General features: G+C 52.2%; 1 protein-coding gene across 2 annotated transcripts; it reads right to left on the reverse strand.

Annotated features, from left to right (window-relative positions):
* Nucleotides 1-8982: 8982 nt before the first annotated feature.
* SBK1 (SH3 domain binding kinase 1) lies at nucleotides 8983-55604 on the reverse strand. Of its 2 annotated transcripts, none has more exons than XM_041747505.1 (4): nucleotides 54774-55604; nucleotides 11373-11605; nucleotides 10465-10667; nucleotides 8983-9896 (listed from the first exon to the last, which is right to left on the reverse strand). In XM_041747505.1, exons 2-4 carry the CDS (start codon nucleotides 11596-11598, stop codon nucleotides 9042-9044), a joined length of 1284 nt encoding a protein of 427 aa, XP_041603439.1. In that variant the 5' UTR covers nucleotides 11599-11605; nucleotides 54774-55604; the 3' UTR covers nucleotides 8983-9041. The 2 variants fall into 2 exon arrangements, with proteins under 2 accessions (XP_041603439.1, XP_041603441.1); XM_041747507.1 differs by lacking the exon at nucleotides 54774-55604 and adding an exon at nucleotides 29184-30028.
* Between the last annotated feature and the right edge of the window lie 9233 nt (nucleotides 55605-64837).

Consider the following 64837-nt stretch of genomic DNA (forward strand, 5'->3'; position numbering starts at 1 on the left):
CCTGATACCAGCAGCAAAAGTAAATTATAGATGAATTAACATGTCATAAAAGTCTTAGGAGAACACTTAGAGAACTATACTTAAAATCTAGGGATTGGGGGCCATTTCCAAACCCAGAAAAGAAGCCGAGAGGCCATAGAAACTCTTTTAGCTGAATCTATGTTAAAATTAAGAGGGAAGATTATGGGAAGATATCCAAGCTAAGTTAAAGGATGATTTGTGGGGGCACCTGGGTGGCTCTTTCAGTTAAGCGTCTGCCTTCAGCAGGTCATGATCCCGGGGTCCTGGGATCGACCCCTGCATGGGACTCCCTGCTCTATGGGGAGCCTGCTTCTCCTCCTTCTCCTCCTCTCTCTGCTGCTCCCCCAGCTCCTCTCGCTCTCTCTGTCAAATAAATAAATAAAATCTTTTTAAAAAAGGATGATTTGTACTTGCAAACCTGGCAGGTGAATGAGCCATCCCTGCGCCACACAGACAGTCCATACAGCAAAAGACCAACAGCCGCAAAGAAAAGTGGCAAAGGGTACGAAGAGACTATTTACAGAGGGGCAAATTCAGATGGAAACTACATAAACTAAAGATTTTCAGCTTCACTAGAAACCAGGGAAAGGCAAATTAAAGTACCCATGAGTTAGCCCTTTATTTTTTTATCTTTATTTTTTTAAAAAGATTTTATTTATTCACTCATGAGAGACACAGAATGAGAGAGAGGTAGAGACACAGGCAGAGGGAGAAGCAGGCCCCATGCAGGGAGCCCAACGTGGGATCCCGGGTCTCCAGGATCACGCCCCAGGCCGAAGGCGGGCACTCAACCGCTGGGCCACCCAGGGATCCCCAAGTTAGCCCTTTATGCTGAGAGGTAGGCAACAATGAATGACTGGGGAGCTTTAGGGGAGGCACACTGTCATTTTTGCTCATGGAGAGGCAAACTCTTAATAGCTCTTTTAAAGAGAAATCTAGCAATATCCCATACTACTTGTTTGGAAGATCTTAAAAAATTTACTTCTTACACACCCCTTATTGGATAATTACACGACAATGTGCTCCATCAAAATGAGAGAGTAAATCAAGCAAGAGAAACATAATTCAATACAGGAGTAGGAGCTCCAACATAGAAAAGAGGTAGAAAAACCCCTCAGACAAATGATGAGAGAAGATAGATAGATCCCAGGATAATCCTGCAATAGGTCTCAAGAGCAGCCAGTTCATCCAGGAGCAGGGCAGGGGGCTCTAGCCATTTTCTAGAAGGTTAAATTTGGAAACCACTCAATCAAACTGAACCTCTTAAGAAATGATGTAAACAACTGGTGGAGAGGTGGCAGTTGAATTAATAATAAGTACATAGATTATTCTACACAAATAAAAAAGGAGATACCAGGAAAATAAAAGATCATACAGAGAAGAAAGGTAATCATAATTTACTACATGGCTCGGGTAATATAATAATAAATGTTCGGTAAGATTCTTGAGTGGATGGGATCCCTGGGTGACTCAGCGGTTTGGCGCCTGCCTTTGGCCCAGGGCCTGACCTCGAGACCCGGGATCGAATCCCATGTCGGGCTCCCTGCATGGAGCCTGCTTCTCCCTCTACCTGTGTCTCTCATGAATGAATAAATAAATAAAATCTTTAAAAAGAAAGCTTCTTGGGTGGACATTCGTGTTTTCCATCAAACTTAGGAAGTTTTCAGAGGCACCTGGGTGACTCACTCCATTAAGCGTCTGCCTTCCGCTCAGGTCATGATCTCAGGTTCCTGGGAAGTAGAGCAGCTGGAGAGAGAAACCTATCCGAGTGTCAAAGTTGAAGCCTTTGCATTAAGCTACACTTGAAGTTGGTTCCATGTCAGAACTTTTCTTTTTCAAATCAGTCACTTTGAGTTGGGTTTTCTGTCAGTTGGGACCAAATGAGCCCTGGCAAATACTCTGGTAATCTCAGCTTCAGAAGTGAGCATCCAGCCCCAAAAAGGCCCAGTGGCTTCTCTTGATCAAGGCCACTTGTCAGTCAGGAGATGCTGTAAGGCAGAGCTTCAGAGGTCTTGTGGATTAAGTTTCTCTGGATATTAGCCAGAACTTCTTTGTTTGCAGACTACACACACCAGACTCAAATGGATTTATGAGCATATATTAGCTCATGTAACTGAAAAACCTACTTATATCTAATTTCAATCTTGGATCCTAGTGCTCAAATAATGTCACCAGATTCCTTTCCTCTTAATCTCTTGGCCCTGCTTCAGTCGCTCTGCGTGGGTTTCATGCTTGGACAGAATTTACCCGAGTGGTCGCCCAGATGGTCAGCAGCAGGTCCAGCCTTACACCCCACAAACTTTAGCAAGTCTAATGAAAAGAGAACACTTGACCCCCTAATAGGTATAGAAAAAGGCCAGGAGCTGCCTCACTTGGGTTATACGTCCACATCTGAGCCAATTGCTGTGGCTCAAGGGATGGAATGTGTTGGTTGACTAGACGTGGGTCATGTGGCCACCCCTCCCAAACCACGTGGATCAAGAACATGGACGGGAAACTTAGGGTGCTGTCAACCAAAAGGGAGTGTGATGGATGCTAAACAGGCAAAAATAGCAGATGTCTAATACCTCTTATGCTATTCTTAGCATCCATGATTCTTATCACAACTATAATTAAATATAACCCCAGGGACGCCTGGGCTCAGTGGTTGAGCATCTGCCTTCAGCTCAGAGTGTGATCCTGGAGTCCCAGGATGGAGTCTCGCATCGGGCTCCTCTTGAGGAGCCTGCTTCTCCCTCTGCCTATGTCTCCGTTTCTCTCTCTGTGTCTCTCATGAATAAATAAATTAAAAAAATATATATATATACCCCAGCCCACATATATAAATCCTCCACCTTCTGCAGGAACCTTCTGTTTTCCTTTAACTCCCAAATAGAATGACTTAAGGCTCCCTTACCACGTATTAAGGACAACCAGGTCCCGCCATAATCTCTCTGAGGATTTCCAAATTGGAGCTCACGGTCTCGAGTCAGTCATGACCAGCCTACTTCTTTTTCTTCTTCTTCTTGGCTTTATTGAGGTGTAATTGGCAAATTAAAACTGCATATGCCTCAAGTGTACAACTTAGGTTTTGAAATATGTGTACATTGTGATCACCACAAGCCAATATATGTATCACCTCAAATACTTAGGGTTTGTGTGTGTGATTGTGTGTGTGTGTGTGTGTGTGTGTGGTGAAAACACCCAAAATTATGCTCTCTTAGCACATTTCAAGTATACAATACTTGCTAATTACACAGCCTACTTATTTGGCTGTCCCTGTATGCTCTTGGCCTCTGGAGCCACCATACTCTTTCGTCCTTCTTTGGCTCCAAATGAAAACCCCTGAATTTCTCCATTGCCCTTCAAGAACCAAAAACCAAGCTGGGTGAGGAATATTCTTCTCCGCTCAACTGCCAGTAAATAACTCTAAATTACTTTTTTTACACCCACATTTCCACCCTGAACCAGGCACGAGATGGGGGCGGAGGGTAAGGCTCTACATTTTTTTTTAAAGAGAAATGCTGTTTGGGGACTCTTTCCCTCAGTAAGTAAGTTGAGTTGGCCTCTACTGCCCTGTGTGAAGGGTATAATGGGAATTTGAGGGTGGCCTTTTTTTTCTTTTTTTAAGATTTTATTTATTTGAGAGAGAGAGAGAGAGAGAGAGAGAGAGAGAGAATGTGAGAGAGCATGAGCAGGGGGGGAAGGTCAGGGGGAGAGGGAGGAGTAGACTCCCTGCCAAGCAAGGAGTTTGATCCCAGGACCCCCAGATCATGACCGGAGCCGAAGGCAGAGGCTGCCCTTTCAATACTCCCTGTCTGGGCATGGTAAGCTGTTGCTGGCAAGTAGCTGGGAAAACTTGCCTAGAACTCAAGAAGCATGTTGAGAGAAAATGAAGAATACAAAGAATACAATCCCTTCCCTTCTGAAGTCCAATGTTACTGGAACCTTTTTGGTGGACTGAGTCTAGCCTGAAGACCATGGGCAGAAGAAGACTAAGTGCCCTTGAGAAGGCACTTGCCACGAACAAGGGCAGGTGGCCCAGGCTAAATGGGAGAACCTCTGGGGTTGCAGGGGTTGGTCTGGTTCTGATACCGTGTGTGGGCGGGCCTGGAAAGCCTCCTGGTCAAGCCCCGTGGCAGGGCAGAGCACACTCACCCAGTTCAGTAGGGATGCGGAGTGCCAGACACAAGCAAGAGCGGCGGAAAACCAAGGCCCCCTAGTGGTAGGTCCTGGCATTCTCGGACACACTGGCAGTTAGCAGGTGTTATTTGAACACGGAGGGGTGGGGGAACCAGGGATGCTATTTCTAGTTGTAGATTTCCCCTCCACCCCTTAATAAGCCATTAAAGTGTTCTGTGAAGCCCCTGGGTGTCTACCCTTATCATTTCAGAGAAGTGGCAGATGATTTGAAATGGCAGGGTTTTTTTTTTTGTTTGTTTGTTTTTTAAAGATTTTATTTATTCATGAGAGACACAGAGAGAGAGGCAGAGACATAGGCAGAGGGAGAAGCAGGCTCCTTGTGGAGAGCCCGATGATGTGGGACTTGATTCCCAGACCTGGGATCACATTCTGAGCCGAAGGCAGACACTCAACCACTGAGCCACCCAGGCATTCCAACAAGGTTTTTCTTTAACATACCATAGAGAAAATTCTTGGGGATGAGTCCTTACCCCTCTGGTCTAGGTTGGATGGGTGGATTTTTTTCCTCTTTTCTTATTTCTTTCCTATTTTTTCCTATTTTTTTCCTATTTTTTTTACTCTCACCCTCATTTCATAGATAGTTGTGTGATCTGATTAATGTCTATTTTTGTCTTCAGGGAGTAAGCTTCAGGGGCTAGGGATTGTATTGTTTGTTGCTGTATCCTTGGCCCCTAAAATAGCATTGGGCATTCATTCATTAAGCTGACAAATCATTAGGGAGGGTCTGTCCTGTGCCAGGCCCTCTACTAGGCATCGGAGGGGGGGGGAGGGGATAGCAATTTGCCAAACACTCTGTTCTTATGGAACTTACGTTCTAGAGGGTAGAGATGGAGAACAAATGAGAACATGGTACCGCGAGTGACGGTGAGCACTCAGCATAGGAGGGTAGGGTAGCTTCTGCAGGGCAGGAGGCTTCTGCTCTAGGAAGTTTTCTCTGATTGCTTGAGATTTGAGCAGGTGCCTGAAAGACTGTGGACGGGAGGGAGGGGGGAGATTTGGGAGAGTCCCAGGCAAAGGTCCAGGCCCAGAGCAGAGAGCATGCTGGACAGTCCTAGGGGCCGATGTGGCTGGGAGGCAGCACAGGACAAGACAGGAGCGCAGGGGGTGGGACCTTGGAAGCCACCCTAAGGAATTCAGCCTTGATTGGGTGGTCTAAGGAGCTATGGAAGGGTCTGGAACAGAGTGACAGATCTTATCTATGAAAAGGAAATAAATCTTTGCTGAATGAATGTGGAATCATGAATCTCCTTAAAGCCCACCCAACCCTCCCCCGACTTCGCCCCCTTGCCTGGAGTCTGCAGGCACCACCCATGCAGCCTCTGCCTCCCGGCCATGTCCCGCTGCCCAGAGGACTCCGACTCCTCTGGTTCCTGTCTTTGGTGAGCTCCCGACACCCCCAGACTTGATGAGCTTCCCAGTTACATACTTTCCCAACACCCAGCCTTAAATATGGGTTATGTCTGTCTCTATCATTCCATTGCTGGCTGCCTGAGGACACCATCTGTCCCTGCTCACTGCTGTATCCCGGGTGGGACACAGAATGTGCTCGGTAAATATTTGCTGGGTGGCGACCGGATGAATCAGCCTGCTCTGTTCCTCTGGGCTATTGCGTCAATTTTCTGCCCAGCCTGAAGGGCTCCAAGCTGAAGCTGGACATCAGGCTGGGGCCAGGGCGCCACCCCTTCCCTCCCAGAACCTGGTCCTTGTTCCCATCGCCTTCAAGCCTGCTCTAGGCCTGAGTGGCCCCAGGGGGCCTGCGGTGGGTGCTCAGACGCTTCAGACCCCACCTGAGAATGTCTGTCAGGTTCAAAGTTCAGGAGTAGTTCTGCGTGTCCCCTCCCTGCTCCACCCGTATCTGAGGCAAGACAGCCACCCAGTGGTAATTTTTCTAGACTTTTGTTTATTTTATAGCAATTGTCATGATTAGAGAAGTAAATAACACATTTAAAAACCTTCTCAGGGCCAAAGGATGCCAGAGTATTTACAAACACATGGTGGGGGTGTGTGTGTGTGGCGAGACATGAGGGGCTGGGGCTCGGGGGCCCCGGATTCCGCCCAAACCCTGAGCCAGGCTTGGGTGCTGATGTTAGCCACCACGACTGTCCCACGGGCCACAGCGCGGGCTCAGGGAGTATTGGCAGCTCTGCTCGGTGGGCCTGATGGGAGGCCCTCTAGCTAACCTGTGGCCCTGCCTCCCGCCCAGGGGGCTCCCCACACCCCACAGGCCAGCTCAGAGGGGTCTCTGGGAAGCACCGAAGGACGGGGCAGTGTGGGGGCCTAGGGGCTGGGACAGAGATCGAGGATGACCCGGCCTGCCCGGAGTGGGACACACACATACACACACACATACACACACACTTTCACAGAAGAATCGAAAGAGGAAGATTTTGTGTGTTGTCTTCTAAGTCTTCGTGTCTACGGTGTTATTAATTTTTTGCTATTTGTTTCTTCGACAGTGACGTAAACTGAGGTAAACATCTGTAACCAACACCTCTCCTAAGGGGCAAAGGGTCCCAGCCCAACTAGCAGAGGTGGTGGTGGTGGTGGTGGCGGCGGCGGCAGCAGGGCCCCGACAGCTAGGGAACAGGCCTGGCTGGGGTCCTGCTCCCGAGTGGGGCAGTTGCTGGCCCTCTCTGTGCCTCTGAACACAGGGGCTGGGCTACGTAACTACAGTCCCCTTTCCAACTCTAACATTCTAGATACTACGACGAGGGAGAAACTCCCGAATAGGATCTTAACAGAGAGAGAGAGAGAGAGAGAGCGCACGGCGAGGGACATCTACTTGGAATCTTGCGTCCGTGTTATTGCAGGAGAGACAGGATGTCGAGAGGCCTAAGGCAAAAGGAGACGTCGCGGCTGGGAGAGAGAGGTGGCCCGGGTGGGCTCCAGCTGGGCCGGGGGCAGTGATGGGGGGCCTTCTCTGAGACAGGGCCCATGGTGGGAGGAGGGTTTGCTACTTACCTGGCATGTGGAGGGCCCTGGGGCCCACTGCAGAGGTGGGTCTCAAGTGGGCGGGCACACCGAAGAGGGGAGGGCCAGGCCCTGGGGCAACCGCACACTTTGTAAACTGGACCCGGGCAGGGCAGGGGGACCTATAGCCCTTTTGCGCGGTGGGAATGAGGGAGGAGTGGAGAGGTGGGGGCTCCAGGCCAGAGGGTAGTCGGGCCCTCTCTGGTCAGCCGGTGGGGCTCATCAGACGGCCCCCTCGAATGGCCTAGAACCCCAGTAGGACCCTGGCAGGTGTGGCCCTGGATGGTGGAGGGGACCCTGCCAGGCAGGAGTGGCCTCACCCATGTTGAGGTTATTGCGGGGTCCTGGGCCTCCACAGCAAGGGCAGGGGTCACGAGGGAACACTGGGGGAGGTTGGGGTCCTGTGTTGCTGCCTAGGGGCCCGAACCAACCTGCGGGTGCTTCCTGGCCAGATTCCCTGAGGGGCGCGTGGTGAAGCGTAGGCCTGGACACCTGCTGGCAGCTGTCTGGGTTGGATCCTGGGGCCAGGAGGAGCTGCTGAGGCGTCTGGATGCCATCGCTGAACACACAAGACTACACGCATACATGTGGACTCTACTCACACTCATGGGGCACACACCGATTCACCCCCCCACCCTGTGTTTCCACAGACCCCCATCCTCGTTCCCACTGCATCCTCACACCCACAGGGGCACACTCCAGTACCAGGACTTTGGGATGGCGGCAGCCGTAGGCTGACATGTTGGTCCCCAGCATGGGGACCCAGGGGGATTCCTGGCCCATATCACCTTGCCACTGCCGGCCAGAAGTCCGGCTGTGTCTGGGCTCAGAGGGTGAGCACCCAGAGGATCTGAGGTCCCGGGCCTGGGGAAGTGTGGCCGGAGCGGGGAGCTGGGCCGGCCTGGGGCTCTACACTCACTCCCCCTGTCCTGGGGACGCCTGGGCACTGAGGCCCCCTCTGGCAGCCCTTCCCTCTGCGACTTTGCCGGGCAATTTCTGGGGAGGACACAGAGGGCTTCTAGAGCGCACCTGTCGGGGTCGGTTGCCCTTCTCAGGGGCTCAGTGTTCTCATCGGTAAATGGGTTGTGGGGGTCACCAGGTTCTTCTGGCTTGTGCCAGCACACACACACACACACGCACACACACACACGCACGCGCACACACACTTGTGCCACATCCAGACATTTGCTACATTTTGCAGAGGGCTTGGCCTCTCCCGGCAGCCTCCTAGGAAAGGGGCAGGGCGCAGCTGAGCAACATTCAGCCCTCAGCTCCTGGCCCTCTCCTCCCCGCCAGCGTCCGGCCCGACGCGTCCTTCCTCTTCTGTGCCCGGGTGCGTGCGGGGGGTGGGGGTGCGGGTAGGGGTGGGGTGGGGGGGCTGGGGGTCCAAGGCTGGGGCGGCCAGGAGAGGGGATTGGGGGTGGGGCTGCGGGACGGTCTGCCAGGGGGTGCGAAGGGCCGGGGGCAACTGGTCAGGGTTCCGGGGTCCGGGACGGTGTGTGCCTGTGGGGGGAGGGGGTCTGCCCGCAAGCTCTCTTGCTCCGGTGTCCGGTGTCCGGGGGCCTCTGAATCCTCGGGTCTGTGGGCTCGGCTCCGGTGCGCCCAGCCCCCGCCCCACAAGCGGGCAAGAGGTCCTTGGGTGGCTGAGCCGCGCCCGCCCGCGCCCGCGCTCCTGCCTCGGCCGCCGCGGGGGGTGGGGCGGGGGGAAGGCGGTCGGACTCGCAGCGGCCCCGCCCCCGCCCCCGCCCCCGCCCCCACCCCCGGCGTGGCGCGCGCGGGGCGCGGGTGCGGGCGGTCCCGGCGGCGCTGCGGGCGGCGGCGGCGGCGGCGGCGGCGGCGGCGGCGGCGGCGGCGGGGGCGGGGCGGGCTCAGACGCAGATCTCGATGGCCGTGGCCAGCACCACCTGCCCTTTGCTCTTGTCCGCGCGGCCGTCCGTCCTGCCGGGGGGCCCCGGGGGCGCCAGGCCGGCCTCGGGCACGGGCACGGGCACCGGCACGGGCACGGGCACCGGCACGGGCACCGGCACCGGCGCGGGCGCGGGCCCCACGGCGGGGGCCGCGGGCCGGGAGCCGCTGCCGCTCTCGGTCAGCACCGTCCGCTTGAGCGGCCCGGGAGCCTCGAGGCGCAGCGGCCCGGCGGGCGGGCGGTCCCCGGCGGGCTTGCGCGCGCGGTGCGAGGGCCGGCGCCGCAGCTCGGACGTGAGCTCGTGCTTGAGGAAGCGGAACACCTCCTTGGCCGGGCCGCGGCGCTCGGGCTCCAGGGCCAGCAGGCGCTGGAACATGCGCAGCGCGGGCTCGGTGAAGCGGCGCCACTGCGACGGCAGCCCCGGCAGGCGGCCCCGCTGCCAGCGCACGAACTCCTCGAAGAAGGCGTCCGCGCCCGACGCCGCCTCCCACGGGAAGTTGCCGGTGAGCACGCAGAAGATGAGCACGCCGAAGGCCCACACGTCCACGCCGGTGTCCACCGCGAAGCCGTCGGCGCGGCCCGCCTGGCACACCTCGGGCGCCGTGTAGGGGATGGTGCCGCTGACCCGCTTCACGCGGCAGCCCACGCGGCGCGTCATGCCGAAGTCGGCCAGCTTCACGCGGCGGCACTCGCGGTCGAACAGCAGCACGTTCTCGGGCTTGATGTCGCGGTGCACCAGCTGCCGCCCGTGCATGAAGTCCAGCGCCAGGCCCAGCTGCTGCACGCAGCGCTTCACCGTGTCCTCGGGGAGCCCCACCTGCGGGGGGCGGCGCTCAGGGACGCTGGTCCAGGGCCCCAGGTCCGCCGTCCCGTCCATCCCCCCCCTCCCCACTGCTGCCAGTCCCCTCTGGCCTGTGCCCCTACCTGCTGCCTGCCCCCACCCCACCGCGGGGGTGCTCCTGCTCCCAGTCTGGCCCGCTAGTCTTCACCCCGCACCCTTCTCCCCTGCTCACTGGCGCCCCCGCCCGCACCATCTCACCAGCTCCTGGCGGCAGCGATTGCGCTGCTTCCCTCATGGGGACCTAAGGCTCTGAGAGGCCCTGCCATTGGCCACCTGGGCGCCAGAGCTGACTCGCACCTAGCAGGCACCACAAATGCAGAGCCAGGAGCCGGGAACCCTCCTGGCACTCCCCCTGCTCCAGGAGGCCCCTGGAGGCCCTGCCGCCTCATCTCCCCTCTGGTGTCCCCACTGTTCCTACGTAGCTGCTGAGGAAGGTGCCCACTAGACCTTGTCCCATCCTCCAGCTGTCGCCCTTGGAGTGCCTGGCTTGGCTGTCCTGGGGCCAGGAGGCCCTTTCCTGTCCCTGCACCACCACACCATGTACCTGAGGAGGAATGATGTCAAACAGGTCCCCGGCAGGCGCATACTCTTGGGCAAAGACATAGCAGTCCTCCGTCTCAAAAACCACGTCAAAGACCTTGATGATGAAGGGGCTGGAGGAGAGGCTGTTGGTGATGCTCACCTCCCGCAGGAAGTTCTTCAGCTTGGTCTTGTTCTTGTTCACAAACTTCAGTGCCATTTTCGTGCCTGATGGGGCAGCAGCCACAGCAGTGAAGGCCACTGTCCCTGCGCCCCTGCACCTGACATCCCCGAGACAGCGTGAGCCTGTCCATATCTTACTGGTAGGAAACTGAGACCCAGCAAAGAGGAAGGGACTTGCCAGAAGCCATGCAGGGAAGTCATGCAGTTCCTGCCCCTGACTGGCTGTGAGCCTATGGCGTGGGGAAGGCATCGCACTCCTGGTTTAGTGAGAAGATTCTGGGGCAGACTACTGGGGCCTGGCCCTGGCTCTCTAGTTGCATGACCTTAGATGACTGACTGGATCTCTGGGTCTCAGTGTCCTCATCTGAGAAATGGAGTTGGCCATTCTGACCTCCCAGAGAGATCACCTACCTCTCCTTAAGAAGGGTGCTCTGTCTCCAAGGACCCACCCTCAGCTTTGTCCACTTCCCTGGGGTCAGCTATCACTAATATGCCGGTGATTCCCCAAACACCACTGCCAGCCCTGACTTCTCTCCTGACCTCAGCTGGCCCCAAGCAGCCCACCCTCCAGTCTGGGCTCTGTACCTCCCTCTCAGGTCTCCCTGGGCTGTTCAGGTTGCATCTCTCCCCCTGGACCACTAACTGTGTCTCCCTGCTGACTTCTTGGCTCCTGAAGAGAGTCCCCGAGAGCCCCAGACAAGTCCCCACCCTGGCCCTCAAAATTGGCCACCCTGTGGCCCAGATGCTCACCTGTGCCCTTATAGGCCACCAAGTCGACCTTCCCATAAGTGCCCTTGCCTAGCTCCCGGACGAGCTCGTAGTGCTTGGTGACATCGCTAGCTGCTAGTGTGCGGAGGGTCAGTGCCTGCATGTCTTCAGTGAGGAGGGGCACGCCTGCACCCAGCCCAGGGGCAGTCCCTGGCCCACAGCAGGGCAGGGAGCGGGGTGGCTCGGGCTCTGGGCAGCCCACGCTCATCTTCTCCCTGTTATGGGGGATGTGGCATGAAATGTGACGTCAAGCTGGGGGCCCCCTAGTCCACCCACCTCCTCCCTCCCCAGTACCTAGGGCCCTGGGACGCCAGGCTCAAAATGGCCACAAGGGGGCGACAAGCATCTTTGTTGGATCCCCTTTCCCCAAAGCATCAGGGCCTTGGGCTGAGCCAGCACTCCCAGGAGACACCAGTCACTGCCCCCACAGTCCCCACTGGGTACCACCAGCCTGTCTGTCTCAAGCTGTCATCCAGACACAGCATTGGACAAGGCACACACTCATAACCTATGTCACACAAAGACACTCCACAGACCAAGTCCACACGGGTGCTCCGATTCACAGATATTGATCAGCACCTGCTGTTGGCCAGGGGCTTGCTGTTCAGAGACATGAGGACGCAACACTAACAAGCACATAAGAATCCCACCCTCATGGGACTTATGTTCCAAGGAGGGTGATGGACAATAAACCTAGTGAACACATGAATTATATATTATGATAAAATGTGGTCTGGGCTTTTGAGAACAGAAGGCAGGAGGTGGGGAAGGTGATATCTGAGGGCAGGGGTCACAGTATCAAATTCCTCAACCAAGTAGTCTCAGCCCAAACTCTGGCAGGATGGCACAGATATGGCCACACACCCAACCACGGCCTTCTACCCCTGCCCCTCCACAGACACCACCGCCCTGCTCAGGTACATGTGTCCTCTCAGGGTGCTACCCAGCCTCCCCCAGTCTCACCCAGACACAAGGCAGAGTGCAGGTCCCGCAAAGACCCACCCCGCCCTAGCCCCACCCTCCACATTCATAGCCTGACTGACCCTTATGGGACTCACACAAACTACACCCAGGCATCAGAGGTACTGAGTCTGTCCCCAGTCGGTGTTGGGGGGCAGAGAGCTGCCGTGCAGAGAGTCCAGCAAATGCCCATCTGGGGCCTGCATTTCTTGTCTGTCAAGTGTGTGTGTGTGTGTGTGGGGGGGGGGTGTTGGGCTGGGGAGTGGAGCTTCCAGGAGCAGGTGTCCACGTGTCTGTGCGTGTACCAGCAGGAGAGGCACAGAATCCTCCATAAGCTGAGTCCCAGGAGCCTGCCTCTCAGTGCACCTCCTCTGCCCTCACCTCACTCCCTCCTACCTCCAAGTCCCAGGTGACTCAGCCAGCATTCCCCCAGCCCCCCACCTCTACAAGACGGCCCAGGGCTCTCAGAGAGAAAGCAGGCTTGGAACCAGCTGGCCTGGCTTTGAATCTAGCTGTCACCTGCTTAGCTGGATGGCCTTGGGCGAGTACCTTCATCTTTCCTTGCCTTAATTTTCCATCCACATAAAGGATATAACAAGCCTTGTCCCTATGGGCTTGTGACTTCCTAAATGACTTAGCCAGGGTACACAGTAAGTGCTCTCTAAGTGCCAGGTGTCGTGTGCCCTCAGTAGTGTGATCTGTGTTCTCCCTCAGCTGAGCCAGCAGAGGCCGTGAGTAGGGGTGGGCTCTCCGGGAGCCCCTCTGTGCTCCCCCTGGCCCAGCCGCTCCCCTGCCAGTCTCCTCCTCTGCCTTCCCCTTCCCTCTTGGCACGACCCAGACTCCCACTTCACACAGAGAGGAGGAACATCAGGAGGGAACTTCCTGGCCTCCCACCCAGCCCCAAACGGAGCTCCATCTGCACGTCCTCCGGCTGGCTGGGAGAGCAGGGGGCCCTCTTCCCCTCCTCTGATTTGGCTCCTGCCCCTTCTGCTGCCTCAGGATCCTGCTCCCCCAATCAGCCCCCTTCCCCTCCATTCATGAGCAAGCCCTGTTCTATAGAACCTTCCCCTGCCACATCCACTGCCTTTCCCTTCCTAATTCCTTTGGTCTGAACATATGCCAGGAGTCTGTCTGAAACGCCACATGAAAGCCCTCAGAGGGGCTGGCCTGGAGCTTGCATCAGCCTGTCTCAGAGACCCCCCGAGGGGGAGGGATGGTGCCAGGCCCAAGGACTCGGGGTCCTGCTGCCCCTACCGCCGCCACCCTCCATGTGCTGAACCCAACTGGGCCATGGCACCTGTCACCAGGTCTCTGCAGTCCCAGCCCTGGCTGGATAGCACTGGGTCCTTCTTACTGCAGCCACCAACTAGGCTAAAGTGGACGGCCTCTCTCCACGATGGTCTTGCCCTGCTTTCTGGGCTGGAAGGGGTCACCCCTCCTGACCTCTGTCCAATGCCCATACACAGTGGGAGTGCGGTTCTGAGTGAGGAAACATGGGCCATCTGCTTTGATGCAGCAGGGAGAGGGAAGGCCGTTTGTGGGTGAGCGGCCTCAGGCCCTTTCTGAGGGGAGTGTGGGCCTCTCCCCCAGGGGTTCCGGTGAGTACACCCCCTCGATGCCTTGAACTCTTCCCCCTGGCCGCCAGTGAGAGGCTGCGAGCTGCTCTGCTGACCTACTTCTCCTGATGTGTGGACTCTGTGACCGTTGCTGTGCTGGGCAGGCCGTGGGTGTGCAGGCACAGGGGCACACGGGTGTGCAATGCTTCCACTTCGGGCTTTGGCCCTGCCATTTTGGGCTGTGTCTGCATCCTCTGGGAGACTGACTGGCAGCTGCAAGTTGCTAGCTCTTCTTCCCTCTCTCCCCTCCTCCCTCAGCCAGAGACTGTTGGGTGCGTGGCTCATCTCATCCCTGCTGCTTTGGCCTCAGAGCTGCACCGTGCAGCCACCAGTCTGGGTCAGGCGCACAGCCACAGCGGGGTGGGTCTGGGCCCCACATCTGCTGTCTGCATCCAGGTTCAGCCCTTTGACCACCACTCTGCACTGCCTCTCTCTGGTCTCCTTTGCCGGGTTTGCTGCCTGCCTTTACCTACCCCCGCACCAGCCGCGATCTTCTGGGTCTCCACCCTCAGGTCCCCCTCCTCCAGGAAGCCTTCCTGCTGCCCTGGGTGCTGATTTCTGCCTCTGCCGAGCCCCAGGATTCACACAGCGTCTGTGCGTGTCTCTGACAGTTCCTGTTGAATGTCTTGGGGTGGTCTCAACCCTGTCCCATCTGTCCCCATCAACAGACCAAGAGCTCCCTGGGGGTAGGGGCTACATATGATCCAACTTTCTTTCATCCCTTCCCTTGGTTCCCAGGACCCAGTTTTGGGGGTCTTCACTACTGACCCGTCCCTCCTTCATGACCTCCCCCCACCCCACCCCCCGCCCCTTTCAGGCCTGTTCTCTGCAAGGCATCGGCAGGCAACAAGGAATTAATCCACACAGCCTGCGTCACAGCCCCAGGTACACACTGCCTCTGACCCAGTTACCACGCATGTGATTTAAGAGTCACAGTGGGGAGTGACAGAAACAGCACGGGCCTCAGGGCTCAGCAGGCTTGCCCTTGATCCTGCCGCACGCCACTTGTTAGCCGGGTGACCTTGAGCCAGTCACTTGTCTGGGCCTCGGCGGCCACACTGTTACAACCAGGAAATCACAACAATGAAACAGCAGCAGCTACCACTGACATTGGGCCCTGCTCTAAGGATGAGCTCATCTTCACGATACAGCGGATGAGTGTTCTCATGATCCTTGTTTTAGGGGCACAGAGGGCCTAGAGAGCTTGCCCAAGGTCACACGGCTCGCGTTGGGATTGGCTCCAAAGTCGGTGCTCTTAACTACTGTTTTCCCAAGTCAGAATGTTGGAGCGTCTCGTCTGGATCCCTGGGTATCCAAGTGGGGAAACTGAACCCAGGAGAGCACAAAGCCTGAGCCAAAGCTACTCATGCCTTGCTGGGCCACCGCTGAGAGCGGCTTGGGTGGCAGGTACTGTCCAGGTGCTTCCCATGTATTAACTCACTTAATCTTCACAGCAGCAGGTTCAGAGCAACTTCTTTCAGGCGGGGGCTCGAGGCCAGACAGTAAAGGAAGACACACTGGTTCCCCGAGCACTTGAGGGCATATACGCCTGCCTGGCATTGGCAGGAACTTGACCTAAAATGATTTTTACCTTCATCACCATTGCCTGTGGATTTGGTGACTGTGAACTTCCCACCAGCAGGTGATGGAGGCCCGTGGCTACCCTCTTCCCCTCCCCTTCCATCCTGTGCGGTTGACACTACTATCCACACTCAAGCTGACTGTGCTGTTCCGGGGGACCCCACAGGCCTTGCACCTCAAGTGTGTGTCCTCACTGGCCCCGAGGGAGGCCCTTGGTTTCCCGTCTGTTGCTGAAGGCAGGTGGGTGTCACCCGGTCTTCTCAGCAGCAGCCGTTGCACTCTCGCCCTGTGGGCTGGGTCTTCCGCCACAAGCCAGGAGGGCTTCCCAAGCACGAAGCAAGACAGAACCGCCTACCACTTCCTGTTGGCAGGTGGCTTGAGCTGGGTACCTCTCTTATAAAAACTACACCCAATGCATAACCCAACTCAGGCCCACTTTGGAACCTCTCCTCCCTATCACACACACATACACACGGTGCCAGCCTGGCAAAATTTCACTGAGTCCTCGTAAGTATCCTGAGAAGGAGGGCAAGATGTCTCCTGTTTTTTTTTTGTTTTTTTTTTTAAACAGCTTAACTTTGTATACATCACAAAATTTACCCACAGAAGGTATACAATTCAATGATTTTAGTAAGTATCCATTGCCACAACCAAGCGATACTTTTATATATATATATATATATATATATATATATATATATATATATTTATAGATGAAGCACAGAGGCCCAGGAAGTTGGTGATTGACTATGGAAACTTTGTGTTTCCTCTTTTATAATACAGAGCTGCTGCTGGAAAGCAGCTGTCAGCAGGGAACTAACTATACAGTTCCTGCTCGCCTCACATCTAGGTGTGGCCACGTGACCAGTTTCCCCAGTTGAACGTGAGCAGAAACGACAATGGCTGTCACTCCTGGGTGGGGTCTCTTGAGAGTGGGCGGGGCTTCTCTATTCTCTCTTCTATACCTGGGCTTGATTCAGAGGCCTCCTGGGTTCTATAAGACAGTGAAGCTAGGAGCTAGGAGGAGCCTGGGTGCTTGGCTGTGGGAGGTCTCCTGCTGATGAGGATGACCCACTCAGCATTTTATGGAAGCCAGAAGTAAATATCTGTTGTGTTAGACTGCTGAGCTATAGGAGCTTATTTGTTATAGCAGCTAGAACTACGCTAATCCAGGGATTATGTAGCAAAGAAGCCAAAGAGCTAGGACTTGAACCTCTGTGTGTCCAACTGCCTGGAGGATGACCAGTCTGTAAAGAGTGGGGGGCCTGCTCTAATCTTGTCTCTTGGGAAAATAAGAATACTGGTAAATATATATTGAGTGTTCCCATATGCCAAGTGCTGGGCTAACCATAATGGATTAAATTATTGGACAATCACAAGTCTAGGCAGTAGGTGCTACCATTATTACCTCATCTTACAGAAGGGACAGTGATGTATTGATGGGCTAAGTAATTTGGATTTTAATATAGGGTGTCAGGCTTCAGGTCCCATGCTTGTATATACTGTGTCCTCTGAGGCTCCTGAGGGTAAACCCAAGCAGAGAGCAACCCCAAATGAGACCGTTCTCACGTCACATCAGGGAGGAAATGCATTCTCTATCACTGGGGGTAGAGAAGCAGAGACTGGATGCCCATCTGTTGGAAAATTGGAGGGTGGGGGTGGGGGTGAGGTTGGACCAAGTGCCATCAGCCAGTCAGTCCTTTCTTACTTTCACTCTGGGAGTCTAATTCTCTTTCCCCATGCCCATGTCCCCTCCCTCAGGTCACCACACCCATGCTGTGCCCTTAGCACAGGCAAGCCCCAAGGGTATCCTTAACAAAGTCCTGTCTGGAAGGATTCCTTTGAATAGACGATTGTTGCTGGGTAGTGGGTCACTGCTCTGGGTTGGTCTTATTATTAAAAGCCACGTGACAAATGCAGCCATAAGCCATTATTTCAGGTATTGAGTGGGGACAGGGGGCCTGCTTCACTTTGCTTCTATGTAGAGTGAGGGGCTGTAGCCTCACTCCCCTAGCCTACATGGCTGAGCTGGCTTGGGATCCCCCCAGCCCCCTTTCCTGCCTCTAGGCTTCTCCCTCCAAGGCCTCCTTATCTATGTCTTAAAACCACATTTAACCCACTCCTTGCCTTGCTCAAGCATTTTCAGTGGCTTCTTGAGTCAGCCTCTGGTGTTTTTCCTGCTCAGCATGAATATCCCTCTCTCAGGCCATGTATTTCAGGAGGGTTGTCTACTGAAGATCCATCCCATCCACCAGATCACTATGACTGGTTTGGAGATGAACCTGTGACCAAAGGGGACCCACTGGGATCTAGACCTAGGACTCTGGATGCAGCTATTAGGAAAGAGATACCTCCTGACCCCGGGATGCAAAGCGGGAGGACAAAGTCTGGAACTGTGGGGACTGGCTTTGCCGCCATGTGGGGATTGCCTGCCCGAGAATGAAGCATCAGAGAAGAAAGGCAGAGCCGTAAAGTAGAGAGGTTTCTGATGACTCTGGGCACCTGGGTGTAGGCATGACTAAAGCCAATTATACTCCTGACCATTTTGTTTCATGCATCGATACATTTCCTTTTTGGCTTAAGCCACTTTGAGTTGAATTTATGTAACTTGCAACCTAAAGATTCCCGACAAGCGTATCTACTCAGGCCTGGGCACTGTGCTGGGTGCCGGCATGGGGTGAGTAGGTTAGAGAAATGCACCAGGTAAAAGACATGAACCTACGAATTAGGAAGGCAGACAAAATAAGGACTCAGATAATGGGAAGGCCAGAAAGGCAATGTTAAGTGCTCCAGCATTTCCAAGGAGGGCATGACAGTGGGGTCAGGGTGGCTTCCTGGAAGAGGTAACACACAAATGGGCTTTTTTGTTTGTTTGTTTGTTTGTTTTGTTTTGTTTTCCACAAATGGGCTTTGAAGGGGATTGACAATCCAGCAAGAAACCTAAGAGCTCCTTGAAAGCAAGCCCCATGCCTTAATCACCTCGGTATTCCTAGCACTTAGCCAGTGTGTGACAAATGCTAGGTGCATAATTCTTTACGTGTTTGGCAAGTTGTAACTTTTTATGTCTTGGCTTTCTTGAAATGACCCTGCAGGCACATAGTTATTTTCCCAGGGGTTGTGTGAGGTATCATTAGCCCCATTTTAACGACGCAGAGACTGATGGCCAGAAGAAAACAGTGATTTGTTCAAAATCACACAGAAGGTCAATGGCAGAGCTGGGCTAGAGGCCAGGACATCTGTAGGGTGAGGTGTGCTCTCCCTCTCACAGCCCAGCCTGAGCACAGCAGAGGGGGGGGGGGGGGGGCGTGGCTGGGAGTGACACTGGTGGGGACAGAGAGCCTAGAGGTGCTACGCAAGAGGAAAGTGATATAACTGTAACACTAAGGATTCCGGATGTGTGCCAAGACTTCACCGAAATTAACTTATCTAAGCCTCACAATATCTTACGACACAGGGACTGTATTCACCCCAACTTACAGATGAGGAAACTGAGGCCCAGAGCACTCATGTCACTTGATCAAGATCAAGATCAAGATCATCCAATAAATGGCAGGGCTCAGATTCAAAGCCAGGCACTGTCACTGCAGTGTCCAAAAGCCTAACCACTCTCTTTCATTGCTCCTAAACTGATACGGTGCAAATCATCACTCATTCTCCATATGCCAGTGCTTCATATCGGGGCTGTCATTGTCACAGCAACCCCATGTTGCATATCAGAATGCTGAGGCTCAGAGGGGTTAAGCTGCCTGCCCAAGGCCACTCAGCTGGTAAAGGGTAGAGACAAAGACTGAACACTGAACTTCCCGGCCCATCTCCTCTTCTCTACTCTTGGTCTCTGGCCCTTCTGTCTTCAGCACCACAGGCGAGGACAGCACCCAGGCCCGCCCAGCACCAAGTGCAAGGCTAGGAGAGGCGGGAGGAGGGGAGCCCACCCCCCCCCCCCCCCCCGCAGCCATCCTGGTCCCTCGGGTACTGCAGGAACTTCCTAACTGGTCCCTCCACCCCCCACCACAATCGTTCCCTGACCCAGCAGCCAGGGAGCCTGGCAGGAACCACTCAGGGCACATTGTTCCCCAGCTCAGCACTCACACCCACCCTCAGCTCCCATTTCATTCCAGAGTCCTTACAAGGGCCCTCAATTTACCCATCTGACCTGTCTCCTCCTTCCCTCTGCTCCAGACACACTGGTCTCCCTGCTGTTCCCCAAACATGACAGCTCCTGGCCTGGGGGTGGTTCCCTCTGCCCTTAAACGGCCATATGGCTCCTTTCCCCTAAGTTCTGCTCAAATAACATCTTCTCAGCTTGGGCTACCTTACCGCACTCCCCTTATTCTGCCCTAGCGTCCCCCATGAGAGGATGTTACTCTAATTTATTATATAATTTATTGCCTGCCTATATCTATTGTGGCCGTCTCTCCTCCCCACTGGAACTTGAGCCCTAGGAAGGCAGGGATGTTGTTGGGTTAGTTTTGTTCACTGCGGATCCCCTAGAAGCTAGCACAGTGCCTGTACATCATAGGCACTTAATCAATATTTGGTGAATGAATGTATGAATGCGTGAACAAATCTCTGGGGAGAGGAGTGGGCACTGAGCGAACAGAGGCAGGTCAGGAATGGAACTTTTCACTTGGTACGATCCTAGGGAGTAAAAGGGTCTAGGCGTGGCTGGTGGTCTAGCAAAGCCAAAGGAAAATGCAAGGGGGCGGGGATCATGCCCATCTGCCCAGGCTCAACAGCCCAGGGCTGTGATACACCCCACCCCCACCGGCCCCCTGGGAAGGGCCAGAGGAGGAGTGGCCCAGCCCATGCTCAGGAAGGGTGAGACTCCTGGGGCAGGACACCCCACCCTGAACAGAGCCTTTCTTATGTCCCCAAGGCAGGTGCCCCAGTCTGGCTCTCTGCTGTTCGCTACCTTCCCTAGAGGGGTCCTTGACCCTCCTTTGTTTACCTTAGTGCAGAATTCAGTTCACATGTGGGTTCTCTTATCTGCTGCCAGGGAGTGGGGAGGGGACCCAGAGCCTGGTCCTTGGCCCTAGAGAAAGGTCTATGAGGTGCTTGGAAGAACACAAGCCCCTGTTACTGGTCCCAGGGAGCTCTGGGCAGCCCTGTGTCTTTCCTTCTCTTAAGTTTTCTAATCTATGAAAAGAGCTAGGTAGTGGTTCTTATCTCTTCAGGGGTCACCGAGGCTTAGCACCCTCTCCTCTGAAAAAGTCTCCAGTCACCCCATGCACACTTCTACATGCAACACCAGGGGGTTGGGGCCTCGGAAGGAGCCCTTAAGAGATTCCAGATGAGGCCCCTCCCTCCCCTTGGTCCTTCAACACAAAGAGAGGTTCCAGCAAACATTCTATTCTGTTTAAAAGGTGGAAGAGAAGAATATTCTCAAACACCTCCTTGTCTTCCCCTCAGGGTGCAAATTCCAGCTCCATCCCTTCTTGCTGTGTGACCTCGGGCAGGTGGTACCCCTCGCCTAAGCCTCAGTTTGCCCATCAGTAAAAGGGAGCTGAGAATGCCCATCTAACTGGGTGGGTCTCTGTAAGAATGAAACCGGCATTGCCTGGACAGAGGGGACTGGGACCGGGGTTCTGTCCTGGCTTTGACAGGACTCTGCACCACCTCAGTTGAGGCCGTACCCTGACTGCACCTTGGTTTTCTTTTTCTTTTTTTTTTTTTTTTTAAGATTTTATTTATTTATTCATGATAGACACACACACACACACACACAGAGAGAGAGAGAGAGGCAGAGGGGGAAGCAGGCTCCATGCCGGGAGCCCGATGCAAGACTCGATCCCGGGACTCCAGGATCATGCCCTGGGCCAAAGGCAGGCGCTAAACCACTGAGCCACCCAGGGATCCCCACACCTTGGTTTTCTATGCTGGAAATTGGGGCTGTCTGGACTCTGCTAAATCTCACCCCCTGAACCCGCTTGATCCAGAAGGGACTTTGGAGACCATTCACCCAGCTCCCACATTTCCTGGGTGGGGAGACTGAGAGGAAGAGCGGGAATGTTCACAGGATCAAGCAGCAGAAACTGGAAATAACCTTCTTTCCACTGCCCTCCCCACTAGGGGCGGCCTGGGGTTCCCCTTGCTGTGAGGCTCTGCCTCAGCCTCCCCTCCAGCTGGCACAGTCTGCCCCTTCCCTGGGGCACATCCGTGGTGGTTATTAATAGCTTGTGACGCTATTCGCCTGCAGCTGGTGCCCAGAGCTGGAACGGGCTCTCTGCCTCTTTTCACCCTCCCCAGCCAGACCCTGTGAGGGAAGCAGCAGGCTTGGCCCTCACCCCTTCCCACCTGCCTGAGGGCCCAAGGCCTGTGGCAGCCCTTGTGGGTGTGGGAGGCGGCATGAGCCTTGTTGTTTGGGTGAGGTGGGCAGCCCAGGACCCAGAGAGATCAACAGGAGTGGAGGGCTGAGAGCACAGAGGTGGCCTGCCACTCGCGGATTGGCCCACGGGCCATGACTGGGTGTCCACCAGTGGACAGGTGGTGACCACTGAAGAGGCAGCTGGGTGAGCCAGAGGCTCCCTGAAGAGATGAGCCCATCCCTTAGCTACAGTCCTCACCTCTTCCCTGAGAACCCCCAGAGGGGGGAATGAGGATGGAGCTGAGTTCAGGAGACTGGAGCCCATATTCTGGCACTCCTGGGTAGGACCACCACCATTTCTGGCTATGAAGCTCTGGTTAAGTCACTTTCTCTGTGCCTCTATTCCTCATCAGTAAAATGGGGATGATATGGTGCAGGTTAAAGGTTATTAATAACAGCTAACAAAGGGCAGCCTGGGTGGCTCAGTGGTTTAGCACCTGCCTTTGGCCTGGGGCATGATCCTGGAGTCCCGGGATCAAGTCCCACATCGGGCTCCCTGCATGGAGCCTGCTCCTCCCTCTGCCTGTGTCTCTGCCTCTCAAGAATAAATAAATAAAATCTAAAATAAATAAATAAACCAAATTAAAAAAAAATAACAGCTAACATTTATGAACCACATAAAGTATTAAGATCTTGGGGCACCTGGGTGGCTCAGTGGTTGAGCATCTGCCTTTGGTTCAGGCTGTGATCCTGGGGTTCTGGGATCGAGTCCCACATTGGGCTCCCCACAGGGAGCCTGCTTCTTCCTCTGCCTGTGTCTCTGCCTCTCTCTGTGTCTCTCATGAATAAATAAAATCTTTTTTAAAAGTACTAAGATCTTTATGTATATATGGAGACTCATCTAAACCTCACAACCATCTTGGGAGAAGTTCATATTATTCCCATTATGTTCCTTAAAGCGCAGGAAACTGATACTCAGAGAATTTAAAATTAGGTGACATGCCTGGTGTCACACAACTAAGAAGTGGCTTAGAGATACCTGTCTGGCTCCAGAACATTCAGTAAATATTTGTTGAGCATCTCCTTTGTGCTTGGCACTGTTCTTGGATCTGGAATCCATTCAGGAACCAAACAAACAGACCTGCCCTCAAGGAGCTTATATTCTAGTTTGGAGGCAGACAATCAGAAAGGTAGCTAAGAGATGTAGGTAAGAGGGTACAAAGTCATAGAGAGGAAAGCAAAGCAGGGAGAGGTGAGGAAATGTTGGGGATGAGGGAGGAAATTATAGATGGTTGAGGGGTCAGGAAAGGCCCTAAGGACGAGGCAACAGGGGTCAGGAAAGGCCCTATGGATGAGGCAACAGATATTATGGTGGAAGAGCTTTCCTGGCAGAGGCTGAGGGAACAGTGAGGAGGCCAGCGTGACTGCAGAGTGGAGGGGGAGGGCAAGGCGCAGGAGGAGCCAAAAGAAGCAAGGAGTAAGTGGCAGCGTGTAGGGCCTTGGAGGCCATGGCAGGACCTGGCCTTCACTCTGTGACATGCACTTCAAACCACCGACTGGAGCAAACCCTTCCTGAAGCTAACCCACGTGCCAGGCTCCGGGAGGTGAAGAGACAGCATGAACCTGATCTAGCTTACCCTTAAGAGACTTGGAGTCCAGTCCCCCACAGCAATTCCACCACTGTCCTAGGCGTGGGGCTGAGGAGTAAGGGCTGAGGGAAGCCTTAGAAGCTTCTGGAAAAGGACTGGGCATGCACTGCAGATTCCCCCATGCTGCAGTGCTCGCCTGTCATGGTGTGAGCAGAGGTGAGGGAGCAGGAAAGCTGAGAGAGATGTTCAGAACTGCAGCCAGAGCCCAGGTTAGGTTCTGTGGTATCCTTCTGGCTGGCCTTGCCCTGCGAACTGTATGTGAATGGTGGGAAAGTGGCCAGAATGTTCCCTGAATCCTAGATATGGAAGCCTGAGTAAAGACCTTCATCTTCAAGTCTCCATTTTTTGTTTTTTAACCTGTAAAACTGGGGCTACCATTCCCTTTCTGCTCAGGACTTGCAGAGACTAACATTAACAGCAAACCTTCCAGGAGGGTACTCCACGCCATTCACATTCACTTAATCCTCACAGTGATCCTACAAGGCAGGTACTGGCACCACCCTCTTTGTAGATGAGAGATCTCAAGCACAGAGAGGTAAGCAAAGCACTTTGCCCAAAGTCACAAAGCAGGGTCTGGGAGTCGTGGTTTTTGATGCTAAAATATGTTAACTGGGGGCCTCACCACCCCTCCTGGAGACACTTGGGGTCAGGGCCAGCAGATATCTGGGCTCTCAGGGTGGGAAGATCTCCCTGCAGGATAGTGGGCCCTGGCTAGGGAATGGGAGGCCTTCCTGATATGATGGGGTGGGTGATCTGACAGATGCAGAGGAACTACCCTCAGAGAGAGGTGGGATTTGAGCAGCCTCTCTGAGGCCTTACCAGGAGATGAGGCGGCTCTGTCCTGTCCAGGCCCCTTTCAGGGCCATCTCAACAACCAGGGGCAGTTGGAACTTTCTCCGGCTAAAGTTGCCGGGGAGGAGAGCTGGTGCAGTGGGGAGTCCCCAGGCTTCCTCCCGCCTGGACCAGCTCATCTGCATACCCCTCAGGGTGTGGCCCAGGTGACAGTGCAGACACTTAGGTAGCAGGCACTGCTAAAGTACTTTACCTGTAACAGGCTCATTTAGGCCTCGCCATAACTCTTGAAGATAGGAGCTATTATCACCCCCATACTGCATCAGAAGAAACTGAGGCACAGGACATTGCCTTGTCCAAGGTCACATAGCTCAGGAACGGTACAGGTGGGATTTGAACCCAGGAAGTTCAAATGCCAGTTTCACTTTGGTGGCTCACAGAGGGCGGCCAAAATCCTCCCTCTGGGTTAATGTGGTGCTGTTCTCAGCAATAAATGAGAAAGCAGCGCCCAGTGTCCAGCATGGAGCACTTGACATTGAAAAATGCTCCACCGCTTCCTCCCAACCCTGATATTACACGGCTCCCCATGTGGGGGCTGAGCTGGGAATCTGGACCTGTTCTCTCTTCAGACTGAAGCCAATCTATGGCAGGGAGACAGGAGGGGCTCTAACTGGACCCTTCAGACCTATTGCTGCTGCTTCCTTAGGCCAGAAAGGGGGCTCAGGGAGCACGAGAGGGAGTAGGTGGTTTGGGTAAGACTCAGGATCTGTTGGAGGTGCTGGTCCTGGCTTTGGCCTGATGCCTAACTGCCTGGGGCAGAAAGCCTGGGAACTCACTCAGCAGAAGCCTGGCAGGTGCCTCACCTAGAAAGCAGAGGTGAGATGGAGGAGGACCTCCAACGACAGAACTGTGGTCAAGCTGCCCTGGATCGCACCCCCAGAACCTCAGCGCAAGGTTCTGGAAGGGCCCTCATAGCCTCTCAGGCTTGAACCCCACTCCACCCCACCCCCACCAGCGGCACCAAGACGCTTCATGCTCTCAAGCACCACACTGTACCAGCTCTCAAATGCTCCCTTCCCCTTTTGTGGGGACAGCAGAAGCCCTGTGGTCTCCCCAGACTGGCTATGGGGAAACCAAGGTGGCATTACCACCAAGGCTTAGTCACCCACTTGCCAATGCCCCTTTTAATAAAAGCCAATAGTGGGCAGCCCTGGTGGCCCAGCGGTTTAGCACCACCTTTGGCCCACGGCGCAATCCTGGAAACCCGGGATCGAGTCCCACGTCGGGCTCCCTGCATGGAGCCTGCTTCTCCCTCTGCCTATGTCTCTGCCTCTCTCTCTCTATGCCTCTCATGAATAAATAAATAAAATCTTTAAAAAAAATAAAAGCCAATAGTTATTGAGCTTTTTCATGTGCCAGACCCAGTCCCTCTTCATGCTTTAGCTCACTTAATCCCCCAGATGACCTTGAGGTGGGTATTATCTTTGTTTTCCACGGAAGTAAACGGAAGCTCAGGGAGGATAAGTAACTTCCTCAAGGTCACCCAGCAGCTAAGTGGAAAACCCTGGCAGAGTCCAGAGCCTGTGATCTCAACCATGGTGCTCTGCTATCTCCCTTGACCTCGGGCTGCTACAGACCTTCATCCAGGAAGATGGCACACTCCCTTCCAGGGCAATGCCCCGTGGCTGGGGCCCAGTGCTGGCCCCTGGCCCCTGGCCCAGCCACTTGGCAACACCCATTGGTTTTATTAATATTTAGGAAATGTCAATACTTTTGAGTGACTCCTGCGTCTAGGCCCCCACCTTTCCTGCCTGACCAAAACTTAGAGTAGCCTGGACTCAGTCCTAGAAAGTCAGAGCAAGAAGGAGGCTTATAGAAGAAAGAACCTGAGAACCTCAAGTCATATTCCTCTCTGGACACATGGGTAAACTGAGGCCCAGAGAGCAGCCGTCCCCCAAGAGACCTCAGCAGTAGCTGGGCCTAGAGCCTTGGACTTTTGCTCCTGAGCAAGTGGGACAATTAAAAGCAAGTTTTTGGTGGCTGAGTCCTTCTGGCACAATGAGCGGTCACAAGACAGAGCCTGGAGTCAAAGTGGGGCCCGGCTGGGGTTCTCTGGCTGGAGGGATTCAGGTTTACTTTACCACTTAGCCCCGGACGGATACTGCCCTGTGCCTGTTCTAACTTGGCCATGGGGGAGGCAAGGAACACCCACGTGTGCAAAACACACAGACGAAGGTCACCGCTGAGCAAACAGTTTTGGCTTCCAACCTGGGCTTGCAAAGCCAGATGCCTACGAGAGTGGCCAGCAGGTCACGTAAATGAATGAGCAGGCCAGGTGAGGCCCTGGGGTGAGCTGGAGGGCAAATGCCCTAAAGAAGGTGGTGATTCTCCGGCTCTGGCCTGGGGATGCCACGTCATCTGATGTCTTCAAGAGGATCCAAAAATCAGTATTCGTGTATGAAACTGTGTTTTTTTCAACACTGGCAACAAATGCAAACATGAGAAAAACACTATTTGGATCAACAGAATGCATCTAGAAGCTGTATCTTACAATAGGTGCTGTACAATACTCTGGCCTCTAGGATGGGCAAAGCCATTGTGGTGTGGACAAGATAGACCTGGTTCCATCTCCTGGAGCTCAGGGTCTAGAGGTGGGGACAAGGTCTCCTAGCACATGTAGACACATGTGACTGTCTCTAAGCCACCAACCATCAACTAGTCCAAATCAGCTCTGCACTCTGTGTCCCAGGCCAGTTCAGGTCAAAAGGGGAGGTGGAGGCAGAAGGCTGCCCCTAAGCCATCCTATGGCAGGGCTTCTCAGGGTGTGGGAACAGCCCCCAGTGAAGGGAGGGAGTCTGAAGACACAGAAGAGAAGAGCCAGAAGTATAAGATGGTGAGGAGTGAGAGCTGACATCTGAGAGGTGGGGTAAGGCCACAGCCATGAAGGGCTTGGACTTGTGATTTATTCCAGACTCAGTGGGGAGCCACTGCAGGTTAATGAGGAGGGGAGATCTTACTCCTTGTCCCCTCAGGCCTCTTTGATGGTTTTCACTAGTCGCAGTGACTCTAATCTCTGCAATTTGGCCTCTCACTCCACTCCCTTGCCTGTGGGTCATATGGTAAGGCCCTGGGCTCCTGGGAACCCCCTGAAAATGAACTCCTTCGGAGAGGAAGAGGGAGAGGACACACCTGGGTGCTCCTCATGCCCCAACTGTGATCTATATATACTGCAGAGTGAGTGGCTCACTCTCTGTCATTATCTCTGGGGGATGCCACGCACTTGCCCAAGGTCACCCAGTCTTCAGAGCAGCTGGCTCCTTCACAGCCTGGGCTGAGGGTGGCTGCCTCAAACTGTCCTTGAATTTGCAGGAAGGGTTGCCAAAGGTCTGGCCTGAAGCACTCCCAACCTCTTCTCCTGCTAGTCACATCCTCTCCCTTGGGTCAATTCCAGCAGCAGGTGGGGTAGGGGCACCTGGTATTGGGAATAGTGGAGTAAAGGGATCAGCCCTGGCCCAGGGGTCCCCAGTCTGCAGCAGGATGAGGATCAGGTGCTTCAGATGTGGGGTCAGAGCTGGTCAGCGGGACCTGACTGGACCACCTTCACTGGCCCAACCCAGAGTGGCCCGGGCAAACAGAACAGACTGGGGTCTTCTGACCAACAGATCAAGAAAAGCGGATTGGGATGATGTGGGGGGAAAAGCCCTGGACTCCAGTGCCAGACACATCACAGACACTAGCTAAAGGTTTGTTGAATAAATAAATGAACAAAGGAACTCCCAGTGGAGCTACCTGTACCAAGTCCTGCCTTCCTCAGCGTCACTGCTTGCCTGCAGAGGGCTCAGAGAGGAGAGACTGGGGGAACCCCAGGAGCCCAGAGTGTGTTCCCTCAGCCACGTCCAGTCCCTTCTCGGGATCTCTGATCCAGAATTTCAGGGTACAACATCCCCGGGCCCTCTCATTTTCCCATGAGCTGCAGGGTCTGGGGTTTGGGACTTCACTGAGGGCTGGGCTGGGCTGCTGCTTTGTATAGCCTGCAAAGCTAAAGCGAGGACCTGGAATGCTTGCTTGGTTGTCCAGGACACACTGATCCAACCTGAGGTTTGGCCCTGGATATTTTGGAGGCCAGGAGGAGAAGGGAAGGTCTTGGGTTTGCTAGCCCTAGGGCACATGCGGACAGAAAGGTGCCCTGACCTGAAATGGCTTCTTTGCCCAGACTACCTCTCCTCCCCAGAAATCACTGCTTCCCTTTGGAGAGAGCCGTCCCCGCCTGCAAAATATACAAAGTATGACTTGGGGGAAGACCCTCCCTGTGGCCAGGGTGGGGGGCAATGGGATCGCAGAGAAAATATGGGATGATTCCCACCCATTCTCTCAAACACACCCCTTCCCTACCGTTTCACAGACAAAGACACACACCCGAAGCCCCAGCCATCACCCTAGGGCCCCAAGCCACAGGCTCCCTCACCTGGGCTCATCCCCAATCTCCCCTTTCCAGGGGGGACTTCACTTGAGAACTCAGCCCGGCCTGGGGGCTGGGGTACAGATACTCCAACGGCCGAGAGTCCAACAGCTCCCAGCTCCCAGTTTTCAGAGGTGGGGGGGGGCTCTCCACCCTCTTGCCCCCCTCTCCGAGCACAAGGTGGCTTTGCCACTACGCCCCCCCACCCCCGTGGGGCCGGGGAGCAGCGCCCAAACCCCAGGGCTAGGGTGTGAGGTGGGGGAAGGGAGAGGAGGAGGGGGCGGCTCCTCCGAGCGAGACACAAAGAGACGTCCTTCAGCCTCCGCTCCATGGCGACGCTGGGGAGGGGGCAGTGCGCGCCCGATACTTCCTTCCCCACCTGCAGGGTTAGGGACGTCGGTGTCGGTGGCCACTCACCTGGGCCCGGCTTACCTGGGCTGGGGCCGCGGGGACGCCGCGGCGGGGGGCCTGGGCGCCGTCTCGGTTTCCTTCGGCCCGGCCCGGGGGGCTCAGGGCGCCACAACCATGGGCTGGGATGCGGAGGGGCCGCGAGGGCTCGGTCGCCCGGGTCCCGGAGCCCTGGGGGGGCCCCGAGGCCTCCTGCTGGTGAGGGGCAGCTCTCGCTGTCCTCAGTCCCCTAGATTTGGGGTTCCTGTGTGCCGGAATTGGGGGGTCCAGGAACCCGCTGAGCTAGGGGCGTTCCGGGCTGGGTCCTCGTGTCTTGAGGTGTGGAGTTGTGATGACCAGGCTCTTGGCAGGGGGTCCCGGCAATCCCGGACGGGGGGGTCACTGCGTTCTGGGTCTTGGGGGGCCCGGACTGAAGAGGGGCGACTTGGCCGTAGCGCAGGGAGGTCACTGTCTTCTGGATACGGAGGTCTCCGCTTTCCCCAGCGGGGGTCGCTCTCTGTTGGATCTGGAGGGGTCTCCCGCCTTCCTGCGGGGGGGTCTCCGGGTCCTGGACGTGGCCGGGGAGGGACCCCGCGCTGCCCGGCTGCGGGGGCTTGCTGAGCCCCGGCCACCGGCAGGAACCGGGAGGAAGCCCCTCAGCCGCTGGGGGGCTCCGCCGCCGCCGCTACGAGCACCCCGGCTCTGCGGTCCCGGCCCCCGGCCTGATGCGGGCTCCGGCTGCGGCTCCGGCTCGCGATCCGCCGGGTGCTCGGGCCCCGGCCCCGGCGCCCGCCCGGGCAGCGCTCCATCGCTGCATCGCGGCTCCGCCCTCCGGCCCGCGCGCACCTGCCCGCCCGGCCCGCGGCTCCGCCCTCCGGCCCGCGCGCCGCCGCCCGCCCCTTTGTCCGCCCCGCGTGGCGCGCGCTCCCGCGCACGCGCACTCCCCGCGGCGCGCGCTCGCCCCCCCGCCGCGCCGCCCCCCGCCCGCCGCGGGGCGCAGATTCTCCCCGCGCGGAGCGAGCGGCGCGCGGCGCCCCCACCCCGCCTTCCGGCCGCGCTGGGTCCTAGCGCCCGAGGCTCCCGCTCCGTCTTCCCGCCCCCCCGTCTTTTCTAGGTCAGAACCCACGAGGGGGCGAGAACGAGGTTAGAGAGGACTCGGGGGAGTCTGAGAGGGTCACCTGGTCCCCGCGGGACCGGACTGCCCCAGACTGTCCCAGTCTGTTCTTGTGGGGCGGAGCTTGTGTCTGTTTCAAGGAGGGAAACAGTCAAGCTCTGCAATCGCGTGTGCATCTATCTCCATTCATCCCATCAGTCTGTCCTATCCGGCCGCCGCCGTGCATCCATCCATGCACCCATCCATGCATCCATCCCTCCATCCTATTTTGAGCTAGACTTGAGGCAATTACCAATCTACTCAAGGAAGCATAGGGGAAGAGGTCGCGAGCTGGGGGGCTTGGGGGCCGTGTCCAGCCCAGGTCCAGCTTGTGACCCCCGCTGTGAGCAGTGGCTAGTGGTGGGATACAGCTGATAAGCACAGTGCTCACTGGACAGAAGGGAGGAAAGGGGATTCCAGAGGAGCAGTGTGTGCAAAGACACTACCCGGGTGGATGAAGGAGCATCGTCTGACACTGGAGATTGACAGCCTGAAAGGAAGCAGGGTAGATGACGAGGGCGGTGGAATTAGATAGGGACCACTCGTCCTCCCAAGGCTCTATTCTCCCTCTTTCTCAGACACATCCAGGCCGTCCCAGCCACACTTGTTTCATTAATGAGAAAGTCCCCCCCCCCCCCCCCCACAGACACACCCTGCACCTTCCCTATTTCTTCTCTTTGTTCAGGCTGTTTTCTCCACCCAGCATACTCTTCCCAACCACCCTGACTGTGTCTAGATCATTTAGAACCAGGGATGGCAGACTCAAGTAGCTATAGATCACATAAATTAGTGACTGGGGTCAGGTGACTGCAAGTAAGTGGTGGAGATGAGGCAAAGTGGAGCATCATGGGCCTGTAGGGACAGATGATCTTTCAAGAGAAGCGGGAAATCCATATCCTAACACAGAGTCTTCCAACTTTTCAGTATTTGAAACAAATCCCCAAGTTCGGAAATAGTGAATGGGACAAATGAAACATGCTTTGGAGCCAAATCTAACCCGTGGGCCATCATTTTGCAACCTCTGCTACTGAGAATACTGCCTCAGTTCCCCTTTTCTCCCTCCTGCTTCTATCCAGCCACTTTTGTTCTAGAACCCAAGTACTATGCGATCATCAATCAGCTCTGTAAAACACAAAGTAGATTTGGTTGCTCCTCTGGGTAACATTGCCAAGGATGCCCTGTTACCTCCAGGGCGGAAAATCTAACCTCCTTGTTCTGGTATTCAAAGCCTGTAGCCTTTGGGGTTTCTACCCCTTCCCCTAATGAGGTCCCTTCTTCTTCATTAAGCCTTGACCTCAGCCGGTGTTCTTAATATGTGCTTTCTCCTACCTCTGTGCCTTCATATACTTGGTTTCCTTCGTCTAGAACATCTTTCCTCTCTTCTTTGTTCTCTAAACAAGTTATCTCCCCACCCCCAGATATCTTTGTCTGCCTTTCCTCTCTCACCCTTCCTGTCCTGCCAATGTTCCAGAGTTTCAAATTTCAGCCTTTGTTCTACTCCTCTCCAAGTAAGGCCTGCTTGCCCCCAAACAAATGGAGGGGCTTGAGTTGTGGGGCAGAAAGAAGTGAAGTGGGAGATCAGAGAAGGAGGAAGAGGGAAGAAAATATCTTCCTGTGTCTAGTAACCAAGTCCCAGAACATTAGAATTTAGAGTGCATTTTCCTCTCGTTATGAAAACAAACAAACAAACAAAACAAAACAAAACAAAACAAAACAAAACAAAACACCAAAACGGAGGCCTGGAGAAGGGCAGGAACAGAATCTGGCCTTGAAATGCTCCCAACCGTGGTCATCAAAGGTTATCAAAGCCACTTCGGATGGAATCCTTCCCAGATTCCTTGCCTAGGAATTTGATTATCCACAATGCAGTTAGAAAACGTTGGCCAAAATGCATGGTGGGTATTCAAGTCCCCTTCCCCCCACCCTAGGCTCTGCAGAGTGAGAAGTCCTGGTCCTCAAAGGGGGCACACATAAGGGGTCCCATCAAGGGTCCCGTCAACATTTAAGCTGCAGCTGCTGCCAGGGCATTTTGGGCGCCATGTGTTCATAACCAGCAGGCAAGAAGAGTCACTTCTCTGGCAGCAATCATTGAAGCTAATTAGTTTCTAGAAGTTACTACAGAAGTACCCTGATCAGTTACTAGAAGAAGGCAGGGCTGCTTTTACAAAAGGAGAGCAGGGACAAATACATGTGGAACCCAGTGATCCATTAGAGTGATCCATTGGTTATGATAACCAAGAGTTTTAGACCCCTCAGGAGGGAAACCTTGGATCACACCACCGAGTGATCCTTCAGGACCTGTCAAGTTGAGAGGCACCTGGGTGGCTCAGTTGTTGAGTGTCTGCCTTTGGCTCAGAGCGTGATCCTGGGGTCCTGGGATCAAATCCAGCATTGGGCTCTCTGCAAAGAGCCTGCTTCTCCCTCTGCCTATGTCTCTGCCTCTCTCTCTGTGTCTCTCATGAATAAATAAATAAAATCTTTAAAGAGAGAGAGACTGGAGGCACCCATGGAGGAGCTGTGTGGCCAGAGGGATGGGATGTGGCAGCCATGAAAATGGACCATCCAGACCGCAGGGGATGGTGGGATGGGATGGTGACTGCCCATAGCAACAGCAGTGGAGGCTCTCCAGAGTTCACAAAGAAGTCTCCGTTTTGCTCCCTTCTAGCTGATCCCCATCAATGACTGAGTGCCTCGAAGACACAGAAGTGCCCAGATCCCTAGAGACACAGAGCATCCCCGATGGGCAGCTCGGGATCAAGGCCTTCCCATTGGCTTCATCAAACTCTCTTAACATTCTTATCTCACCTTCCTTCCTTCTTTCCCTCTTCCATGCATTAGATTTATTGAGCCTCATCGTTCACCCAGCCGCCTTTGGCTCCCTTCTGATTTTCCTACCCAAGCGTTTTCTCCCAATAAGATAGCTCCTTACACATCTGACCCCATCTTGGCCCACTTCTTGGAGAAATGAACGAACACAACACATCTGAACAGAGGAACTAAAACAGCTATTCATAATGCTGCAGTCCTTTTCCCTTGACACCTGGGGATAATCCACTCTTGCCAGCTCAAAGTTTTGCACCCACAGCAATGCTGCCCCTCCAGAGAGGGTCTTGGTGGGTATGATCTGGATAGCAGAACACAAAGATAAAACGTGGCTATGATCTCCATAATAACACAGAAAAAAACATCAGAAAACAGATAATCAGTTAGGTTTCCTCTGCCTGGGGCCCATACCCTCTTCAATGCTGGCATGTCCTCACACTCCTGGGCAGTCAGTTTGCTGCTCCTGGCTCATGGACCATGGGGCTAGGAATTTGTCCCAGACTTCCTTTTATTTTTTTTTTATTTATTTTTTATTTTTTTTTTTAATTTTATTTATTTTATGATAGGCACACAGTGAGAGAGAGAGAAGCAGAGACATAGGCAGAGGGAGAAGCAGGCTCCATGCACCGGGAGCCCGACGTGGGATTCGATCCCGGGTCTCCAGGATCGCGCCCCGGGCCAAAGGCAGGCGCCAAACCGCTGCGCCACCCAGGGATCCCAACCCAGACTTCCTTTTAGCTGCATCTTTTTTTTTTTTTTTAAGATTTTATTTATTTATTCATGAGAGACAGAGAGAGAGAGAGAGGCAGAGACAGGCAGAGGGAGAAGCAGGATCCCCACAGGGAGCCTGATGTGGGACTCGATCCCGGGTCCCTAGATCACAACCTGAGGCAAAGGCAGACACGCAATCACTGAGCCACCCAGGTGTCCCTTTGGCTGCATCTTATGTTCACTGATGTATCAGAAGTTTTTGCTACTATTGGGGTTGGGGAAGGAATCAAAACAGTGTTCTTGTCCCCTAGAATGTATACATCATGTTTCAAACTATTTGAGTTTGGGTGACTCTCCTAGCTGTATGGAAAGTGATGTCTTGGCCATATCAGTAGTCCCCATGCTGGAGGTCATGATGGTGTCTGGGGATTTCCCCAGTCTGGTCTATGTTGTACGATGCTCCTTCTTGCTCATGACCCCAGTCACGACAAAGAGAAGGCATTCCTGGCTTGTTGGTCCGCATTACAATAGTGCAGGGAGAACCTTCTGACAGCCACCATTACGTCCAGGACACTGACACTGGTGACCAACTCACCAGTGTGGTCAGAGATCCTGGTGGCACTGGTGACTGGTTCATTCAGAGAGCAGATCACGTTTAGGAAACTGAAGATCATAATGACATGTTGAGCAAAGGTTATGGAAGCTGGTCACAGTCAAGAACGGGAGTATCCAGCGCCACCAGGAGACACGGGTCAAGCTATTGCCAATAACGAAAACCAACAGTTGCACCAGAACCCAAGATGGATCAGAAGGAAGACAGCAGAGCAGCCCAGGATGTACAACAGCTGGAGGTGATGGATCTTTAAATCTCTCATTACCTTTTTGGAGAATATATTCTGAAGTGAGAAACACAGTGTTCCAGCAAGAGTCCTGATGAGCTCCCCACCTCCCGCGTCAAAATACAACTCTGTGACCGCGGCCAGCAGGATGCCACTGATGATGGGAAGTACAGTATAATGGCACTGCAGAGAGGAAAGAACCTGCTTCTTTATGACATTGCCAAGCTGCTGAGTTGTACTTGGAGTGGCTTTGAAGGGAATTCTGCTCCTTGTAGCTGAAAGCTTGCCAACGGATATGAGAAGAATATCTCTAAAATCATGAGCGTGGTTGCTCCTGGAGATGGAATCCAGGAAATGGGCCTGGGGTCGGGGTGGATAATGGGAACTCATCTTTCTGTGTCATGTTTTTTCTTTTTTTCTTAAAAATATCTGACACCGGCAGGGGGTGGGGGGGGGCGCCTCTGGGTGGCTCAGTGAGTTGAGCATCTGACTCTTGGTTTGGGCTCAGGTCATGATCTCATGGGTTGTGGGGGCCCTGGGTTCCTTGCTCATCGGGGAGTCAGCTTGAAGTTTTTTTTCTCCCTTTGCCCCTCCCCCCACTTGCATGCATGCTCTGCTTTCTCTCTCTCAAATGAATAAATAAATCTTTAAAAGAACATCTGACACAAATATGACAAAATGTTAACATTGATTCTAGTTGTGGATATGCACAGGCTTATACTTTTCTCTATTTTCTTTTACAATTTTCAAAATAATTAAAAATTACTTGGTGGAAGTCTTTTCAAATGAGATCCGGTGGGGGGAAAGGGGAGAAGAAAAGGAATAGGTTTCGCAGTATGTGATTCTGTGTTTCCTAAAGGAAAATCCAGGAATTCTCTAAAATGATCTCACCTTGTACTCTGAGAAACACAGGACTGAAAACTAGTTTGGTTCCCTGGCCCCTGACACCTTAGGCCTCAGGGCTGGATGTGGCTGTTTCTCTGGGAAGTTGTGGAGCCAGGACCTGGTAGGTGCTCACCTCCCCACCCCCACGCTTATTGCAGGGGAGGAAGAAGCATCCTCTGGAATCCTCACAACAGAGCCAGGGCTGCTCAGAGCTTGTTCACTCCCAGTTTCTTCTTTGGGGATGGATCGCCAATGCCATCCCCAGGAACACAGGCATTTGGAAGGAGACAAGTGCTGTCTAGTACACATCCCCAGGGGTCTGGATTTAATGATGTCCTAGTTTGGGTTTCCCAGAAACAGACCCTGAGACAGGAATTGGAAAGGAAGTGGTTTATTTGGTAGGTGATCTCAGGTAGGGGAGGGGAGAAGTGAGCCAGGAAGGCAATGCCAAGCAAATTATCGCTGTGGGCAATAGGAAGGGAATCCCACTGGGGAGCTCTCAGAGACAAGTGTAGAATGTGTGTCTACATGCACAGAGCACGTATTATACCCCAGCTCCTGTCAGTCACCAGTGAGAGCTCCCGCGGAGGCAGGCAGTGCTGTGGATGTGGGCAGAGCACGCGGGATCAGATAAGGCCCATAGGAAAGGTGATGAGGATGCTGGCAAGTAGAAGTGGAGGAGGGGCCCAGGAAGACTGGGTGAGGAAGCGACAGTGTGTGCCACCAAGGCTAGCACTTACTGCGGTGCCCTGGGGCTGGCATGACACTCACGTAGTCCAAGTAGAGTAGAACTCTCTTTCCAGCATCAGCTCTCCCCCATCTCTTAGCAACAGAACCCCAGTTTTCCCTTGGGGACCCCTATTCCTTGACATATCTTTCCCCCCTTGTTGGGGGGAGGAGGGGTTCATCCGTTTGGCTGTAGGAGTGAACTTGGGACCCAGTGCTCACCAGTTAGTGTACGTCAGCCCCCTGGCCGCCCTGATGTTCGTGAAATAGGTCTGTACCCCAAGCCAGGCCAATAGGATAGGACTCTCTTCCCACCAAACTGAAAGATAGAGAGATGGAAGTCTGGAGCTCATATTACCAGAGAGACCCTCCCAGGGGGTGAAGCCAGAACAGTAGACAGCAGAGCCAAGAGATGAAGAATCAAAGTCCTCATGCCATTATTTAAGCCCCTGGATCCAGCCATACCTGAAGACTCTGGACTTTTTGGGTATGTACTGCCCTAAAGTTCCTTTCGTGCTTAAGTCCGTTGGACTTGGGTCTCTGCCACTCACAACTCCAAGTTCTTTATACTATGTATAAATGTGGATTTCTGCAGTGTTTAAAAATGCAGGGGTAAATGAAAGATCCTGCCATCTATCCCCATACTCACTATTTCCTCAGCATGCCAGGTTGTGAAAGGGAATTCTCAGAGGGCGCTCAGCCTGCCCAGGAGCAGGGGTTTCAGATGCTTAGAGTTCAGCCTCTGCTCCCCAAGAGCACTTGTTCTTGGGGCCACTTGAGGAGCTGGGGGTGTTCATGGCAGAGCACGGAGGTGAGTTCCTGGGCTGCCACATGGGGACCCTTTCCCTCTAAGCTTCAGGAACCTCTGGGTTCTAGGCCAGGGCATGTATGCATTAATTCGTTCGTTCGTTCGTTCATTCATTCATTCATTCATTCATGCATTCGTTAATTCACACTTGATAATGAGCACCTACCGTAAAGGGGCATTAGGGTAAATAGATAAGCTACACAGACTGTCCTTGTCTTCAGGAGCTTCCAGCCTAGTGGGGGAGACACTGTATTAATCATACCAATAAATGTCAAATTCTGCCCAAGATCAGACTACAAAGGAGAGACAAAGGTCAGGGCTTTCTGGAGGAAGTGACGGCTGCACTGGGATGGCAAGGGGTGAGCAGGGGCTACGTAGGTAAAGGGCCATCTCAGCCCCTGCTCCTCGCTTTGTGCTCACTCACGGGTATCAACCTCCATGTCTCCCCTAGAGCCTGCTCAGCAGCTCAGACACACTTCCTTTTCCCACCTTCCGGAGCCCATACCCCTCAACTCTAGGGAGCTCTGCTTCGTGTCTGACCTGCATCCTGCCTGCTGCCAGCACAGTGTACTCTCCTTGCTTTGGTCCCAGCAGAGGTGAAGGGCAGCTGAGCACCTGCCCCCCAAATGGTTTGCATGTCACCTCTCTTCTCAGGGATGAGTCTCTGGACATTCATTAGGTATCTAGAGTACATGCCAGGTACTTCCACAAGGCTAGGCCTTCCCCCAGATGGGGAAACCGAGGCACGAGCTATAGAGGTCCTGAACAACAAAGCCCGCCTCTTCCATCCCTGGAGTAGGAATGGACACTGTGTTCTTCTCCTTTTAACGTCTCCCTGGCCAAGGGCTCTGCCCAGTAGGCAGTTTCCATCTGTTGCTGGCACTCCAGAGCCTGCCTGGGGAGGGGGTCTCCTTGACCCCCGGGGACAAGACCCTCTGGCCATCCCATCCCTTCCTCCAGCCTCTAGCTCTCAGGGAACCTCTGTTCATCCCTGCCTGCTTATTTCACAAGCACAGATTTGTGCCTGGTCAAGTCCTCAGCATCGTATGCATATTAACTCATTCAGACCTCACAACAACCCTACAGTGAGTCTGTTGTCATCATGTCTGAGACACAGAAAGGCGACGAGTTTGCTGAAGTTCACAACACCCTAGCAGGGACTCGAACCCAAGCAGACTCCAGGGTCTGGGCCCCCAACCACCACGCCGCCTAGCCCATCCATCTCAGCCAAGCCGTCCTCACCTCCTCCTCTCCCCCAATTCCGTTCTACCTCATTCCCAGCTCTCTCCCACTTCCCTTCCCCATCATAATTTCCTGCTTTCTATCTATTCCTGCCTATGAGCTGCTGCCCTGCCCAGGAGGGGCCATTCTGGTGTCCAGGGGCAATGGTGGGGTTGGGCTGCTGCGGGGGTGGGGGGGCTTGAGGAGTAGGGAAGGGACACAGGGCAGAGGTCTGGGTGCTGGAAGGGCCAGCCCCCCCCCCCCATCTGTTTCCAGCCTGCTGGCGGCTTGGCTGGGCCCAGGCCTGGAAGAGGTGGGCTGGGTGGAGCAGGAGGGGGCTGGGTGGAGCCGGGACTGCCAGCCCTAATTAAGTCAGTTAATTAGGTGGGGAGGAGAAGCCTGTGGGAGTTAATGAGCTTGGCTAATTAAGTGGATCTTGGAGAATGGCTCAAATTCTAATGGCTGGGGAGGGATAGGGGCTTAGGCAGGATGGAGGGAGGGGAGCTGAGATGCCTGGTGCCTCCCAGGTGTCACTAGGGTTTGTCTGCGGCCACTATGGGGGTCTGAGGCCACTACCAAGACCTGAGTGGCTATCGGGTGTGCAGCCACCCCAGGGATTGGTTAGAACTTAACCATCAAGATCTGACACCCTCTCCAAGGCCCATACTATTGACATCTGGGCCTGAAGTCATTATTGAGGGCTGGTCCCCTGTCACCTATCCCTTTGGGGTTAAAGTTAGGTTCCTTTGGGGGATGTGGACAGAAATTGAGCCCTGACCCAGGAACCTTTCAGAACAACCATGGCAATCCCTGTGTGCCATGCACATCTCCCACTGTGTTTAAGTTTGCAAAGCATTCCAGCTGTCACTGCCAGCAAGGAGATGTGTGGGGCTCTTGTCCCAGCTCACAGATGTGGCAACTGAGGCCAGGGAGGAAGGAGCTTGCCCTGGCTCATCCTCAGCCTCCTGCTCACAGCACATATCCGGGAGGCAGGGTCTTGGGGGACGTCAAGGGAATGTTCTCTTCCAGGCCTGAAGTCAGATATTCCCAGAACCTAGGGGCCCTCTCTTGCTGGAGCCCTGTTCTGCTTGTGGAATCCTCAATAACCACCTCCACTGCCACCACCATGGTTCCCGAGGGTAGAGCCCTTAGCACTGGTGACGTGTGAGTACGTGATACCAGGGCCAGCCACAGAATGTGGGCCTCTTGCTAAGAAAGCGGAACAAGGGGATCCCTGGGTGGTGCAGCGGTTTAGCGCCTGCCTTTGTCCCAGGGCATGATCCTGGGGTCCTGGGATCGAGTCCCACATTGGGCTTCCTGCATGGAGCCTGCTTCTCTCCCTGCCTGTGCCTCTGCCTCTCTTTCTCTCTGTGTCTCTCATGAATAAATAAAATCTTAAAAAAAAAAAAAAAGGCAGAACAAAAGCTTTTCCCTTCTACCCAGCTCTCTCTCAGCCCGTCCTGAGGGTTTTTGTTTAGTTACTGTTCAGTGTCATGCTCCATTGGGCACGGGGACTCGCGATACGCCAGTGCAGCCCCTCACAGGTGCTCGGGGCCACCGCACTACACACTCAGTGTGGGACCTGCCTGCACCCAGGCCTCTGGGACACCAAGGACAGCAGTGGTGACTGCGTGGGGCACAGAGTGGGTAGCTGGGAGCCCACGCAGTGGATGTGGGAGGGCGGGATGGTGCGTGGCACACGCTCTATGGTCCCAGCAGCCTTTACTTACAAATTCTAAGATGAAGTTATTAAGAATTGCAAGATGCTAGTTACAGAGCAGCAAATCGAAGTTTGGGCCTCTAAGTGATGGCACCGGTCATGCCCTGAGTGACACACAATCTGATAGTCCGCACAGCCCCTCCGTGCACTTGTTGTCCTCATTTTTCCCATTTGTTCATTCGCTCACTTAATCACCATATATTTATTGAGTGCTTCCTCTATGCAATGAACAAATCAGAAAAAAGTCTCTGCCCTCATCCGTTCCAGTGGGGAGCAAAGAGGGGGGCAAGACAACAAACAAGGTGCCTAAGTAAATAATTATGCTTCAAGGGATTCATGTGAGGGAAGAATCAAAGCCAAGAGGGACGGGAAGAACAGGGAAATCCTCATAGAGAAGGTTACATTTGAGCAGAAGCTTGATGAAGTTGAGGGAGGGAGCCGTGCAGTTATGGGGGGGCAGAGTCCAGGAGGCCGGCCAGGGGCAACAGCCAGTGCAAAGGCCCTGGGGCCAGAGTGTGCTTGGGATGTCAGGAACAACGAGGAGGCTGGTAAAGCACAGGAGGGGAGGAGAGGTAACAGGGACAGTTCACTCAGGGCCACCTTTGATTCTGAGTGAGGTGGGAGTCATTGGGGGGTTTTGAGCAGAGGAGGAATAAGCTATGTCTTAGGCTTTAACAGGGTCCCACTGGCTGCTGTGGGGCAGACAGCCTCTTGGGGTAGGGGGAGGAGAAATGAGGAGGTTCCTGCACCCAGCTGGGTGAGAGAGGACAATAACTTGGACAGTTGGACCAGGGCAGTGGAGGAAGGGTGGGGGCAAGTGGATCTGCTGGCAGATTGGACAATATGGGTGATGGGTGTGTGTGTGTGTGTGTGTGTGTGTGTGTGTGTGTGTGTAGTTTACCCTGGGCATCTGGACCACGAACCGGTGAGGACACCAAGCGGCTCTCTGGTCCCCAGGATTCCTTGCCCTTGAGGGTCTGCTGTCATTTGGGGAGCACTCCCATCCTCAGGCCAGCGTACGCATCGTGAAAAGTTTCCAGGAACTCTCAGGCCCAGGGCCACAGACTGAAATGTTCACAGCAGGCCCAGGGAGGGACTGTGGTTGGGGGCCACAGAGTGGTAAAGCGGAAAGCCCTGGCTCACTGCGAGGGTGGCCTCCTCTCCCCTGCAACCTACTGTTGTTACATGGGAATGTAAACTCAGGCTCTCAGAGCCTCCAGTTGTTCAAGGGAAGTTGGAAATCTAGATCTTAGGAAGTAATGCCCTGCTTTTAACAATATTGGCAAATTAGTGTCTAATGTCAGGGCAGGCTATACCCCTTTGTGAGCCCGAAGAAAGGACAGAGGGGCTGCTTCTGTGGGCCTCCTTCCCATGGAAACCTCTGCACCTGGGGTGTTTGCAGACTGGGAAACACAGATCTCCCTGGGGTGCAACATGATAAGCCAACTCTTGACTGGTGTGGGCAGGAGCCGGGGTGGGGGGCAGATAGGGGAATGACTGGGAAGGAACACCCTCTCCGAGCCTCTTGGACACCAGGCAGCGGCACTGCATCAGGGATGATGTGGTGCCAGGCAAGGGTAGGTGTGGTCTCTTGGGCATCCCAGAGGAGGGAAGAAGGTACAGTGGCCAGTAGGGTGAGACCATGACCAGGAATAAGCCATAAGGTGAGATTTGGTCCAAGACAAGAGGACCAGCACGACTGAGCAGGAAGGGAAGACGGCTGGGCTTCTCCTTGTCCCTGCCCTAGAGACCACCCTCTACACCCAGAAAGCCCATCTCCGCTTTCCTGGATCTGGGCTGGGCCAGGGGGGCTGCTTTTGAGAAGCAGAGAGAGACAGAGGCAACAGAAAAAGCTCTTCCACCATCACATCGGGTCGGCACCCCCCAGTGTGGCACCGTGGTCCCAGGCATGACCTCATTTGGGCTGCCAACAATCTCAGAAGGTTGGAACCATGGGTGTGCCCATTTTACCGAGGGCGAAATTGGGTCACAGAGCTGTTAGGTAACCTGGCCAAGGTCACAGGCCTTGGAAGTAGTGAGAACTGCAGTTAAGCCCAGGGGTGTGTGGCTACAAAATCTGAAAGGTGAACGTAAAAGGTGTCAGATGAAGATGCCCGAGGCTCACGACTGGCTGCCTGCTGGACCAGTCCCTGCATGTGTGGGTGCAGCGCTCCCTCTACTGGCTGATCACACACAGTGCAGGGCGGACGGCGGGACTGGCTGGCTGGTCTCTCACACACATGCACCGACAGGCTTGCACACACACCTGCTTACCATCTGGCTCAAGCTTACACCCCAGATCTCATAATGACCCCTCACCTCACCCCCTGAGACCCCAGTGTCTCCCTCTCCCATCCTCTTCATCACTTACTCTGGTACCCACATGCAACAGCTCCTTGACCTCACCGAGGCCACCGGTCCACTGCCCATCAGGCCGTTCAGCCACCAGCATCCCTCTCGTCCTGTGTGGGCTCCGCACAACGTCACCGGAGCTGCTGTCCGGAACCCCCACTCCCGTGCCCACCTCTGCTGTCCCTGTTCCTGCCTGCACCGAGCAAGCCAACTCTGCATGAGCGCCCCACACCTGGCTGCCAGCCTGTCTCCCGGTTCACGGTCCTGAACAGGCACGCGCTGCTGCCCGACGACCCCCGCTATGCCTGCCAGCTGCTCCCCCCCCCTTTCTCCTAGATGGCAAACTTTCATTTGTCTGTGGACCTCCTGGGGATCTTGGCGAAGCCGAGGATCCTGCACGTCTAACCCGCCCCCAGGTGGTGCCAGTGCCGCTGGTCTGTACACCCCACTCGGAGCAGCAAGGTCCTGGATGACTCCTTCCCACCTTCTCCTCTTCCTCCAACTGCGGCTCCCACTTCACTGAGAAAACAGATGGATCAGATTGCCTCCCGCCGTGAAAGCACAAACCCACCCAGCTGCTCACTTCTCACTTCCTCCCATCTGCTTTGGTCAGGGGAAGCCCTCCTCCTTGTGAGGCCCAGCCCCCCTTAGGACCCTGTTTCTCCAGGACTCCCCTCGCTCCCTATTCCACCAACCTTGCCCTTGTTCCAGGATTGCTCCCAGACACCTGCAGGCTCGGGTATCACCTCCTTTACCCCGCGCCTGGGGCGGAAAGCTCCTGGCAGAGCTGGCTTCTTGTCGCTGCCCTGCCACCTCCAGGTCTCTCCTTTGTTCTTACTGTTCTTTCCACTTTCCTTTTGTAAATATAGCTTTGGTTTTTATTCCAGTTAAACGTGCCCATAGCTTAGAGTCAAGAAACATGAGCAGCCCCCACTGCTATGTCCCGCTGCGTAAGGACAATCACTTCGACTCTTGCAGGGATTTTTATTTCGGCGTTTCCTACCTAGCACCTTCACATTGCTTCTTTCCAGTTTTAGGTTTTCCCTGTCAATTTCCCACTTTGGAAGATGAGGATTTAGCTCCCTTACGTCTGTCCCCCACACACTTCCTATTCCCGCCCTCCTAATACATCAGCATCAGATTATTGCTGGTGCCTACATATGAAGGAAACCTTATGGATTTTACTTTTACCTTTTAAATATTTTTAAGTGTATTTGTTAGAGAGAGAGAGAGAGAGCAAGAGAGAGCATGAGCTGGGGGAGAGGAAGGTGGAGAGGGAGAAGCAGACTCCCCACTGAGCAGAGAGCCCGATATGGGGGTGGATCCCAGGACCCCAGGATCATGACCTGAGCTGAAGGCAGACGCTTAATCAACTGACCACCCAGGCGCTCCTAGATTTTATTTTTTTAATCTCTATGCCCAACATGGGGCTCAAACTCATGACCCAATAAGAAGTTATATATTAACTAATTGAATTTAAATAAAATTTTTAAAAAAGGAGAAAACCCCACAAAGTAGCTGTACCATTTTGCATTGCCATCAGCAATGAATGGGAGTTCCCATTGGTCCGCATCCTCACCAGCATTTGTTGTTGTCAGTGTTTTGGATTTTAGCCGTTCTAATTAGTGTGTAATGGTATCTCATCAAGATCAAGAGTTGCATGCTCTTGATGCAACTCAAAATAAAGTCAATAAAGTCAATAAAGTCTAGGGGTGATATTCTGCAAAAGCCAAATCTGTAGAGGCGGTGAAAAGATCCGTGGTTGCCTAGACTTTATTTTTTGGAATAATTTTAGGTTGAAAGAATTGTGCAGAAAGGACATACACCCTTCCTTCACGCCCCCAGTTTCCCTTATTATTAATGTCCTGCATCAGGACGGTACATTTGTCACAACAGATGAACCCATAGACATACTACTAACTAAAGTCCATAGTTTACCTGAAGACTCACTCTGTTGCACCTTCTATGGGTCCTGACAAATGCATAATGTCACAGACCCACCATTGCACTATTATACAGAATAATTTCATTGGCCTAAAAATCCCTTGCTCCACCGATTCATCCTCTTTCTCCCTCCCGACAAGCCCCTTGGCAACCACGGATCTTTTCACCGCCTCTACAGATTTGGCTTTTGCAGAATATCAGATAGTTGGAATCATGTAGTACGTGCCCTTTCCAGACTGGCTTCTCAGCAATATGGATTTAAGGTTCCTCCGTGTCTTTTCGTGGCTTAATAGTTAATCTCTTCTTATTGCTGAATAATATTCTATTGTATGAATGGACCACAGTTTGTTTATCCATTCACGTGTTGAAGGACATTTTGGTTGCTTCCAAATTTTGGGCAATTATAAATAGACCTGCTATAAACATTCATGTGCAAGTTTTTGCATGGACATAAGTTTTCAACTCATTTGGGTAAACAGCAAGGAATGTAATTGCTGGATCCTATAGTGAGGCTATGTTTAGCTTTATAAGAAATTGTCAGTCTGTCTTCCAAAGTGGCTGTACTGCCACCTAAAAAAAATGAAATCTTGCCATTTACAACGACGTGGATGGAACTAGAGGATATTATGCTAAGCAAAATAAGCCAATCAGAGAAAGACAATTATCATATGATCTCACTTGTGTGGAATTTAAGAAACAAAACAGAGAATCGTAGGGGAAGAGAGGAAAAAATAAAACAAGATGAAATCAGACGGGGAGACAAACCATAAGAGACTTTTAATCATAGGAAACAAACTGAGGGTTGCTGGAGGGGAGGAGGTGGTGGATGGGGTAACTGGGTGATGGGCATTAAGGAGGGCATGTGATGTACTGAGCACTGGATGTTATATAAGACTGATGAATCACTGAGCTCTACCTCTGAAACCAATAATAAGTTATATATTAACTAATTGAATTTAAATAAAATTTTAAGAAAAGGAGAAAACCCCACAAAGTGGCTGTACCATTTAGCATTCCCATCAGCAGTGAACGGGAGTTCCCTTTGGTCTGCATCCTCACCAGCATTTGGTGATGTCAGTGTTTTGGATTTTAGCCATTCTAATAAGTGTGTAGTGGTATCTCATGTTGCCTTAATTTGTTATCCCCTAATGACATATGATGTTGAGCATCGCTTATATGCTTATTTACCGTCTATATATACTCTTTAGTGAAGTGTCTGTTCAAATCTTTTTCCCATTTTAAAATTGAACTGTTCATTTTCATTTTCTTTTTTATACAAGGAGTATACATGAACTCCTTGTATACTTTGGATAATAGTCCTTTATTGGATAAAGGGTTCTTTATCAGGGGCGCCTAGGTGGCTCGGTTGGCTAAGCATCTGCCTTCAGCCCAGGTCATGATCTCAGGGTCCTGGGATCAAGCCCCATATTGGGCTCCTTGCTCAGTTGGGAGTCTGCTTCTCCCTCTCTCTCTGTCTCTTTCCCTCTGCTCATGCCCTGTCTTTCTCTTTCTCTCAAATAAATAAGTAAAAAAAAATTTTTAAGAGTTCCTTATCAGATCAGTTGTCTTTTGCAAATATTTTTCTCCCATTCTATGGCTTGTCTTCTCATCCTCTAAACAGTGTCTTTCAGAGAGCAGAAGTTTTATTTTTTTATTTTTATTTTTTGGATGAGCAGAAGTTTTAAATTTTAAGTGTCCTTCTCTTTTCTGCACAAAAGGTTTTTTCTATGTATTTATGTTTTTTAAAGATTTTATTTATTTATTCATAAGAGACACACACAGAGAGAGAGGCAGAGACACAGGCAGAGAGAGAAGAAGGCTCTATGCAGGAAGTCTGATGTGGGACTGGATCCCAGGACCCCAGGATCACTCCCTGAGCCAAAGGCAGATGCTCAACCACTGAGCCACCCAGGCGTCCCTTCATAATTTTTTTTAAAGTAGGCTCCAGCTCAGCGTATGACTCAAACTCACGACCCTGAGAGCAAGAGTCTTATGCTTAACCCACTGAGCCAGCAAGGCGCTGTCTGTCTGACTTATTTCAGTGTGAGATGCTGCCTGCAGTCCAGGGACACTGCCACAGGGAATCTCCCTTCACCATAACCTGGGAGATGCCCTTTACCTTTCTCTCTTGTGTTGGCTCCCTTGTTTCCCAGGTCCTTCTCTTGCATCATTTACTCCCTTATTTTAGTGAAACACATCCTTCTTAATAAAGATGTATGGGACCACAATAGCCAAACTATGGAAAGAACTCAGATGTCCATCAACAGATGAATGGATATAGAAGATGTGATATATTTATATAGCAGAATATTACTCAGCCATCAAAAAGAATGACATATTGCCATTTGCAATGATGTGGGTGGAACTAGACGGTATTGTGCTTAGGGAAATAAGTCAATCAGAGAAAGACAAATACCATATGATTTCACTCATATGTAGAATGTAAGAATTAAGATGAACATCGGGGAAGAGCAGGAAAAATAAAATAAGATGGAAAGGGAGAGGGAGGCAAATCATAAGAGACTCTGAACTCTAGAAAACAAACTGGGTAAGAGATGGGGCAATTGAGTGATGGGCACGAAGGAAGGCACTTGATGGAATGAGCCCTGGGTGTTGTATGCAACTGATGAGTCACTGAATTCTACCTTTGAAACTAATACTAGAGTATATGTTAACTAAATTGATTTTAAATACAAAATTTTTAAAAAAGGTGCATGGGAGGTAAAATTTTTGAGTACTTGTAAATCTGAAACAACCTTCTTCCTACTCTCACTTTTGAATAGTTTCGCTAGGTATAGAATTCTAGGCTAACAATCATTTTCTTTCATGCCTTTGAAAACAGCTCCATTGTCTTCCGGTTTTCAGGATTTCTGTTGAGAAGTTTAATGATATATCAATTCTTGATCCTTTGTAGAATCTTGTAGAATGTTCTTCTTGTCCTTGTGTTCTAAAATTCACTGGTGACTGGCCTCAATGTAGGTCTGTTTTTATCCTTTGGTCGGACACACAGTGGACACTTTTGATCTAGAAATGCAGGTTTTCCATCTGGAGAAATGTTTGAAATATTTCATTGATGGTTTCCTCTCTTTTCTTTCTGGAACTCATGTTAAGATGTGAGATTCCTGCGCTGGAATCTTGCTCATTTTCTTACTCTTTCTTTTCTACTTTTCACACCGTGGGAGCCCTGGAGATGCTCTGCTGGGTTCTCCCTTCCTGAAGAACTTGTAACTCAGCTGTGAGGAGTGCAGGTGGCTGACAACCTCAAAATACAGGGTCTTTGAGATCTGCCACAGCCTTTGAGCCAAGACCAAGGTCTTTCTGGGCAGCCCCAGCTAGCAACTGAGCTCAACAGAGACACCAGTGCCTGGCCATTTCTGCCCAATGTGGCTCCTCGAATGGACAGTCTTTGCTCCAGGAGCCCCTCCTGGGTTGGCCATGATTTTGTTTGATATGTATCCAGGTCAGGCCCTCCTTGCTTAGATCTGTTTCCTTCCAGTATCCATTTCATGGGGATTGGCTCTACATCACAGACTGAAGACTCTCCCTGCCCAGTCCCGCTTCCTCTTCCTATCTTTCCTTATTTCTTTTCTTTGTTTTTTTAAAAGATTTTTATCTGTTTATTAGAGAAAGAGAGAGAGCACAAGCAGGGGGAATGGCAGGCAGAAGGCGAGGGAGAAGCAGGGAGCCTGATGCAGGACTAGATTCCAGGACTCTGGGATCATGACCTGAGCCAAAAGCAGATGCTTAACCGGCTGAGCCACTCAGGCACCCCTCTTCCTTTCTTTTTATGAACATCAGCCCCCAGAATTTCTTGCATTCCTCACTCTGTATCGAAGCATCTATTGACTGGAGGTTCCAAACCTACTCATGTATCTTTACCTTTTTGTTTTACTTTTTGAAAATTTTCTTTTTCTTCTCATTCAGCAACCAGCAAAATTTTAAATTCAGGGCCCAGTTGGGAAATATTTGAGGCTTGTGGGCCATATGGTCTCTATCACAACTACTCAATTCTGCTTATGTGAAAGCAGCCATAGTACATAAGACATAGTAAATAAGTGGGTGTGGCTGTATTCCAATAAAACTTTATTTAAAAAAAACAGGTGACAGGATGGATTTGGCCTGTAGGTGGTAGTTTGCTGACCCCTCTTCCAACGCATTTAAATATATTTTTAATTTCTGGATGATATTAATCTCTAAGAACTTTTTTGTTTTGTTCATTTTTCAGAGTGTTTTTCTTTCAAAATAGCATCTAGTGTTTGTTTCATGGTTGCAATGTAGTTTCCTAAATTTCTGAATATAGTCATAATCGTCTTATTCTTAGGTTTTCTTTCCCTTGTGTAGTCTGTTTCCTCCAAATTCTGTTTTTCTGTTTGTTTTTGTTCTGCTTCTTATATTACAGGTTTTTCTCCAATGTTGGCAGTCCCTGGCTCATACTTAAAAGATTTAAAGAGCTGATAGAATTGTGGCTGCCTGTGTGTGTGTGTGTTGGGGCAGGTATGGATCTCGGCATGAAAAAACTTGCAAATGTGTTACCTTACACGTCAATGTTCTTGATCTTGATTGAGGTGTGGGTTACACAGGTGTATACATTTGTTAAAACTCATTAAAGCGACCACTTAAGACCTTTGTATTTCACTCTACGTCTTGATTAAAGAATACAAAAATACAACTTATGAAAGCAAGCTGATGAATAGCCCTGTGTTGGGGCAGGGGCTGGCTGGCTCAGGGGTTCAAACTAGAGATTCTTTTCGGGCTGTTTCATTGGGAAATCCCTTATGCCAGCCTACGTTGGTATTCTTTTCTTGGCCTGCCAGACTCTTAAGATAAAGGACAGAAGTAATAGGAAAAAAGCAGTTTGGGGAAAACAAATGCTATGGAGGGAGAAGACAATGAGAACGAACAGGAAACCAAGCGACAACACTAACCAAATACCCATCATCAATCTATCCGGAGGCTGAACGGAGCAAACTCTGGAGTGCCCTGCCTTGACCTCACTATTCTGGAAGCCCAGAGGGGGAAGAAGGGCTCGAGTGATGGTGGGTAGGGGGCAGGGCTTCCCACTTTCAGGATGTAGACTTCAGTTAATCTTTCTAGTTGGGTGTAGCATTGCCTGTTTATGGTGCTGTGCAGAGATCCTGTGTTTTCTCCTCTTTGGAGGATAAATCTTCAACCTTTGTCAGAGCAGGGGATGGGTGGCTGCCCAGCTGTGCAGAGTGGGAGAAGGAAAGCTGAGGATTAAAGCCCTTCTTACACCAATCCTCCTGTTTTGGGATGCAGCTCTACTCCCACTTCCAGGGAGTACTTAATCCACTAACACTGCAGCCTTTGGGGGTTTTGTGGGGTTAACTGTGGAGCTCCTTGCTTTTCTCCCTCCCAGTTTGGGGCTGGCTTCAGGTGCACTGCCACCAGGCTGTGAAACCACTTAGTACGCATATATCTGCCTCTGGAACCAAAATTTTGTTGTTGTTGTCTTCTGTCCAATATATTAGTTCCTGCTGATTCATACTGCAGTAGGTAGAATAATGCCCCCCCAGCCCCCAATGTCTGTGTCCTAATCCCCAGAACCTTTAAGTATGTAACCTTACCTGGCAAAAAGGGGCTTTGCCCATGTGCCCTTGACATGAGGAGAGGATCCTGGATTATTCAGGTGAGCCCAATCTAATCACATGAAGCATAAGGAGCAGAAAACCCTTTCTTCCCCAGCTGTGATCAGAGAAAGCGATGTGGTCAAAGAAGCAGAGCTTGCTACCTGCTGGTGGGAGGGAGGGAGGGAGCCACAAGCCAAGGAGTGTAGCTGTCCTCTGGAAAAGGACGCCTCAGAAAAAAAACTAGGAAATGGATTCTCTCCTAGAACTTCCAGAAAGTTCTTCCAGAGAGAGCTTCCTAGGGCAGCCTTGTCGACATCTTGATTTTAGCCCAGGGAGACATATGTTGGACTTCTGACGTCCAGTCTATAAGACAGCACATTTGGTTGGCCTTAAGCAACCAACTTTGAGGTAATTTGTTATGGCAGCAAACGCAGGACTGAAAGGCATACCTTGAAGCATCCACTCGCTTCCTTTCAATGGGGTTTCAGAGAAGTTAAGTGCGTGTGTTCCATCCGCCATCCTAACCAGCCTGCTCCACTCACATCTGCTTTTATCTCTACCCCTTCAAGAACCGTCTCTTTTCCCTTGATTGTTTGGCATCTTTGAGTCCAGTTGTCTGCTCTCCCTTCTCCTGGAGACGCTCTTCTCTTGGCTGCTGGGACTGCACACACGCAGCTTCCAATGCCACCTTCTTGCTGATGTCTCTGACAGTCTCTCACCAGCCAAGAGTCTCCCCCTTTGAGCCCCAGACTTTCAGGACCGAGCCCTCACTTGACATCATCACGTGAAGCAGCTCACATGCTTCTCTAGTTGAAAACATCCGAGGCAGAGTTCTTGAGTTTCTCTCCACACCTTCCTTCCCCTGAGCCTTCCAATCATCCATCTGTTTCTCCCACCCTGAAACCTCTGATTCATCTTCCATTCCCTTCTTCCTTTATCCCATCAGCAAATTCTCCTCAGTATACCTAGGAGACTTCTGCTTCCCTGTCTCCAAGGCCCGCCTTGGTCCAGGCCACCGCCCTGGCCCCTCCGTCTTCACTGTGACCTCCACACTGGTACCCATGTCTGCTCTGGCCTAGCTGCCCGTGATAACTCGGAGCTGCCTGAGACATCATTTAAAATGTCAATCAGATGTTATCTCTTCCTCCATTTAGAAGCTTCTGGAGGTATCCTGATCTCATCCAGGATAAGATGCATTCCCTCACCACTATCCACCAGGCCTACGTAACTTAGCCTGTTCCCCACCTCATGCCACTCTCCCCACCATTTGCTCTGTGTGAGTCATGTTGGCCTGATCGTTCTCCACACTCCCCAAACTCTCATCTGCCCCTGGGCCTTTGCACGTCTGTTCCTCAGCCCTGTGATATTCCTACCCCCAACTCTGCCCAGCTCCCTCTCATTCTTTAGCTCTCAGATGAAATATCCTACCTGCCCTGTTCACCTTATGCAAAGGGGGTGTCTCCCCTACCATCCTTCTGGTTATTTCCTTAACAATGGGTTTTGATCATATTTATTTGTTTACTTATGTTTTGTGTGGCTCCTGCATTGGATATAAGCCCCACGCGCACACAGTATTTTCACCTTCCAGTCTCTAGTGAGATTTGTAGAATGAATGAATGAATGACCCATCGGACACACTGGGCACCTGTTATGTGCCAGGTGCTTTCACATAGTTCAAATATTTCATTTTTACATCCCTAGGAGGTTGTCACAGCTGGACTACATTTCCCAGTGTGTTTTTTTTTTTCTTTTTTCTTTTGCAATTAGCTGTTCCAGCCAATAAGTGTGGGCAGAGGTAAAGTAGGCCACTTCCAGCTTTGGCTCATAAAACCTCACATGTGATTCCTGTGCTCTTTCTTCTTTGTCTGCGAGTGGTTGCAGAGAATCCAGCTGTGGATTCTGAAGCCCTGGATGACAACTGAGTCACAAGGTGGGAGGAGCCTGGGTCCCCGGAAGACTGTTTGGGGAATGGTCTCCTTCGACACCCCAACCCCTCTAGAACTTTGCACGGGCAGGACATAGGCTCTACTGGGTCAAGCCATGGTGATTTCCAGGCTTATTTGTTATGACAGGTAGCTTCACCTTGATTAATACATCAAAGCACCATACGTAGGTGGCTGGTAAGCAACACCATGCATGATGCTTTTGCTGACAAGCCTTCATCAAATGCAGATGTATTCTCAGCGGGGCGGTTTCTTGCATCATCCCACAACAGAAACCCTGCATGGTGCTCACATCTCTATTCTTGCATGTTGCACTGCTGCATGCAATCACTTCAGTGGGTGCCCTCCTGTCCTCACCAGGCTGTGAGCTCCTCCAGGGAAGTGCCTATGTCATGGGCATGTCTGTGGCCTCAGCACCTAGGGGACCTCAGGGAAAGCATGTTGAATTTACAAATGAGTGACCTGGTTCTCTGCACCCCTCATTGCCTCTCTGTCCCTAAGGGTCTGAGGCCCAGAGAGGGTTCCAGAGAAGCAGGATGCCTCAGAATCAGCAGGACTCAGGGCTACTAGATATGGCAGTGGCTACTAGATATGGAAGTGGCTACTGGTGCCTTCCAGGGGCTGGAGGAGGGCTGAGAGGGACATGAGTGGGGGGGCACCTTCTCTAAGCCCCTAAGGAGACCCCACCAAACGTCACTACCCACTGCCCCTCCTACAGCAGGAAAGAAATATTCCAGAGCCTTCCTTCCCACCCGCCCCAGCCTGCAGCCTGGGTGTCCACATCATTCAGTATTTTTAGCTTCACCACCTGGCACCTGTGGTCACTGTCTGCCCAGCCTGGTGGTGTCCCCTCTCAGGGCCTTAAAGGGCCAGAGCCCACCAACTGGAAAGGGGACTTTCAGGCCATCGTATCCCCGGAGGCAGAGGGGCATCCCCCATGGCAGGGGCGGGGTGCGGGGGATCAGAGGGAGAGGGAGAAGCAGAGAGCCAGACTTGGGGCTCAATTCCAGAACCCCAGGATCATAACCTGAGCTGAAGGCAGACACGTAACCAACTGAGCTACCCAGGTGCCCCCAGAGTATTTTTTGACAGTCCACTCAGGTGATTTAGGTATCCTATGTCCCCATGCCATCTTCACTTACACAACAAGCATTTTGAGCCCCTACTATGAAAATAATACCTCTCTCAGGAGCCCATTGCTTTGGGACTCACAGTGGTGCTGAGTCTCCTGCTTTGGCCCTCTCCATCTCTCACTCCACCACCTACGGATTAAGTCCTTGGCTTGGCAGTCAAGGCCTCTTGTGACCTGGCCCCCCTGGACCCTGCCAGACTCAATTCCCAATCCTCAGACAATTTCTTTCTCATACCACCAGGCCTTTGCTCTTGCTGTTCCCACTCCCTGTGACACATGCTCTTTCCTCAACGTCACTCACCACCTGGGAGAGGACCTGGACAGTAAGACAGACCTGGCAGGTCTCCTAGAGCCCCTGCAGGCACAAGTGGTCTGGTCTGTCTTCCCATCAGACTCCCTGAAGAGAGTATACCCACGCCCATCCGGGGGCCCATCGCTCTGCCAAACTGATCTGTTTGCTTGTCTGTCCCTCCTAGCGGCTGTGACCCTGTGAAGACTAGGGGCCCTGGCGCTCTGGCGGGGGGAGGGCTCAGTCACTGCTGAGTGATGAGCTGACAACCACAGCAGGGGGTATTGCCCCATTCCACAGATGAGGAGACAGAGGCCCACAGAGGGAAATTTATAGACTGAGGGAGTCCAACAGAGAAGAAATTCAGGGAGGAACCTGATCCAAGCTACAGCAGCCCACAGTCCTCACGCTCCTAAAAGAGGCCCAGAAGGGGCACCTGGGTCAGCCCTCAGCTTGTCCTTCTCCCCCTCCACACACCCCAGGGGAGTGCTGACTCAGGCAGTGATGGAGGCGTGGGCGGGCTGGGTTGGAGCAGAGGTGACCCCTGTGTCCCCTGCAGACTTTCCATCCATTCCCGGAGCCTGTGGTCACAGCTTGGGTAATGCACTTGGCTGGAGCCTGGGCTTCCCTGCAGGTGGGGGTGGGGAGAGCTGGCAAAAGGGCCAATGGCCCCTAGGGCACAAGCCCTCACCCGGGCAGAGTGCACAAACTCTCCTACATAGGTATATAGAACTTACACCCACTTCCACAAGCATGTATGCACATTCACAATCACACCCCCAGCAAATGCTCAACCACATAACCACACAAACCTTCATTTCCTACCCCTTTGCTGCTCTCTCCCTTTAACACACACACACACACACACACACACACACACACACTCACACACACTCACACACACAAGTATATATATCACATACACAAGTATACTATATATATGTACACACACACAGAGACATTTTCACTGAGTAATTCAACAGACTGAACATTATTAAGTGTCAGTGTAGAGAGGAAAGGTGGCTCTCAGTTCAGGGTGGGGCTGGGCTTCCTGGAGGGCTTCCTGGAGGAGGACACATTGCCGCTGGGCCTGGATGGATGGGAACTGGGGAGAAGGAAGTTTGGGAGGCTTCTCTAGGGGTGAATATAGGGGAGCAGAGCACAATGAGGTGGGTGGGGTCAGCCCAATCACACAGGCCTCAAACGCCCAGCCGAGTGGCAACTTCATCCCGTGAGGGTGGAGAGTCACGGGGGGCTCTGCGCAGGATGGTCATGAGCGCGATGGGAGAGGACAGGAGAGGCACCGTGACACCAGAATGGGAGAGCCAGGGAGGAAGCTGCGGTGACAACCAGGTGTCTGCGAGTCTGACTCAGGGAGGCGGCAGTGAGTGGTAAGCAGTGGCCGGACAGGGAGAGTCTGAGGCAGGTGTGCCAGGTCCTAGGGAGGTCTGGGCACTACACCCTCACCCTGCCGACCCCCCACGTCCCCGGGGGCACTGACCTCTGCAGTGAGACCTCTTCCAGCAGCTCCTCCTCCTCCTCTCTGTGGAAGCACACGAAGCAGAAGGCTGGCACATCTTCGGCTCCACAGCCCAGAGGCCAGGCTGGAGGCAGCTCCAGGACGGGGCAGGGGTGGCTGGTGGTGGCCTCGTCGGCATCGTCCCCAGCCTGGGCAGGGGGGCCCGAGCCAGAGCGCTCCAGGGTCAGCAGCCTGTTGGCCTCGGGGCCCCGCGCCTGCCCACCTGCCACCTGTGCCTTTTCACTCAGGTTACCCGTTGCCTCGGTGGGTGGAAGAGCCTGTGGCTCTGTCTGCTGGGGACTCCTGTCCTGACCCACAGGGCCGGGACGCAGGTAGCTGCCTGCACTCGGAGGGAGACACAGGTCCAGCAGGACCCCTCGCTGCCCCCAGTGGAGCACTAGGCCCCCTGGCTGCCCGCTCTGCTATTGCCTGTCAGTCGGGACTGGGCGGGCAGGCTCACAGACGCCCTGTCCATCTGTTCATCTGTCTGTCCAGACGTCTGCTCTTCCCTGTCCAGCCAGCCCGGCAGCAGAGGTGATTTCGCTAAGAAAGTTTGTGTTTCCCTCCCGGGGTGGATGGCATGGGTGGCCTCCAGGCGAGAGGATCAGGACCTGAAGCTCGAAGGCGGGTGGAGACCAGGTGAGGCTGGCACAGTGCCCACGCTGTCCCCCAAGAAAAGTTCTGGCCCTTGGAGTCCTGGCTCTGGCTCTGGCTCTGACTGGAGCTCGCTCCCTCCTGCTCCCTCCGACTCCAGTGGCTGCTCTGGCAGACCGCTTGGCTGTGGGTATTAATAGCTCCACATTCACGCTGAGAAGCCTGGAGGTTAACTCCTTCCCTGCCAGAGCTGGGAAGGCCGGCGGGGAGGCAGCGGCCACCACAGGGAGCAGAGGGAAAGGGGGCGCCTTAGGTCCAGCCCCACCCGAGCCTGCCTGCCTCCGCAGGACCCTGAGATGCCACCTCCTGCGCGGGAGTCTCTGTGCAGCACTGGGCATCGTGGTCACAGTGCCTGGGCCACCTCAACCCCCCATTCATACCTCCAGAGAGCCAGGTAGGAAGGGGCCTCGGGACAGCACCCCTGGGACGGACAGGGCTCTGAGCTCCAGGGAGCATCTCCAGGACTCCTGCACTCACACATCCACCCCTCAACCCACTGGATCCTCCCACCCAATTCCCTGAACAGTCACTGTCGCTGACTTTGGGTCCAGTTCCCTGACTGGCTTCCTTTAGGATGCCCCCCAGTTGAACTACATGCAACCCCTGTGGGACCCAGAAATGGATTACATGCAGTCATATATCTTATTGAGGGGCTTGGGAATAGGGTGGGAGTAGGGGAACCTGGGTAGAATTTGCTTGCTTGAGAAATGTTTGAAGCATCTCTGTGCTAGGCACTGTGCTGAGCGCTGGGCACCCAGCAACCGAAAGGGCAGATACTATGCCTGCCTCGGTGGGGGCTTGCACATCCCGGCAGGAGGCCAGTGAGGCTCCAGCTCATCTATGTGGTGCCCGTGTATGGATTAGAAAAAGGCAGACACGGCCCTAGAACAGCAGCGTGTAGCGTCCATCACAGGCTGGGCTTCAGCCCCACTCACCTCCTCTGCAACTTAGAGTGCACACAACCATTCACAGTGGCCCTGGAAACACCAATCACCGGAGGAAACAAATTCCGAGTGTGAAAAGCGCTATGAAAAAATAAAGCAGGGAGATGTGAGAGAGGCTGAAGATGGGGAGGTGGTTCGATACGGTGTTCAAGGAGGACCCCCAGGGGAAGTGACCTTGGAGCTGCAACCAGCAGGAGGAGGGGGAGGAGGCGGCGGCCAGAAGATCTGGAGGAGAGACTGTCCAGAAAGAGGGATCAGTAGGTGCAAGGGCCCAGAGGCAAGAACTAGCCGGCTTGTCTGAGGAAGACAGGGAGGAGCCGAGGAGCAGGTCTTTAAGCTGAGTCTTAAGGAGCGAGCAGAGTTTTTCCAGGGGCTCAGGAGCAGAGAAAGCAGAGTAGATGCAAGGATAGGTGGTGAGGTGCAAGGCAGGCAGATGGAGGTGATGCGGTCAGGGCTGCAGCAGGTAGTCATTGCAGAGGCGCCTCTCCCAGGGCTCTGGGGATGAAGGATGGATGGGAGGAGGAATGGAAACGGGAACTTGGGTCAGCTGAGGGGCTGAGGAGGTGGACGGGGGCGGAGAAGCTTGGAAGGAAACATCTATATTTGTTGAACTGAATTCCACTGGCTGGAAGGACAGATCTGCACCTCCTTGGCTTAGAGAAGGTGGGGGCTGGGGACACAGCCCCCACATGTAGTTGTTCAGGCTATGCACAGTGCATGGGGCATCCTGGCAGATGGTGAGGAGGGGGGCTGATATCCAGCCCTTCCGCTGCTCTGCCAAGCCTTGTGTCTTTAGCCCTGCGGCAGCGTGGGATGTGTGTGTGTGTGTGTGTGTGTGTGTGTGTGTGTGTGGTGGGGGTCACCCTCAAGAGTGCCTTCTTAACATCAGTCCACCTAGAGGCATGCCTTCTTTGAATCGGTCTATCCAAAGAGGGTGATGTTTCTGATTTGCACAAAGGTGCCCCTTAGGTGAGGTTGGGAGGGGTGGCCTAGGGGTCCCAGGCTCTGGTGTGGGCTCTGCTACAGTCCTGCCATATGCTTTGGGTCAGTTACTGTCCGTCTCAGGAACCACAAACCTATAGACTTAGCTAGAATCCTGCTGATCCAGCCCCGACACTCCACAGAGGAGGGAATGGTCGTAAAAAGGAGCTGACTCCCCTGGGGTCATACAGTGACACACAGCAGAGCTGGGCACCCTGACTCTCTTCCTAGTGCTCTATCTTCCCTGCTCCTGTGTCTGCCTGGGTTGCTCACCTTAGAGGCTTGATATTTCCTGGAGAAGAGGAGAGGAAAGGAGAGTGGGCAGGAAGAAGAGTGGAGATTCAGGGAGGAGGAGGAGGAGGAGGAGGAGGCCAGGCCAGGTTAGGCTATGGCTCCCTGGGGTAGGAGTCAGAAGGGGTCAAGGTGTCCCAAGCCTCCAGGTGCCCCTTCCCCCTCCTCTGGGCCCCATGGGTTGTCATTTGTGGATGTTAATTATTCACGATGCTGGTGCTTTGCCTGGTTTTAATGCACTCTGATGGCGTTCTCTAGCTAATGGGGAAAATCAATAGGTTTTAATTCTCGGTGGCTGTGAAGCTCTGTCTGTCTCCTGTTTGGGTGACTGGGCCTGGCTCTTGGGCTGGGGGTGGGGTTGGAGCTACGAACCAAGTTCATAGGGGTCTGAGACCTCACTTTTCCCTCTCCCACTCCTACCCTCTTCTGATTCCAGCCGAGGAGGAAAGATTAGGGATACCAGGCAGCTCCAAACTCTACCCTAAGCATCTTGGAGGGTCTGAGCCCTTAATTCTCAGCTGTTCGCTCCTCGCTCCAAGAGGGATGGTCCCTTTGCTACACCTATGGGCCATCAGCTTGTGGGTGCTAGAGTTAGGCCTGCAGCCCTTGGCTCCAGTGTTTGCAGCTGAGGGGAGCGCTCCCTTGCCTAGAACTCAGGGTCAACCCCAGACGCCCTCCTGGGCTCAGCCCTGGCTCACAGACCCACTCAGGGCATGGGGGAAATCTGGTCCAGGCCTCACATTCCTGAAGGGACTTCAATGTAAGTTTCTGATATGATTTCTATGTGCAGTTATATATTCAGGCATGAGAATTTCCCTGATGGGACTGAGGAGCGGGAACATTCATGGGACATTAAGAGTATGTCCTAGCGTCCCATCTCAGACCACATCCTCCTCACAGCATCCCATGGGGTGCCCTGAGTCAATATCCTTTATGAATCCTGTAATTAGCTTGTGAACAGAACAACTATGTTGCACTGTATTTGTGTGTATGTTTAAAGTGTTAATTAGGCAAGTGTAAACATTTAAGAAATCCTTTGGTCTTCATGAGGCTATTTTTGGCATTTCTTAATGTTTCCAGAATACAACAAGCCTCCAAAAAAAGGAACCCAGGCCTTTCCCAAGGGACCCCAGACCCATGCCTGGCTGATTGGAAACAGACCACCAGCCGGGGGTGTCTGCTGGGTTCCTAAGCTTAGAGCCATGGCTCTCCGGAACCCAGGGACCAGGATATGGAGAATGGTGACTGCCAGGCCTCACCCAGGCCCCAGAAGAAGTTCCCTGACATCCCCTTATTTTCCATTTAGAATTCAGGTGTTAGTTAATCCACCTCTTCAGTTCGTGACACATTGCTGTTCTTGGTCAACACAGGGCCCTTCCTGGTTTTTATTCATCTTCCTATTTCCTTTACCCCCCATGGATGGTGGGCAGGCAAAAGCTGCTGAGGTTTCTTCCAAATACCCACCTTGCAAGCTCTTGAAATTCTATGAGTCAGAGCTTGTAAAAAGCCTGGCAACAGTAACTGGTCAGTTAAGTTCCATCTCCTGGGCTGGCCGTCTCTCCCAGGCCTCTCTGAAGCTTGGACAAAACAACTTCCCCTTCAGCATAGTGAGCACGGCTGGTTTTCAGAGTCCTTCACTCAAGACCTGCATGATCACTGGGGTGAACCTCACAGTCTGGTGAAGAAACAAATATGAGCACAGCTAGCTTGCATTTCAACTTCAAATGTAGTAGTCACTGGGTACATGCTCTAGGCCAGGCCATGTGCTGGGCAATGCATGTAGGGACCCAGACAGGCCCAGAGAGGAGAGGGTCCCACCTGTGGGGGATTTTCTGTCCAGTGGGGGTGGGTAGGAGATGGTTTTTCTGTCTCTCTTAATTAGGGTACAGCTAAGCCACTGTAACGAAGAGGTCCCATATTACGAGTCTTTTAAGTTAATTAGTAGCATATGCCAAAGTTTTATTTCAAGTTTGCCATGAGGAAAGAGGCTTATGACCAGCTAGGTTCAAAGAGTTCTTTCCCTTTTATAGGGAACAGAATGGTTAGGTATTCAGTGTTTGACACAAGAAAATAGAATGTCTGATCCTGGATCATTCATGGCACCGACTAGCTGACAGCTGAGTAGATAGGAAGCTCACTTCCTAGAAGAGGTCTTACATGAATTAAATTTTATGAGAATGTTGCTCAAGCATTCTGTCGAGAATGTCAATGTCTTCCCAGAGTAGCATGTGAATTAACATCACATGGGAAAAGTTTTGTGTCGATCCAGGTCTGGTCCAAGTTTATCATGAGGTGGAATTTTATTTCTCTTCAGGTAATAGTCCAGAGGTAGGTGATCCTCTTGGCTGAAGCTGGCTTATGAGCACCCCATTTATGTTTTAGTCCTCAAGATGGAGTGATGCAGAAGTGGTATTCCTTACATCTACTCATATTGTCAGTATTTAGTCCCCCAGCTTGAAAGGACACTGGGAAATTCAGCCTCTACCAGTACAGCAATATGCATAGCTAAAAACTGGGGCAGGAATGGAGTATTATTAAAAGGAATAAGGGAGATTAGGATGCAATGAGCAGTCATGAAGTCCTAATTTACAGCTGAAGAACTGAACACTCCTCTCTGCTTCCTGCCACAAACTCTGTTTACCTATTCATTTCTTGGTCTTTTTAATTGAAGAAATATATGGAATAACCAATCTATATTGGACCAAGAGAACAGAGGCTCCACGATTTAGAGTATATGATGTGTTTGAATCTGTTAAGAATAGATTTTCAGTTTTGTCAGGAGAGTCTGAGAATGCAACAATAAAGTTAAGATAAAAAATAAAGTAATTATTGGGACTCCTGGGTGGCTCAGGGGTTGGACTCCTGCCTTTGGCTCAGGGCGTGTTCCCAGAGTACTGGGATTGAGTCCCACATCTGGCTTCCTGCAGGGAGCCTGCTTCTCCCTCTTCCTGTGTCTCTGCCTCTCTTTCTCTGTGTCTCTCATGAATAAATAAATAAAATCTTAAAAAAGAAAAAAGAAAAAGAAAGCAATTATTAACTCCAGGGAAAACAAAAAGTTGCACAATAAGGGAAATGTAATCATAGCATACTATATGGCTGAGCTGCAAATTTTATCTATGAAGGCATAATAATATAAATACTAAAAATTTATTTTAACCAAAAAGAGTATATAACTATATTGGGAGGATGAAGACAGGATTGCATGTGTGTGGGAGAGGCTGGAGTGAGGGTGTAAGAGAACTAAGTTTTCATTTTCTATATTAGGAATATCAAATACAGAAAAATCAAGAAATAGGTGTATTAGCATGCTACTTAGAATCTTGCCATTTAAAGAATGATCCATGGACGGCGCATCAGCATCATCTGGGAACTTGTTAGAAATGCAAAATCTTGGAATCCACCACATACCTGCTGAAGCAGGACCTGTATTTTAATAAGATCCCAGGTGATTCACGTGCTCCTTAAAGTTTGAGAAACTCAACTTAGAATAGCACACAGAAGGAACAGCTAAAAGAGTTGAATTTGTTGCCTTTAGGAAAAGACCTGCAGTACAAAGGGATGGGGTAGGAGACTGCCAATTTTTTTATATAAGCCCTATAGCTTTTTTTGAGTTTTAAACAATGTGGAAGATCTATTATGCTGTAAAAAAAAAAAGTAAATCATGCTCATGATTTAAAACCCCAACAATACAGGGATGCATGGATGGCTCAGCTGTTGAATGTCTACCTTTTTTTTTTATTTTTTTTATTTTTTTAAATGTCTACCTTTGGATTGGGGCGTGAGCCTGGAGTGCCAGGATCAAGTCCCACATTGGGCTTTCTGTGGGGAGCCTGCTTCTCCCTCTGCCTGTGTCTCTGCCTCTCTCTGGATCTCTCATGAATGAATGAACAAAATCTTTAAAAATAAATAAAATCCCAACAATGCAAAATGGAATGCAAAGGCTTCCTCCTATGAGAGACCCCCAAACTCTCCTTTTGCCTTGTCAACCATTTATGTAGAACTGTATCAATTCTGTATCCATTCAGAACTTTTCTCTGCATATCCAACCAATGTACGTATGATTATCCTGTTTATTTTTTATGGATAAAAGCACATGCAATGCACTCTTTTGAGTCCTGCTATTTTTTACTCAACAATATCTTGGAGACTGTTCCAAAAAGTGCATATAGATTTGCTTAATTCGTTTATAGGTTGGTTTTATAGGCTATTACAGGATGCCTAGTATTGTAATTTATACTGCTCCCCTACTAATGGGAAATTAGGTTGTTTCCAGGCTTCCTTTGTTCCAGGCAATGCTGCAATAAGCATTTTGTAACCACAAAATAGTGTAGAGATAAGGGCACAGGCGCTGGGCACATGCCTGGGACTGGAAACCCATAGCTGCTGCTAAAGTCAGTTACTTCATCTGCATGTGCCTCAGTTTCTGTGAAATGAGAATAAAAACAATACTTACCTCTAAAGTGGGTGGGAGTAATTTGTTCAACACATATTTGTTGAACATCTATTATGTGCCAGGCACTGTTTTAGACATGAGGAATTCAGTAATGAACAAAATCTAGAAATCCCTGCCTGGGTGGAGTTTATATTCTAATGGTGGGAGAGAGATAAGAAGCAAGATAAATTAATAAAATAAATGATGATGAGTGCTAAGGAAGTGAAGCAAGGAAGAGGGTTGGAGTGGGAGGTTTGCAATTTTAGATAAGGCAGTCACAGATGGACTCCTGATAAAGTGACACTTGAGTGACAGACCTGAAGGAGATGAGTGGTGAGTCAGTCATGTTAATACCAGAGGGAACACACTGCAGGCAAAGGATCAGGGATGGGGAACTCACTCCTTTCCAAGACAGCTCCTAGCAATGGGAAGGGCCCTGTGCTCTTGAGCCTATCCTTGGGGAGTCATACAGAATAGAACCCCTCCCCTGAATACAGCAGTCCTGCCAACAGATGCCAGCAAGAGAACTGCTGCCCCATGATCCTGTGTTATGATGGAGCTGCCCAAAGAACTAGGGGGCGCCAGCTACAACTGAAGAAGCCTGATGGCCTCAGAGATGGGCTGGGTTCCCAGTCTTGTGGGGTCCATCCCTGGCACCAGGGGACTTTGCCTTGAGACCGGGGTCCTTCTTTCAGATCGGTATGTGGCTGGGAGGAGGAACCAGAGAGTGAAGGGACGGGAATGCTATCTCTGAGTTGGTACACTTGTGTGGGCTCAGCTTTGCAAAGACAGGTTTCACGGGCTGAGTGAGCTGTGTGTAAATCTCAGTGAGGCTGGTCTCAGGTCTGGGACAGCAGCCCCCTTAGGTTTTGTTGATTTCTCCTTCTGAACCCAAGTAAGATCAGTTCTAGAATTTCTCTGTAGGCATCTTTGGGAAGGCAATCTGATTGGAAGAGGAAGAGGAGTTTGTTTTGAGGCAGCGAGAGAGAGCAGGGGTATTGCTGAACTTGGAATATGCTTATTTGGGATGACTTGACGGGGATCTGATGAATTGGTAGGAGGTTGAAAGCCCCTCAAGCCATCCCTTAGCATCACCACAGACCCTGGGTCCTAGCATCAGGGTCAGGAAGGTCCTTTCTATCCTCCAGCCTTGAAATTTATGTCTAGTACCCCCTCTGTTTACACAGAGCACTGACCCAGAAGAAAGCTAGTTTGCAGAGCTCTGCCCTCCGCATTGTAGAGCAAGTGTAAAGAGGTAGGTTTAAGCTTAATATCTGGCATGAGGACGTTTCAAATTAGTGAGGAAAATATGAGCTTCTCTATTTTCTTTCTTTTTCTTTTTTCCCCCTATTTTCTTTGAAAAAGATAAATCCAGATCCTTACTCACTGGATAACTCACTCTTTAAAGCATGGGAAACACCAAATAGAGCAAGGGTTTCAAACTTAAAAATAAAACTATAAAAGAATTAGGAGAAAATATGAATGAATTTTAAAAACCTCAATGGGAAAGTGTCCTGCTGGTGAGAAACCAAGTTCGGAAATCATAAATTTAACTATGGAAAATGTTAAAATTTATACACAGTAAAAACTACTGCAAACAAAATAAACACAAATGGCTATTTTTTTAAAAAGATTTCATTTATTTATATATATGAGAGAGAGAGAGAAAGAAAGAAAGAGAGCATGAGCAGGAGGAAGGGCAGAGGGAGAAGCCCACTCCCTGCTGAGCAGGGAGCTATACCACGTGGGCTTGATCCCAGGACTCCAAGATCATGACCTGAGCCAAAGGCAGACACTTAATGAATGGAGCTGCCCAGGCACCCCAACAAATGGCCAACTATTTTTAAAGCATGCAATCCAAAGGATAGATAAAGGTTAGTATCCTTACTACAAAATTAGCTCTTACAAGTCAGAAAGAGATGGTCCATGAACCTAATAAGAGAAACAGCAAAGATCATGAACTGGCAGTTCCAAAATAAAGAAATAAAAACTGCCAGCAAGTATGTGGGGAAATATATTCAACTTGTCTTGTTCCTCAAGTGTCTTTGTACTTCCTGGTCTTTTACCTGGAACCCTCTTGCCCCAGCTAGCAACATAGCTTGCCATTTAATTTCTCCAGGTCTGTCACTCAAGTGTCACTGTATCAAGCAACACTAAAGGCTGTAAATGACCAGAGGCCTGAGTTACAGGATATCTCAGGTAGAAAGTCCCCTTTAGACACCTGGGTGGCTCAGCGGTTGAGCGTCTGCCTTTGGCTCAGGGCGTGATCCCGGTCTGGGGATCAAGTCCAGCATCAGGCTCCCTGCGAGGAATCTGCTTCTCCTTTTGCCTATATCTCTGTCACTCTCTGTCTCTGTCTCTCATGAATAAATAAATAAAACCTTAAAAAAAAAAAAAGAAAGTCCCCTTCAGTGTCTTCTGGGGCACTGATCCTCTCTGCTGCTATGAGAGAAGGCTGGCAGGTACCAGGCCATACAGTAGGTAAAGGGCTTTGATTTGATCCCAAGAGCAAGTGGAGGCCAATGTGGGATTTGAAAAGCTCCCTGTGGCTGCTGGGGGGCAGGATGATGATGGAGAACATACAAAGTTGACACAGTGGTCCAAGGTAAAGGTGATGGTGACTTGGAGCAGACTAGTGGTAGTGAGAATGGGGAGAAGTGAATGAATTAGAGAGATATTTGGAGGCTGCATCTCAAGATGTGGTGAGACTTGATGAAGAAGACATCATTGAAGATGATGTCTCA

This window comes from Vulpes lagopus, chromosome 3 (genome assembly GCF_018345385.1).
Source record: "Vulpes lagopus strain Blue_001 chromosome 3, ASM1834538v1, whole genome shotgun sequence".
NCBI classification, from domain to species: Eukaryota; Metazoa; Chordata; class Mammalia; order Carnivora; family Canidae; genus Vulpes; species Vulpes lagopus.

Bases quoted from the DNA above. Each gene is read 5' to 3' on its own strand.
- SBK1 (XM_041747505.1), bottom strand. From the start codon at position 11,598: ATGAGCGTGGGCTGCCCAGAGCCCGAGCCACCCCGCTCCCTGCCCTGC. The intron at 10,668-11,372 runs GTGAGCATCTGG...CTGCCCCATCAG, and splicing joins GGTGGCCTATAAGGGCACAG to GCACGAAAATGGCACTGAAG. The intron at 9,897-10,464 runs GTACATGGTGTG...CGCCCCCCGCAG, and splicing joins TTGACATCATTCCTCCTCAG to GTGGGGCTCCCCGAGGACAC.